Genomic DNA, 50,606 nt, shown 5'->3' with positions numbered 1-50,606 from the left:
GTAAACATAACATAAACATACTTTTATTGAAATAATTCAAAGTCGTATTAAATGTTATTTTCTCCATTAAAGGAACCTTTTCACAGATTTTGGAATGTATTGAAGTTTATCATTAAATGATGTATAATGATAAATGTAAACATTGGATCTAAAAAGCACAAGTAAAAATAATCGCTTACACCACTCGGTATCCGTGCTCATACAATGAGTGATGTATTTTTTACTATATATAACCAATCCTCGCAGTATCACAAAACATATAACGACAGCAACAAAACTCTAAAAAAATTTCAATTGTTTCGCGTTGTAACGCTTTATAATTTTTAGGTTTTTAAATCGTTAAAAGATGCATATAATTGATATTTTAGAGCAAATGTTCAGTAGTACTGTTTCCTCACAAATACTACAACGAAAATTTGCGAATCTGAAACATTTTTTTTTATTTTGTCAATTTATCAAAACCTGAAATGGCCCCTTTAAATACCATACCACTGCATTGTGGGTTTAAAAACTGACTATTATACTTTTTGATTAAAGAAATATACTTTTCGTAATAGATGGTTTTAGTAATCAACGTTATTTTGTCCGTTCAATACAGTTCAATACAGTTTATTTTCCTCGTATCTTGGTTCGTGTGGGTCGAGGGCATTCCAGTCTACACCGTACTAGGTGTACAAGCAATATATGCATACTGCAACACATTTTATACATTTTACCACCAATTGCTTTTTCATTGAAATATAAACAATATGTTTAAATGAAATGTTTGTCAAACCATGACTTGTTATGTCTATTGTCACAGCTATTGAAAAATAGCTGACAATAGTTGATCAACTTTACTTTGCCTTAAATTATTAATGAAGTAAAATCCATTTAGTACATGGCAATATAATTACAGGTACGATTTTACTGCTTTATGAGTGTGTCTAGTCTGGTTTATTTTACTAGTATAAATATACAGTAAATAAGGAATATTCAGAAAGTAAGAAAACATATTATAGCCAGATAATAATTATGTTATTGTTTGATTGACATTTCCAAAATAAATACTGAATAGTTTCACATTCGGTTAAATGAAAATTTCCGTTTGCTGAGAAGGCATTTTCAAATTTCAAATAAGCCGGTGTTTGTACCTATGATTCTATGTATAATTCTGTATTGAGACCACTCTGAATTTATAAACCTTGTAATATGAAGAGCCATTTCAGAACTATGTCGCATTTCATTTGTTTAAATATAGTTTAAACTATTCGACCGTTTATCTTTGCACAATGACAAAGAATCATTTTTGACAATTATTTCATACATTAATTGTGTACCCTTTTTGTTAACTAAGATGGACCGGAGGCTAGTGGGAATAAAATGCTTCAAAAAGGAAACGTTTTAAGAGCTACTGAGCTTTTTGTATTTTTTAACAGCATTTACGTTGCTGTTCTTTTTTGGGGTCACGAACAATATTGAAATTTCAAAATTTAATATGTTGCACAAAGTTGTAACCAAAAAATTTCTAGTCAAATTTAAAAGTATTTTTATGTTTAACCAAGAATTGATGCTGCGACAACTGAGATAATCTATCAAGCAATGTCATCTCTTCAACAGTTAGTTAATTAAAAATCTGATGACAAACCATGCTGTGGCATGTTTGTATGCACTGCTTTTCATCTGTTTAAGTTGTCAGATGTTTCGTGACCACGGTTTTCCGAGTTTAAACTTGACAACCGCAACTAAAAAGACAGGATTAAAATTCAACTGAACTTGGAGTGAAGACCAGAACATTATCTTGACATTAACCACTAAAGAAAACGTAAACAGGAAAAATTGCTTTTTTCACAAAGCACTTCCAAAGTTTTTTCAATAACGAGTGTCAATTTAGTGTCTTGAAACATTACAATTGTTTATCTTTGCGTACGCAATTAGATTTATAAGCACGATCTCGTGGTTCAACAGCGAAATATATTGATAACATCAACATTATTTTTGCATAATACCTCAATGCAATATGTGCACATTTGTTTTGGGATTCAATTTGGCTAAAAGCATCACGTTTTGTCGTATCATATGATCAATTCTAAAAGTGCATGGCTTTGTGAGGAAACGTGTTTTCATGTGGTGTTTTATCACAAGATAACGTTTCAGAATACGTTTCAGAATAAACATACTATCAGTTGAATTGGATTGAATATGCTTCCTGTATTTTTAGGTATTTATTTCAGATAAAAGTTTGCTTTTAATTCGCTTTTGTAATAGTGCTATTCAAGCTCACTCGAAAATCATGTTTCCTAAGTCAGTCGTTATTGTGTGTTGCGTGATAACCGCCTTGTACTCGGTTAAAGCCACACATGTGTGGCACGGTATACAGATTATATAAAGAACTGACAACCAGCTAATATCTCATATATAAAATACAATTTAAAATACCAAACTATTACAAACTCTGAATATTTGTGCCGCAATAGCACGTGCCAACACATTTATGTCTAGTTTGGAAACCTATCTGCATATTTTACAAATGTATAAGGATTTTACCCATGCATTTTTAGAAAATAGTCATGAAGCAACCATACGGTTATTGTTTATTCTTTATAATGAAAACCTGCTATTTTTCTTTTGTTAGCGAAAGTGATATGGTATTAGGTCTACTGACAAGAGGATGACACAGTATTTCAAAAATAGGTTTCAATATTTGAAATACAATTTGCGCAGGTGAAATATTCTAGGGCAAACCGTTTTCAAAGCATACAATATATATATATATATATTTTAAAGACTATGAAAGCGTCCGTGAAAGCGTCCGTGAAAGCGTCCGTTTTCTATTCTGGTATAAATTCTACTCGATTAAAAAGTCAATTTCGCACAATTCACGAAAATATACATTAACCAACTCGTTAGTTATATCATATTTTAGAAATAAAACTCAAACTTGGTTTTCGGTTAATAGCACTGAGCGAAAAATGGTTCATCTATAACAGACATTACACTCTTAAGTTGGCGATGTAGTAACAGAAACTCTAAAAATGATTTATTTAATCTATAAAACTACCTCTACGACTTACTGTCTCTGAATACTGAAATATGACAAAATTGGAGTTTTGTACGAGAATACGAAATAACATCGGCAAAAGGTTCTCATGCCTTAATAATGACTACTAGGTATCTTCATATTTTTCCTTAAATTGTTCAATTTTAAAATACAAAAGTAAAGTATAAATGTGTTCATAGAAAGTTTAGTAAGCTGACAAGCAAGCTAATTATTCATGTGTTTTGATTCATAACAACAAAAACGCATAATGCATTATGGAACATACTAAGAAAATGTGTTCCTATGACATGCTGATCTCCCATTGCGTAATAATTTAATTTATTCATCAATCAGGTGAGCGATCGATGGATAGACGACAGTCTTATTTGCTCCTTGTTACTGTATATATAAATAGAGCAATCACGTAAACGCAACACGGAGAAATTGGCAGACCTGAAAAAGTGAGAAGGTCTGCGTTGGTATAATAATGGCATTTATATCGTTTATGTTGATGGTACTATGCCTGTAAGATATATGTGAAACAACAGAGCCAAAGTGTTCTCCTTTCAACTACGAAGAGAAATTGTTGGAAAAGATGGTGAGAATGGAATTCAAAATGGAGCAGGCGTTGAAGCGTATTGATGATTTTGAAGCGCCAATGCTCAGACAGAACCGCACAATACAAGGTGAGTTCATAACATATTTGATAACGTGTTTTAAGTTTAATATGTTTTCTCTTACTTTATGCATTCGAGTTTTGCATAAGTGACAAAAATGATAAGAAAAAAACGAGGAGCAGTACCAAAACATAAAATACAAAATGAATAATGTTGCATTTAAAAACAATTTTGTATCTCAGTCAGTAAAACAATTGGATATCAAAGGCTTGCCATGGACATGGGCTATTTTCGAAATAAAACATCGAACAATTGAGAACTTTGAAATAATGTTGTCTTTGCCAATTTGCTGATCTGGTTCTTTTTTGTGATTTTTCATATAAATTATTCATTTTAGTAAAAGTAACTGGTCGTTCTGGTTCCTTATTACATCTCGATAGTGACATACATTTACCAATGCAGGATGCAAGAGAGTAAATGTTCGCCATTCATATCATTACCCAATGTTCAATTCTTATTTTACAGACGCAGTCGGTGCTTTCAAAGAAATCGAAGGAAGGCTTGATTTAAAACTTTCGATGTCCTCAACTGGAGCAACATATAATCGATGGGGTCGTTTATCGTGTCCTTTTTTAAATAGCAGTCTCGTGTACCATGGATTCGCGGCGGGCACTGCACATTCTATAAGCAGAAGGGGCGCAGACTATCAGTGTCTACCTGTGTAATGGTCAGGATTGCAGAAGCCGTGATAACCCCTGCAATAACCCCTCCAGAACCAGATACAAATACACGTGAACAATAAATCAATTTATTTACAACATTAAAATAAACTATTTACAATATGATATGACTATTAAAAGAAACACAAAATATCAATGTAAATGGCCAGTTAACGTAGTACAACTGTAGATGGTAGATGTAATGGTGTAGTAATATAGAGTGTCACGACCTGAACCTATGTCCAGCCGTCAATGACCATAACCGGAACTAAGCACAGTTCGTAGTGTTCTGCGGAGTAGCAAACTTCGAACTGTATCAAGCCCGAAAGTAGGGTGCAGATAACCCGAGCTGTATCAAGCCCGGAAGTAGACTGTAGATACCCGAGCAGACTATGCCCGGAAGAAGACTGTAGTTACCCGAGCAGACTATGCCCGGAAGAAAACTGTAGTTACCCGAGAAGACTATGCCCGGAAGAAAACTGCGATACCCGAGCTGTATCAAGCCCGGAAGTAGTGTTCTGTCAAACACCGAGCAGATTATGCCCGGAAGTAGAACGTTGTCAAACGCCGAGCAGACTTTTCCCGGAAGTAGAACGTACTGATGACGTCTTCCGTGACCGGCCGTATACCGGTGCGAACTGTTTCCCTTATTTCCGCCTTATAACGAGGTGTCGTAGGTAATGCCAACGAGTATGACGCCCTGTAGACTTGCGGATGCTCATGTAGCACTGGCGTAATGCTAACGGTGCGTTGACGACCTGGCGTATACCATGCCAAACGTCTACCCACATTCAAACGGCTAAAATAAATGACATTAGTAAATACTTTGTCATTAACGACTGTCTTACATTCATACCATATAAATATAAATGGTACAGTGTTATACAATCACACACTTGTTTACTTCCATAAATGCACAAGTTTCTTATAAAATAATGCTACTCGCTAGAATGCATATTTAAATGCATTGTGTGCCAAAAAGTTGTACACATAATACTCAATCCATCAACTTACATCTAAATGTTAAATATGATACTCCACCGTTAATGTGTAATATTGAATTAAATCAAACTCTTAATGGTTTGTTAAATCAATTGATGCATAAAGCGTCTACACACAATAAATGATATAAAGACATAAACAAAGTCATTATTATACATGCCTCGCGTACCTAGGATTATGTACACAAGCAAACAACTACACAGGTAATGCAAGTTTCCGCTTTGACAACTATTAAAACAATTGAAACACCACTACGGCGTTTACTTGTAAAAATGAAAACAACAATTTACTTTATTCCTATAAGAATAAATTGTTATATTTAAAATAAACTTTGGCGTTTACATATAAAAATGCAACCAACAAGTTACTTTATTCCCATAAGAATAAATTGCAATATTTAAATAAAACAACAATTTATTTCGCCTAGCAAAACGAGCATCAAAAATGTATAAAATAACTTGCCCAAATGCCGCACGTTATGGACACTTACTTCCCAGCTAGTGCTCTAGTCTCAATGCTGTAACTGTCCGTGTATGTCAAATAGTCTGCCGATTGATACGTGTAACCGCCCCGCAGCGTTTACCGAAGAATCGAGAAACATGCTCTCCAAGAACTTGAACTGAACATTTTTTCTTCAACTGACCAATAAAAATGGACATAAATCGATCATGTACACATCACCCGATATCGTACGACTAAAAGCGTAATTTACTGAGGCCCGTAAGTCTAAATTTACAGAAATACATAACAATTTACACAAATATGAAAATCGAAGTTTCTTAAAACTAAACGTATTTAATCGTGTTTTGGCTTAAAATGTATCTTCTACCACACTGAATAATGTGGCTAACAACAACTTGCTTAAAATCAATATTATAACCACCAAACAGAAAAATCTAAAAACTTACATAACTTGACAAATGTAAAGTTATATACAAATGAGGCCCGATAATTAACATTAAATGACAAAGAAATGGGTTCAATCGTTACAACCTGTTGAGCCTGAACTGGAAACTGTTGTAACGTAAGCTGACTAGATTAACAACAAAGTCGGGTCTGAGTACCAAACACACGGATCCACAGCCTTGTCTTCCTTGGTAAACCACGAAGTGCCATGTGCTATTTGTTTCAGGGATGCGTCAACAGCCATAATGATTTCAGCAAAAAAACGTGTTACAATGGATGGAAACTCGAGTATCGGGGCTTTCTGATGACTGAACGCGACATTCATGCTAACAATAAGCAAAATACATGTGTTGATAAGGACGCTGAGGCAGCCCAAGGAAGTAGTTCAGCTAATACTGAAGGGGCGCTGTTCCACTTTGTGTTTCCGACGTGTGGAACATTGAAATGTCCTCCGTACAACAGCGCATCTGCACTTGCATGCGTTGTTTGTTCCAAAAAGTAGGACGCACATGAGTCCTAAAATTAATAAGATGTATATTTATCATCGAAAGAAATCATCTGTGACAGCATGGGACTCTGACATGAGTTCTTAAATCCTTTTACAGACAACTACCAGGTCGTGTGACTGTGTTGGAACAATAGCAAACGCTAGTAAGAGTTTATGCCTATGATCCTAACACAATTCCTTATATTTATATGTAATGTAATTGCCAGAAAAATATTTAATATGAACGAAAAAAAGTTAAAGTGATTTTAATCGAAAACACGACATTATTACTTTGTTTCTCCTGCTGTCGTTAAGAAGGTCTGATTTATCGTGTAATTATGTTTTACCACGCTTTCCAGCCTACAAACAATCCGTCTTGCGCCTGTAAAATGACATACTTTTATGTATATTATGTTCTCTTCATTTTTGACAAACACTATTTCAAACGCGTCTTCTTTATATTAATGCAAATTTAGGGACTTAAAGAACCCGTTTCATTGTCAATTGGCATAATCTAATAATTCAAACCATCACCTTCCGCAAGAGTAGTTTCGACAAATATAATTGTTTTGACTTGAAATAAAAACCATCCGGAGTCAGTAATTTGCAAACAAGCAGAAATCTATGTTTGTATAGGTCCCTGAAACTAGTAGGGCGTATATTAATGAAATATAATTGTTTTCATTATTATAATCATGTTAAACATATTTTCTTAATAACATAATTTATGTTATAAAGTTAACGTTACAAATAATCTGCAATCGAAACAATATACAAACACACACTGTTTAAATCGGTCATTTGGAAAAGAATGCATGTTGTAACCTGTTTCAATGAAAGAAATGTCATATTATAACGCTTTGTTTTAATGTTTATTGACTAAAACTGAAAAAGCTCGTTATAAAAGATTCATGTTCAATGTGTATTGCCTTACTAACAATAGCGTTCAATTATATATGATACTATAATAAACACTTCTTTTGCATAGTTTTATATAATAAATGATACCCTATTAATTCGCTTTTGGCATGATTTATTTTGTTTCACAAGTTTGCCGATTTGTTTAAATTACATTATTTAAGGGCAATGTTATAGCATGTTTATTATAATAACACGAATATAAAATTTACATCATTTAAATGTAATAAACCTAGGCAATTGCAATTATGAATGAAACAGTTGCCCCATATCAATTTTGTATTTTATAATATTACTTTAAAACATAAGTTAGAACTTCATGCTGTCACTCTTTACATGATTAATAATGCAACGGTGTTTAAAAACATTTTTGAACAAAAATAGTATTCTATATAGTAATGTTTACAGCAATCCGCAATGTATATTTTCAATGTGTAATGCCGTACTAATACAAGCATGTTGTTAAAGTTATATGATTCTATAACATACATGTACACTACTTTGACATAGGTTTATATGATAAATACTATTCTAATATTTTTCTTTTGGCAATTATTTGAATTATTTTGTTTCATTTAACTACTGAAAATGTTTTATTTACCAAAATGAAAGAGGAATATTATAGATCTAGCATATTTTTGATAATATTATGTATATGATATTGACCTCATTTTATAAAATTAATATGCACATTTAAAGTTTGAATTTTAAAGTTCATCAATATCAAATTTCGGATTTTGAATTACCTTCATAAGTCGTTACATAGTGGAGTTTGAAAAAGCAAGTCGATGTTTTTTGCGCGTGTTACGAGCATTTTCACCCATTTAAATCGCTGACGACATCAAACGGTTGCTTTCAACATATACAAGTTGCTCTTTCAATATAAACCTTTTGCTTATTGCTGATATAATATATATATTTACATTGTTCCAAAAGATCATATGCCAAGTAGGCGGCGTCAAAAACAGGTGGTGGCAACAAAGCACACTTTAAGCTATAATCAAAAGACATATTTTTATAACGCTTTCTACAGATTATATTTCCATTGCTTATGTTTGTAAGTTAGCTTCTTAAACTGTCCAATCTGTAACTTCAGTCGCAGATACATATATTTAAGAAATAATCGACGGGTAACCGTTGGTTATTGCGGTATTTACCAACGGTATATAGTTCCAATGCGTAGGGATTAAACCACAATGTTGAAGCCCGAGTTGTTTGATAACAAGAATCGGAACGACATACCGTTGGTTATTACCGCAATAATCAACAGTTACCCTTCGATTATTTCGATTCTAATACGATTTCATTAATAAGTTATCCGCGATTTAAAGGTTATAAATGAGAATTATATTAACTGAACGTCCTCCACTTTTCCGCGAAAACGTGACGTCACCACAACAATGAAAATCAAATTACGTCGTCTTTATTCATAAACAGTGCGCGGAAAATCAAAGTGACGTCACTTTTAACCACCGTTGGTATATCGGGGTAATAACCCACGGTAAGCTCCATTCTCATTCTAATGTGCATGCGTGTGCGACTGTGGTAGAATTAGGCATAACCAGTCGTTTGCAAATATTGCATTGCTGGAGTTAAAGGTCAACCTTTGTAAGATGAAAACGTGAGTTGAACAGCTTCAGACGTTTCAGTGAACGGGCGTTTGCATCGGTTCTCGATCTGTTCGTTATCCGCTTCCGTGTTTATAATCTTCCTAAGCCTTCTGCTAAAAGCGTCTACTGCAAGGAGGATAAGCAGTACACGTTTACACAACACTATTATCATCAAATGCAGTGAATACAAGTTTTGGCATAAACCCTGTTGTTGATCATGAATGCGACAACAATGCATACGTGCTGAACAAATTAATATGGCAAAAATAAAGCATTAAATGAGGGATCTGTAATGAGCCTTGTGTATCATGCATAATTCATCAAATAGGAAACTATTGTTTTTTTTACTGTGTATGAATAAAAAATAAAAGCTGTTTATTGTAGGATAAATAATTGTGCAGGTTCTAAAAGTTTGAATGTTCTTCTTGTAAATAGTGTATAAACCGTTTCGTTTGTTTGTTTTCTGCCGTTTTTAACAGTAGTTCAGTCATATCAAGACAGTCAGTTAATCTACGCACTCTTTTGCTGAGTTTACCAGACTAATTATCAGTACTCCACGTTACATCGTATAGCGGAGTTCTCTTGTCCTGACGGACATGAGAAAACAAACCGGGTTTGCAAGTTTGTTAGTGTAGGGCTATTTATAGAAATATATATTCACAATGATTTAATAAGATTGAAAAAAAAAATACAAAAATATTTTAGAAAGATAAACTAACATTAGAGTGAAATGTATATAAGTGGACAAACATCATGAGAATTTAATCCGATTCCATTTTTGTTCAAAGATTTGTAATGTGTCATTACTGAGGGCTATTTCTTTCTCAATCTGGATTTTTAGTTTAAGACTATGGATAAAACAATTAAAATTTGGAACTTGTTTTTTGTACTTCATGTTAAAGATAAAATATTTCATCAATATAAGAATGAAATTCACAATATTATTACAGTCTATTGATTTCAATGAGTAAATTCCGAAGCTTACATTTAAGAAAGATAGTTTAACGTTTAGTTGTTGTTTGTTTAAGAAAAGATACTAATTGAATCCAAATAGGCTGGATGTGTTTGCACTCCCAAAAAAGATGTTCTATAGTTTCAATGTTTTCACCGCAGAAGTCACACAGATTTGAGTTAGATAATTTGCATTTAAAGAGATATTTATTTGTAGCTATTATTCTATGGATGTATTTATATTGAACATTTCTCAGTGTGCTTTCAATAGTTGCTTTATATGGCATGGTAAATATGTGTTTACAATTAAGTTCATGTTCTCCGAAAAGGACTTGCCATTTATTTTGGGTTTTGGAGTTTTCTGTAGGGTTTTTAATTTGTAGTGTGTAAAATATTTTATTCGTTTTGTTTTTTCTTCCAAGTATGTTTTCTACAAATGTTGTTTGAATACATGGTGTATTATTTGTATTGATTTCAGATTTAATATGTCTGGGTATGCTTTTGATTAGTGTGTAGTACTTCAGGATTTTTTTTGAAGGTATTCCGTATATGTAACATATATCATCAAAAGAGTAGAAATCCTTAATTCTGTAGTCATATAATTGGTCGACATATTTAATGCTTCGTTCAAACCAATCTTTATAGAAAAACGTCTTATTGTTTGAAGTTATGTCTTTATTGTGCCATATAATAGTTTTACTGCTGGTTTTGGTCATTCAAGAATGAGTCAATGTTCATTAATTGGATACCTCCATTTTCTACAGATTGAATTAACTGAGTTCGTTTTATTTTATCAGGCTTACCGTCCCATATGAAATTAAATATTGCTGATTTTATATCGTTAATAACATCATTTTGTGGATTTGGGAGAACAGTTAATACATAAATTAATTAAGGAAGTGCAAACGTTTTCAATACTGTGTTTTTTTCCGATAAGTGTAAGTGTACGGTGATGCCATGATTTTAAGCAGTTTTTAAAATTCTGTAATTTTGGTAGTATGTTTTTAAGAACTGTATCCTTTTCATTATTTGTGAAAGTAATTCCTAACGTTGTGGCTTCATCGGATGTCCAATTAAATTTCATTTCTTTTTTATATTTACATTTACTTTTGTTCAGTTTGAGACCCGATGTCATTCCGTAAAGGGTTAGCGACTTTATTAGGTTATGGAACGAATCGTAATTGTCGTTTAAAAAATAAGTTGCATCGTCAGCAAATAGGGACTGTTTGATTTCTTCGTCAGGTTCTAGTGATTTGCCTTGTTTGTGTTTATTTGATTGAATGTGATGTGATAGATACTCGATGCAAATAATAAATAGCGATGATGAGAGTGGACATCCTTGTCGAACCCCTCGTTCGATGTTAAAACTGTTTGAAAAGAAGCCATTGTTAATGATTATACTGTTAATATCGGTATAGAATAGTTTGACCCATTGAATGAGACTTTCATCAAAGTTCATATTTTCTAAGCAAGAGAACATAAATTAATGATCAAGCGAATCAAATGCCTTTTCAAAGTCTGCAAAGAATATTAGACCAGGATTATTTGAATTGTTGAAACAGTTTATGCATTCTTGGATAAGACGAACGTTTTCACCAATGTAACGTCCTTTTATGAAACCAGATTGAGATTTTGAAATGACTGATGGTTACTTTTGTTATTTTGCATTTCTTTTAGTGCTAATCCACATTCATATTCATTAAGTAATCCGTCACACACTAGTTTTTTTTTCTTGATTTAAAGCGTGATGTGTATTTTTAAAAAGTGTTTTATTTTCAACATTTTTTCGTTTATAGAGGGTTTCGAAAAATAAACGTTGTTCTTTTAGTATTTGAGTTCTGTTTGTTATATATTTGCCATTGACTACTAATTTGTGTACAGTTTTTGTTCACTTCTACGTTTTTCAATGTTTGCGAAGTATTTTGTATTTTATTTCATTGTGTTCAACATGCTGTGCACACGCTCTTAGTATTATTCCATTGAGATGTGTATGATAGATTCCATCTTATATTAGTTTTTTTTAATGTTATTTCATTTTCAATGTCGGTGGTATCATTTGTGTTTGTTTGATGCAATTGTTTTTTAATATTTTTTAAATGGTTTTGATGGTTTCAGTTTCAAGTTTGTGTGTTTCTCTTTGTTTAAATGATGTGTATCTAATTGGTGTGTTACGTATATTTCCTTTAATTACTTCCCATAAGGTGTTTTGGTTTGCATCTTTATTATTTTGAACTGTATTTAATATTTCCTGTTTTATTTGTGTTTGATATTGTGTATCTAATAAGATGCTGTTGTTAATTTTAAAGTTACCTGGGCCTCTTTCAGGTTGTATATTATGCAGTTTAAGTTTAGCTAGAGAGTGGTCAGTCATAAATCCTGGTTTTATGTTACATGTGTCAATAATGTTGCAAAGAGACTCAGAGATTAAAAAATAGTCTAATCTACAAAATATTGTTGGTTTTGTGTTTGAGTGCCAGGTGAATTCGCTTTCGTTTGGATATACTGTACGCCAGATGTCTATCATATTGTAGTTTTCAATTATGTTATTTAAAATGATTCTATTTTTAGGATGGGTATAAAGGTTTCATTTCTTTTTATCTAATAATGGGTTCAGGACAGTATTGAAATCACCTTCGATTATAATGTTTTTATCTTGGTTATTAATTATAAAGGATTGTAACGTTTCGTAAAATGTGGAATCATCTATGTTAGGACCATAGACGTTGATTAATGTTAATTGTGGTTCATGTATTTTGATATCTATACTTGCTAGTCTGCCAATTTTTCGTTAAAATTATAGACTGTGATCCCTTTATTGTTTTTAATTAGAACGGCAATACCTTGTTTATTAGTATGTTGTCCACTGAGATAGATGTCTCCGCCCCATTCATCTTTTAAGGTTTGTGCTAGAGTATGTGTCAAGTAACTTTCTTGAAGTAGGCATAAACTATAATTTTTTCGTCTAACCATTTGAAGATTTTTATTCGTTTGTCTGTATTATTAAGCCCTTTTACATTCAAAGTACATATTTTAATCATTTTAAGAAGTGGAGGGTGATATAAATGATAATTTGTGATTGTCCTGTTAGTTTCTATTTTAAAACATGTCCAGTTGCTTTCCATTATAAAACATTAGATGTACATACATACAAGCAAAAATAGAAAACAAAAAATAAGGAAACATGAAGATGAATGTTCCATAGAAATGAAGAAGTATAAAAAATAATGACAAAAGTGAGAGAGAAAAAAAATGAACAACTAGTCCCAAATAGAGACATAAAAAAGCGCACTTCCGTACACTGGAAATACACAAAAAATGAAATAGATATAATTAATAATAAAGAATAAAACAGAACATATGCAATTCAGTGTAAAGTTAACTTAGGACATTTAATATTCGAATATTAATGTTTTATTGCTTAGCTATTGTATAATTTCTTATAATATTTAGAAGTAGATGTTAAAAGTTAATTAGTTAACATTTGAATTATTTTATTTTTTGAAAAGGTACATGAATAATATTTAAGAGTTTATAAGCGAGGTCATTTTACATTTCATATGCGCACAACAATTACATAGTAATACTCACATGTTGTAAAAATATATTTTTATAATATGATAAATGACTCTGATTAAACAAAAGTTGGTAATATGCATTGGACAATGACATATACGACATCAAGGATCATAGTCATATTCAACAGCAGTTTTTATCAAGAAGCTGGTAAATAGTTTTTAGAGAAACAATTAGAATCAGGCAAACATAGGATAAACATAATCATAAGCATAAAATTTATAATAAAATATGTTTTTGCTTTTTATAGAGATGGTTGTTTACATGTGGATTAAGGTCTTATACTGAAAGCGTTAAATTGCAAGTAAACAATGAAGATACTATTGATTATTTTGCATAAATTTATTTTTATAAATGCCTGAATTAGTTTTTGTGAGAAATATAATGATATACATTCTCCTGACAAAGCCTAAGTATGACAACCATGCTTCTTTTGTTGCCTATATGAATTTTATAAGCCATTTATTATTTCTGGTGTTTGTTGTTAATTTAATAATATAAACTTTCAGGGGAAATCAATAATTTTACAAGAAAACACATTTCTTTACTAAATGTGTAGCTAGTATACTTTAGAAAAGAATTGAATACTCTGGCTAATAATGTTAAATCACACAGTGAAATTAAATTTAACATCTCTCTTTCATAGAACACTAAAAAAGAGCTTCATGTGAAAGCGAAAATGAAGCAATTGAATAGAAGTATGATGAAAGAATTGCTAGTTGAATAGTGTTAAATGAAAATAAAACAGATGATCTTAGCTTTACCACTTCCAATACCTTCAAACTTTAGTATTTATCACAGTAAACCCTTAAATGGAATCTTTTTTTGTGTGAAGGTATCTTAGTGCATACATTATTTATCAAAGGGGACACTGAATGACTTGGTATTGAAATAAGGATTTACAATAAACAGTTTTATATTAATAAATATTGTTATTTTACACACACACATACACATAAAGACCTTAAAATAGCACTTTCATTATTGCAAACTTATTGTCTAATTACATAAGTAACAAAAGATATAATCCTGACTTCAAACAGTAACTGCTTTGATGAAAATCTGATCATCAACTTTATTTGCATATTCATTTAGAGCTAACAATTACATAAGCAAGTGTGTATACATAAACAGAGAGTTTGCAATAAAAAAACACAATTGTGCATAAAGGTTTCTGTAAGGAAGGCAATGAAAATAAGATCATTAAATGTGTTTGTATACTCAGTTTTAGCAAACAGACACACAATTATAAACATAAAGTTTGCACTAAAAAATACATCATATGCATAAAGGATTTTGTAAGGATAGCAATTAAGATCATAATGTCAAATTCGTTTGCATATTCAATTTTAGAAAAAAAAAACACATGAACACAAGCATATACACAAAAGAGAGTTAGCACACAAAAAACAACAAACACATGCATACAGGACATTATTAGGATATCAAAGTGTTGTCAAGAACACTCGGCATGATATGTCAAAACAGGCAATTTATAGAAACACAAATCAGGTTAGTTATATACAGACAACATGAGCACAAGCATATACACATACAGAGAGTAAGCACACAAAAAACAACATCATATGCATAAAGGACATTATTAGGATATCAAAGTGGCAATTTATAAAAACACAAAACATGTTTATTTTATACATTATTTTGGTCAATTTTCTGTGACAATATAATCTACAACCATGAACATATTTTGGGAATTATTTGAACATTCTTAACATAAAAACTCACTTTTTATTTTAAATCAGTTAACAGGAATATCAGAAGTAATATGGGTAATCAGTTCATGTTGGTTCAGCATCTTTAACAACAATATTATAACTATACTATAATTATCATTAAAATGACTGAGGTAAAGTTTTGTTTTGACTACTTTGACAAGAGAAAAGTAAAATAGACACGTAATATTTCCACTGATCCGAATTAAAAAAACTCAGAGCCGGCATAATTAAGATAAAAACATAAGTCAACATCAAGATAAAACAAACCTCTGTAAGTGAATAGTATTTTTCCAACAAATTAGTCATACATGTTAAATATTAAGGCCTTTAAGTGAAACTTTATTTGCATGTATACATGATATTTTTATTAGAAAGGGACGTAACTGTGTTAGCAGAGGAAAGCTCTTAAGGTTCATGTAGAGGCTTCATTTTGAAAAATGTGGGGCCCCTAGCATTGAACTCAAATTTGACTAAAGAAAGAGTGCCACATTGAAAATGTATACATATGTGCTTTAAAGGATGTTTTTCCTTCAAACTGCTACTAATTTTGTACATCAACGTATCATACCATCCACAAAATCAATCAAAATACAAAGCGATTTTAACACTAAAATATACATTATTTTCAAAAATCTGAATCATGTTTATTTAACGTAGTTCGGTGGAAAAGTATATCACTAGCGAATAATATCGACATTGACGAGGGCAAGTTACGCTTAAAAAGTGAATAAAGTTTACATATCTAGAAATATCAAAACTCGAACACATGTCATTTCATCACCATGGGGGCAGCCATTTTTAAATTAATAAAATAGAAAGAAACATGCTAAAACCTCACTCATCGCCTAATTGACATTCCAAACGGTTGACGATGACTAATGCATTGGAGTGTAATCTTTCCGTTGATGTTTGCAAACTGCACGATCAGACCTCATAAACACTCAAAAAAAATAACTATGTAACAAGCATTTCACAAATGTTTACAATTCTTGTCGAATCACATGTACTTATATTATTGCGCATAAAATAGTACGCTTACAGACTAACAGAAAGATCGATACGTTACTCCGTTCAATTCATCACGGTATACTATTCTATTGATAATATATAATAATACATCGCTTTAACAATCTAAAAGTAGAAATAATTCTTTTAAACGGAGTTTTTAATAACGAAAGTGAAAACAACGGAAGTTGGATTAATATTCTGTGAGATGCACTTCGGCTCCAGAAAAACAATACAAATAAACTAAAAAAGACGTGTGGGAGACAATTTTCAGCTGGAAAATATTTGAAATAGGGTAAGTGATGAGTTCTCTACGTGGTCATTTCAGTTTTTTAGTGCGATCTCTTGCTGATTAATGTTAATTGTTGTTTAACTAGTTGCGAGCCAACTGTCAAAATAAGTATGTGTTTTCTCAGGTATGTGTATACACATACCCGGTTTTCTCACCACTGCACGTGGTTTCGACCGATTTGTTTTGCACGTTTTTCTACGGAGCACAGCGAGTGCCACGCTCTCAAAATGGGTAGAAGGAATCGAAATATAAAATCAATCGGTTTGCCAATTTCTTTGTATTCCTTTACAATTTTATATGTCGTCTGCAATCTATTTCAATTTGAGATGGTTTAAAATTTGCAATTTGATTGAGAGGTAAATAACAAAATTGTTAAGCCTTTAAAATAGAATTGTGACTCTTATTATCCACCATACCTGTATTTTTAAAAAGTAGTTACGTTTTAGTTATTTTTAAAACTTTGTTTAGGAAATTAATCCAAAACAGGCAGTTGAATAAAAACTCGTTTGTTGTTTTATGACAATAATTTTCTGTGAAATGTTGCTAACTTGACCTTGTATATCTATATAGCTTTGTATTTATTCAACTTAAGGTAGTGCATATCCTTCCTAAATTTAGATCGAGATTTTGTAAATTAGTGTAAAAATGTGTTGGTTTTAAACCAGAATATGAATAAAGCACACAAATATTGAATGTCAAAAATGTGTTTATGTTATTCTATCCGTCTTTAGCTTTAAAATGATATATAGTTTGACTATATTGTACCACATTGAATGAAGAAAAACCAAAGCGAAGTTTTAATGAATTTTATCCTTCCCATGAACCTTAAGCACGTGCGTAGCATGAAAGGTAGCTATACTTGAAATGAAAGACACAGTATGTTATGTATCGATTGAACGTTCTATTTATTTTCATTTTATAATATTATATTTAACATTATTGTATATTATTTTGCCAAATTACATGCTAAGTTTTACCCAATAGATAAGTATTAATTTCTGAAAGACATCGTGGGAGCATACTCCATTTATTTAATTTTTATTTTACAATATTTAACGTTATTGTATATTATTGTATATTATGATATTTTATTGTACATTACTGTATATGATATATAATTTTTCCAAAAATATATGTTAATTTAGACGCAATAAATTAGTATTAATTTCTGAAAGACATCATGGGAGCATACTCCATACATGGACCTATATAAACATTGTTAAATCGGTTGGTACACGCATGTTATAGAAAAAAAAAATAAACCAGGTGCACAGTTTCTACAAATTATTTACGGTTTGATGGTACCCTGGATCTTTGACCATCGGGATTTTGAACACAGTCGGAGTACAGTTTTTTTTTTGGCCAAGGCTTTTCCATTCAGTTTTTGAACTCTGAGTGTTTAATTGGCGTTGCACTTTGATTTCCTTTAAACAACGCAAATATTTTTCCTTTGAACGACCACGACTTTTCAACTGTGTCAGGCTGCTTGAGTCGCACGGATGCCAACACCTCTGCATTTAATTTCGTAAGGTCTTCATTCACATAAATTCCAGACCCTTTGAATAATTTTGCCTTTTGTAGAATATCATTTTTGTCTGTCTCCTCACGAACCTTACAATTACAGGCCGATTTAAATTGGGTCTGAATTTTCCGAGCCTGTGTGCTATGTCTATGTCATAAGGCTGAATTGGGATTCTCAAATGCGAATTTACTAGCTCGACGATTTTTTGTGTCACAGACACCGAGGATTGACGGTCCTGGTCCTGTGGAACACCGGCTATTCTGATGTTATTCCGCCGGCTATACTGTTCGGTGTTGTTTGCGAATTCTTCGTGGTTAAGTGTTTCACAGGGCTGTTTGTTCTCTCTAAAGCTGCGTTTTGCGATTTTATGTCTTCAATTTGTTTGATATTTGATTCGCTTTCCTTTTTTAGCTGCTCAATTTTTCGTTTCTGTTCGAAAACGTCATTTTCTAGGATTTCTTTACGTCGGATGACGTTACCTTGGAGTTTCTCTTTAAGCTGCTCCGAGGTGTCTTTAATAATGTCTTTTATAAATATTGAGTCATCTTTGGTAAGGACGTTTGATAGTTTGCTACTTATTTCTTCCAGACGTTTTTCTATTGTTAATTCACTTGAATCGCGATTTTCGTTTTTCGTATTGGTGACGAAAGTTGACATGTTTTTTTGTTTTTTTTGGGTCCGGTTTTGATTTTCCTTTAGCACGTTTGGTTTAGCTACTACTTTTCGCCGAGAGCTCGCTTTTCTCAAAAACTGATGTCTCCAGCAAGCTTGTATTCGTAGATGCTTCACTTGCTGTAGACGATAATGACCGCTTGCCTTTATTCATTTGCACTGAATTGAGCGTCTTTTTAGGCGTGAAAAATTACGGTTTACAATTAACTGTAAATATTGCATCCTATATCGAGCTGTTTACACTTTTAATTTATTCAATTTTGCTTCTTCAAGCGTGACGATCGATCAGTCATGTAGAGCGTGACGGATGAACGGTACTCGCAAGCCGCTCAAACCCGCTAAAAACCGCTCACAATAGCGCAATTTAGGAAAACAAATACCCCACCCAATGTATTTCACATAGACAGATTACAGTTTATCAAAGTACTAATTTGCTTGCATATATTTTCACACGTTTTTATACATACATTTTTAAAGGTCTGTCCTTATTCACATAATAACACTTTTAATTCTTCAAACTACACTGATTGCACACGTTAAAAAATAAAGTCTACATTTTATTTCTGTACTGTTTACACCGGAAACGGAAGCCCAGCTATAGAAATATATAGCGTTCGATTTCAATTCTAGCAAAGTCGTGAACGTGGCAACATCGAATTGAAATTAATGTTGTTTTTGTTTTATTCAAAATTCGTGGTTGGTTGTTCCCACCAGATAAAAGTAACGGGAGTTGTTAGTAGGCGACTACGATTCGTGTGATGACTATAAGGTATCATTTACAGTTGATCTTAAAAGAAAATAACTTTATGGTAATGCGGTTAAATTTAAAACAGTTATTTTTAGGCTTGAACTTGTCAAAAATTACTAAAAATTTACTACAGATTTGACCTGAGCATACACTTATGCACAGAATACAAAAATGCGCATGAATTATACTTGTTGGTGTAGATTAGAAGTTTTTAACTTGCTTTATAAGATATATGTAAAGTCTGTATTGAAGCTTTGTGCACATGGTGCCAAACTATGTGCGTCTCTTGCACTTTGCATAACAGTGTTGTTGTTTATGTCTGTTTGGAACATAGTTAGGACGTGCACATACAATCATGACAGCAACTGCCTTACTTGTATTCGGGATAGAATAGATGCAAAATAAATTCCTTGATAAACAATCAAACGTTATGTGTGGGGCCAGGAATTGAACATGCAATCATCGGATTAGTAGTCAATGGCTCTTATACTAGGCAAGCCAGCTAGGTCTAACAAAACAAACTACATCTGGTCAGGTCTACGACACTCGTCCGTATTCTCCAATACACTCGTAGACTTAAACTTAAGAGCAAATACTATTCTTTAAACTGTTTTTTTCTCGAAACAGTTCAACATATATATATATTTTATTTAGTTTAAATTTGTGAAACTACGAAGATTGCTTATTTAACGTATAAAATACGCATGCTATTTATGCTTGGCAGGATAGCTCAGTTGGCTAATGCGTTTTTACTTCAGGATTCCGGGGGTCACTGGTTCGAGCCCTGCTGCGGGCTACATTTTTTTTCCTTTTTTAAATTTTATTTTTGATTTTTTACTGGAGCTTTTAAAATTTAATGTTTACATTTACCAATATAAAGCATTTAATGACAAACTTCAAAATATGCCAAAATCTGTGAAAAGGCCCCTTTAATAATTTTGTGTTACAATAATTTATCTGCCCTAGGTAAACCTTTTCACTTATATCAATTAAATATTTATATAGTTCCAAAACAACGTCCGAATAAAACAAGATGATTACAAATAATATCTTTGATATCATGTAGTATTACTATAAGTTTATACTGCTTCGCGAAAATTTGAAAGGTCTAAAGAGTATTTATACATCAACAAATACGACAACTCGTTCTTAAAGACCTTTCTCATGCATGTGACATTTCCCCATTATTATAATACAAAATTTATTGGTAACATATTCGGGTCAGAGTACCAGATAAACTGATCCACCTTCCTTGTCAAGTGACGAGACGCCATTTCCTATATGTTTCAAAATCGCTACATCAACAAAGATTATGACAAGCATCGCAACTCGAATACCGCGGTTTTCTGAAGGCAAATCACAACATTCATTCTAGTAGCAAGTGACATGCGTGTCTTGACAAAAAAAACCGATACAGATACAGGAAGAAGTGCCTGAAATATTGATTGCACGCACTTTCACTTTGTATTCACGAAGTTTGGACCATTGAAATATTCTCCATATAACAAAGCCTCTGCACGTGTATCCATTGTTTGTTAAGAGCACATTTAAATCCCAAACTGACAATACCTATTAGTTCTCTTGTATGTTTGTAATTGAAATACTTGTGTATTAAGAGTGAACACATCTATTTAGATCTTGTGTTATTGATTTCATTTAACAGATTTTGTCTGACCTTCTTGTTGTTTTGGAATAAAGAAATGAGAGGTTATCATGATTGTAACAAAATGCCGTGTTTTAATGCGCAAGTGACAATTAAATAAGTTTAACATGCGACAAACTATTACAATATTCTCACAATAGCTAAAACTGTTAACTGCCGGAACTACGAAAGTACATGTTTTTAAATGTTATAAGGAATCCTTAACTGCATCCCTCTAGCTTTTGTTTTGTCATTTGTATTATCTTACAATTATTCAAACCACCTTCTACATGAAAAGCAAATTAGTTTTTTAACAACAATACTTGTATATATACACTGTCCATGATACTTTTGAACAACAGTATTTTGAATGTATATTATTCATTTGTACTTTTTGTCAGCTATCCTGATTAGTCGAGAATTCGTTAATGACGATAATGAATGGGGCGTTCATTACATACCTTGGATGCATTATATCAACTCATTCAGAACAGTTGATTAATATTATGTTTTTGTTGGAAGTGATTACATGTAACGTATTTGTTTGGTTACATAGTACCTCCATTCTTCTGTTTTTATCACATGCCATACCCTGTTTTCCATGTAATATAACGATTACATATATTTTTATCTTACGCATGTGTTATATACTTTTTAAGCGTTTTGATGTGCTTATTTTTGTTCGATTGACCAATCACATGTTGTTATTTTGCTGAAATGACGTTGCAACATCTAATGACGTGACGAAATGTAAACAACATTCGGGATTTATCATTATGTTTGCGTAAAAATGTATATAATTAGCTCATTTAAAAGCATTTGATAAAAAAGATATGACACTCGTTGTCATTTCATACAATATTTTTCTTTAACTCGTCCAGGAAAGTCGTTTGTAAGCTCGCCAAAGGCTCGCTTACTAACGAAATTCCTGAACTCGTTTAATAAAATGTGGTATAATATGACAACTCGTGCCAGATCCTATATATTTAGTATTAACGCCATTGATAAGAAATGTAGCATCAGGAAGACTAGCAAGAAGTAATTAACAAGGTAGAAAATATTAAGTGTCATGAAACATAAAACTTGATTATATTTGCGAACACAACCGGATTTATAATCACGATCATGTGAGTTAAACATTCATTAAACAAAATATATCCGTGCGATATTAATGCCCTTGTTTTAAGATTGGCCAAACGCATCCAATGGTGTCGTATCATCTAATTGTACAATTATAATTGTACAAGTTGATTTCTTTGTGAGGAAAAAAACTTTTTTCCTGTTTACGTTTAATTTGGTGTTTTATGTCAAGATAATTAGCATGTCTTAAAATCTATGTCAGCCGAATTTGAACGAATTTTCTTCCTGTCTTTTTAAGTCAAATATAAAGTGTGTAGATGATTTAAACGGTAAACTTCAACCAACTCACGGTAATGTAAGTAATTTATCTCGGCTTTCGGCTTTTAACATCCCAACTTACGTCAGTCTAGTAAGGTCATTATATAGGAGTGCTACGACGCACTCCAGATTCTCTCAAAATGCAACCTTAGGCGCTGAAGGACCTCATTTACTTCGAAATTCACACACACACCGAGCTCAGTCTTAACCCAGAATTAATCAGAAACCACACGCGTGTCTAAAACGATCTCTATCAAATGTACATTCGCAGACGAAAAATGAAAGACTGAATTCCAAAACGTAAGGTGTGAATCGAATACTGCACATATAAGTTTAGTCTACCAGTGTTTTAAGTCTCGTAAATCTATTAACACTATTAGGGAATACGTTTTAAAGCAAATATATTACAACAACTATGGCCAATCTATACAGTCAATATAATAAGTTATTAGTGATGTATCTTCAGAAAATTGGTAAACAAATTAGGTGGAATAAAGATTGTAAAAGCACAAATTACCCTTCTGTTTACAACTTCTGATGGCTAAACAATGACAAGAAATATGTATGAGGATTGTGCTGTCTTGAAAATGTCTACCAGAACTCTTGGTAGTTTTACAGGAATAGTCAAATGGCCAACTTAAAATTACTGTTGGAATCACCAGCTGAAATTGTAAATTCGTTTATGGACATGTAAGTAAGCTGACCAACTAGCTAAGTCCTTCGTGCACGAAGTGCCATGTTCTGTATGTTTCACGCATGCCGCAAACACCATTATGGTTCCAGCAAGGAAGACGTGTTACAGCGGATGGACACTCGAGTATCGGGGCTTTCTGATGACTGAGCACGACACTAATGCAAACAACAAGCAATACGTGTGTGTCGACAAGGACGCCGAGTCAGCCCAAGAAAGTAATCCAGCAGATAATAATGGCGCTTTGTTCCACTTTGTATTTCCGACGTGTGGAACACTGAAATGTCCTTACAACAGCGCATCTGCACGTGCGTGCGTTGTTTGTTCCTTAATGTAGGACGAACATAATCCGCAAAATGATTAGATATATGTTTATCATGGAAATATATAATGAGTGAAAGCATGAGATTCTTTCTTATCAACCTGTATATTTGATACAATTATCTGGCCTTCTTTGTGCGCTGGAACAGTAGGAAACGAGTGCAAATGACTATTATCCGAACAAAATGCCTTATATTAACATGCTATGTAATTGTTAATGACCTATGTTCAGCGTGGAACACATAAAATTTGTTTGCAGTGTTTTTAAACTACGAAATAACAATTTTTGAGACTTGATAATCTAGTTGGTACTGTCTATAAGGCTGTTCCTCCTGCGGTCGTTAAGAAGTTTGTATACATCTTATATTTATGTTTTACCACGCTTTACACGTACATACAATCTGTTTTGTGCTGATAAAATGCCATACTTATACAATGTTCAATTCATTAAAAAACAGCAACACTATTTAAATGTGTACGATTCATATTCATTCAAATTTTATGCTTAAAACTCCGGCATGTGTGTTAACAAAGTACTTTTTATAATGTAATCACTTAAAACGAACACAATTTATATAAAGGTATTTTTGAGAATATAATTGTTTAGATATGGAATGTACATACGGTAATTTGCAAACAAATATGGCGTATATTAATAATTTAAATTTAAAATTTTAAGAAGCCTGTTTAAAGAATTGTCTAAACATAATTTACTTAGTTTACATAGTAAAGGCTTACATCAATCAGCAATTTGAACAACACAAAGCACCGTTTACATTGTTTATTTGGAAGTGAATACATGCTGTAACCTGTGTCAATGAAAGTACAGTAATATTTTTAAGCGTACAACGCTTTGTTGGAATGTTGATTGAATAAAACTGAAACTTCTAGGTAAAAAATATTATATATATGGGTTCAATGTTTATTACCTGACTAACAAACACTTATTTTACATTTATATACCTTTATATAAACCACTGTTGCATAGTTTAGTATAATAAAATATCGATTGTTCGCTTTTGCCATGATTTTTTTTCTTCCATGACTTTTTATATGCATCAATTAAAGAAGAATATTAAAGCATGTTTTAATAACAACACGAATATGATATTGACATCATTTAATTTAACCAACCTACACATTAATTATAAATGTAACAGTTGATCTTTGACCATATTAAATTTCGTATGATAATAATAATGTATTAGAGCTATACTATGGTCGTCGCGTTTGGGTGACGAGCGTTTTTGTTGTGTGTTACTTTACTGACGCCACACTGTAGTATAATTAAATTGCGTTTACTCAATGTGTTTAAACTGGTGTCCGTTTCTCGTACACGAACATTTAGTGACGTGCAAAACTGAAATTATTTCGAAATTACGACCCATACAAAATGGCCACAAAGGCGCTGTGACGAGACTTGTATAGAAATTAGAGACTTTCAAACGTGAAGATGCCACTTTGTGCAGTATGAGTTACACCATCTGTTTAGAACCGGAGTAGTTGTTTTAAATAAACAAATGTTTGTCTGACCTTGTGGGTGTATATGAACATAAGTAAACATTAGTAAAGGGAGATTGGCATGATCGAAACAAAATACATGGTATTCATGCGCACTGTAGGTGTAAATAAAATAAGTTTAACGTGACACAAATAAATACATTATTTTCACAATAATTTTAAGTCTGTGTTACCTGCCAGTAGAACGAAAGTACACGTTTTTTTAATATCAATTAAGAATATGTAATGTTTTCTCTTTTATACCTAATGATAAAATATGACATTTTTGCAGTGAAATAACAGCAGTGAAAATAAACAAATTGTTATTTTTGCACCGGTGAAATTTTCGGAACTACTTTTTATATTTATAGATTATCATATCAAGATTTTTATGACCACGAGTGAATTAAAATCGGTATTCCACCGAATCCAACAATTTTTTTTTATTTTATGCTTTTTTCACCGTTTATTTACATTGTTAAATAGTTTAACTGGAGAATCTCGCTGGAAAAGTGACGTTATTTCGTCGAAAAAATGACATCATTTTCTTAATTGAAATATATTGAGGCAAGCCACGGGAGAAATGATAACTTTTCAGCGATAGGGGAAACAGCTGTTCATTTTTTTTTTAAAGGGCATAAAAGAAACAGAAATTTGTTCATGTCAGTGTAAGATCGTTTGTTATTTCACTCGTGATCATAGAAAAATAATATTTTCTATGATAACTCGTGAAATAGCAAACGATCTAACACTAACATGAACAAATATCCTCTATATCTTAAGTTTATTTAAACCACGTTCTAGATTTACAGCAAACTCGCCTTTAAAAAAACTTGTATATTTACACTGTAATTTATCTCTTTGAATAACAGTATTTATAATGTTATTTAAAGTATACATTTTCCGATCCCGCACAGTTGTTGACGACTTGTCATCATTTTGAAAATACATTTTGTGTTGAACAATTCGATTTCGTTGGCCTATTTTGAAGTCATCCTAAGTCATCCTAAGTAGAAGGTAATTCAAAATCTAATGAGGCGTTAATGACATACAAAGGTTGCATTATTATGCCAAAATATGCAGGCAAGTCGTGAAGTATGCTATATCGGGGGTAGATACACGTTGTTTACAATTCTGTTCTGTTCTGTAACGTATTGGGTCGTGTTTTACATGGTAAACACGTATTACAGTTTTCTAAAGTGTTCCAACGCCATGATAAGAAATACAGCATTAGAATGACTAGAAAACAATGATTGATTTGGTGATGAAAAGATTAAGTGTCTTAAAACATCACACTTATTAATCTTTGCGTACGCAATGGGTATTATAAGCACGATCTCGTGCGTAAAATGCCGTAATAGATTGCTGACATTATAATGCATTTAAACACCAATTAGAAAGATTGTTATAGTGAAAGCACTTATTGTGTCATTATTCAATCAATCATATCACTGCCTTACCCATCAAATTCTATTTTAAACTCAATAAAAAATCAATTCTAAGTTTTGTTTTGGACGGGCATAGCAAAATCATGTTTACAACAATAGTTTAAGAATATAGTCAACGAGGTTTAAAAATGATTGATTTGGACGCATTTATTCCAGCATTTAAACTTACATGGTTACAAAAAAATACAAACCTGTAGGGGAAATTGGATAGATATAACACAACTTTATTTTGATGCTTATAAACTCATTAATTGTAGATATCATTATGTTTTTAATATATCTAACATAATTTCAAACCCTTTTGGATAGATGTTCTAGAGAGCTTTTCAATTTGTTGTGGTAAACTAGAAGTCAACACAGAAGAATTTTTTTATTATCCAATTTTTATAACCCACATATATTGATTGCAAATAAACTATTTTTCTTTTAATCTTGATTCGATGCTGGAATTCATTGTTTCGGTGATTTATTAAAAATGAAAACTTTTCATAGGTAGATGAACTAAAAAGAATGTACAATTTGAACATAAGTTTCATTCATTATACAGGAGTGAAAAGAGCAATAGATAAATTTATGAAAAAAAATGGTGTATCTTGTCCCTCCCAACAAATTATCAAACCCTTTTTGCCCCCATTATTTCAACTTATCCTGAAAAAAGAATCTGGGGCAAAACGACTTTTCATCATTCTTAATAAAAATAATCAGCAACCATCAGTTAAAGCAAAATGGTGTTCTAAACTTAATGTCACAATTAATGAAAAAGAATGGCATTGAAATATTGAGCTACCCTTTTTATAACTAATGATGTAAAGTTTCAGTGGTTCCAATACAGAATATTTCACATGATACTTGGGACAAATAGTCTTATGAATAAAATGAAAATTACTGATGATCAATTATGTTCTTTTGCAAACAAAGTGAGGACAATTTAGAACACCTTATTCTGGCAATGTCATATATCAAAAGGAAATATTGATGAAATGTTACCTCGATCATATTTTCCTTTCATTAATAAGACAATTTTTCTCCTTGGATATTTACCAAAATTTGCTAAAGCAATAAATAATGTTATTTTACGTATAAAATAAAATAAAATGAATAAATGCATTCCAAGCATAGCAGGTGCCAAGAAATACATTAAGTACGAATATGATAACGTGATAACGATATCAATTTTCAAACAATAATTGAGTACACTTTGACAGTGAATGGGAAGTATTTAATGCCGTTGTCTCACAAACTTAGAATTTAAACTTGATGATTATTGTTTTTGTGTTGTTTTTTTACAACGTTTTACATAAATTATTCATAGCATCATTGTTTGTTTATACAACTGAAAAATGTCTATGAATGTTATATCTATGCCTTTTTCATGTGTTAATATATTGTATACATCCCATCTTGCATTTACAGCCTGGAAAATGTCTTTTTCTTTTTTGTCGTTTTTGTTTTTTTTCTTATATATTTTTAAGACAAACCTACATGCATTATATAGATAACCTCAGATGTGATGCTTTTTTTTTCGTTTAATCTCTGATATCATAACAGTATTGTATTATTGTCAATATTGTATATGTATTTGTTTGCAATCTTGAAATACAATGTGTTATTCCTAAGAAAAAGAAAAGGGAATGTAGCATTAGAAAGACGAGCAAACACTGAGTAATAAGGTTAAGATTAAGAGTCTTAAAATATTATACGTGTTTATCTTTGCGAACGCAATGGGTATTATAAGCACGATCTCGTGCGTAAAACGCCGAAATAGATTGCCGACATGATTTTGTTCACAAAATATCACCACGCTATATTTACGCACTTGCTTTCGGATTTGCTCAAGTTATCAAAGAGTGTCGTATTATATGATGAATTGTACAAACATATTGTTTTGTGAAAGAAAGCTTTTTGTTTCTGTTAACGTTTTATCTGGTGTTTTATATCAAGAGAATTTCCCGGTGTATTCATCAATGTCATTTGAATTTGCACGAAATTTTTTCCTGTCTTTTTTTAGTTGCGGTTTTCAATTCTAAACTTGGAAAACCAATATATCACAAGCGAGTAAGTTGTATATCAAAAAGTCGTGTGATTTTACTTTGTATTTGTTTGATGGCTTGTTGAGATCAACCGAAAATGCGTCGTATTGTCCTAAGTCAGTCGTTATTGTACGTTGTGCGTTCACCTCCTGTACTCGGTCAAAGCCAAAGAGTTATAGTAGGGTCTGCTGCGGTTAACAGATAATATGAAGAACCGTAACATAGATCATTTGCAATATATTTAAAAACATGCAAAGTTCAAACAGATAACACATTTGAATGAGTTTGTCTCTTCAGCACGTGAACGCACGTTGGCAGCTAGTTTAGAAAGCTTTCTACATATTTGTGAAAGTATTGAAGATTGTTCTCATCCCAGAAAATAGTCAGCAAACAACCATCGTTTTAATTTGTTAAGAGTTGTCTGATATTCCTTTGTTGAAAAACGTGAAATGGTCCAGTTTTCTTCCTTTATGGTAAAAAAAGCATGCAAATCGTTCAAATGTTGTGAAATAATCTGGAACTGTTTTCCTCTATCGTTCCTTTTGACATTTTAATCATCTTACATTAATTAAAATTACACTCTTTCACAACAGTATTTCAATATGTAGATTTTTATTTCTGCAAACGAAATAAGCTAGGACAATTAGTGTTCAAATTATACATTATATTTATTTTTATAAATTTGATTTTTTCACCGCCTTTTTCAACTTAAATATAACGTTATTTTGATGAATATGGCACACTTCATCCAATCCATGGTATATAACGTAATGTAACTCGGCTTTCCGCTTTCTCCGTCTCAAATTTCGTGAATATAGTAAGTTAATAAGGTAGGAGTGATGTGACACACTCCGGGTCATCAAATGATATACGTATCATTTTCCTAAGGCGCGTTAGGACCTCATACACTTTGAACTGCACACGCACACCGAGCTCACACTTTACCCAGAATTTATCATTAACCATACGAGTTATCAATCAAATGTATATTTGCAGACGGATAATGAGAAACCTAATTCCAAAACGTAACGTGTGAATCAAAAACAGCGCATATAAGTTTAGTCTACCAGTGTTTTAAGTATCGAAAATATATGAACAATATTAGGGAATACGTTTTAAAGCTTACAGAACGCTAAAAAAAACTATGGCCCATCTATACAATATATTTAGTTATCAAGTTAGCGAAGTATCTTCAGAAAATTGGTAAACAAATTAGGTGGAATAAAGATTGTAACAACACAGATTACCCTAATGTTTACAACATATGAAGGCTGAACAATCACACACAATATGTATGGGGATTGCGCCGTCTAGAAAATGTCTACCAGAAATCTTGGTAGTTTTGCAGGAATAGTCGAATGGCGAACTTAACAATACGGCCGGAAGCATTAGCTGAAATTATAAATTCGTTTGTAGACATGTTAAAACACCACAATTTCGTCTGAAAGTGGATATCATATGAATTCAGCTGTGATTGATCGGTAATCACCTCAATCAACACGCAACATACTGAAAAAATGAAAATGTGCTATTATTACAACAAACGTTCCCAAGTGTATGTCAAAGGTGCAAATTGAAAAATACTGGTGATAACTAAATAAAGTACATGTATACGTAATCAACTTGACACTTGTAAAGTCTCATCAGGTAAGCGATCTATTGACTGACAGCACTCATACTTACTCGTTCTAAGCGTATATATAAATAGAGCCATCAAGTAAACTCGAACAAAAGGCATTCGTACACAGGCAAACGTGTTTCAGTACGGCGTATTCATGAAAATGGCGTTTATATCGTTGATGTTCATTGTACTTTGTTTGTCCGATGTGTCTGAAACAACGGAGTCCGCGTGTTCCTCTTTCAACTACGAGGAGAAATTATTGGAAAAGATGGTTAGAAATGAATTCAAAATGGAGCAGGCATTAAAACGTATTGATGATGTTGAAGGCCTAATGCTCAGACAGAACCGAACAATTCAAGGTGAGTTCGGCACATATTTGATAACTTGTTTTAATATGTTTCCTCTTACTGTTTTATCGAATTTGCATCAGTGACATAAATGGTAATAAAGTGAAAAGCAAAAACACGCAGCAGCAACAAACATAGTATATATAAAATGATAAAATGAATAATGTTTGTCAGAATTAAAAAAAAGATACCAACACGAATAACATGTTGGTATGTTAGCCAGTACAACGATTCGTTTCCAAAGGCTTGCAACGAACATGGTTTACGTTCCGAATAATAAAAAGTATAACGGAGAACTTTGAAATGCTGTTGTTGTACGCACGTTCGACTATCTGGCTCTGGTTGTAGTTTTCCTTATTAGATAATCATTTTTGTACTAGTATCTTGTCGTTCCTTACCCCATCTCGATACTGACATACATTTACCAATACAGCTTGCTAGAGCGTTATAATGTTCGTAACCAATATACTTTTCCCGATGTAATGCTCTTATTTTACAGGCGCTTTAATTGGTACTTTAAAAGAAATGGAAGCAAGGCTTGATTCCAAACTGTCGATGTCCTCAACTGGAGCAACATATATTCGATGGGGTCGTTCATCTTGTCATTTTTCGAAGAACAGTCTCGTTTACCATGGATTCGCGGCGGGCACAACATATTCTAGCCACGGAAGGGCCGCAGATTTTCAGTGTCTACCTGCCAATCTTGAACTGGAAACTGTAGTCACAAGAGCTGCCTATATTAACAACATAGTCGGGTCTGAGTACCAAACACACGGAGCACCAGCCTTGTCTTCATTGGCAGACCACGAAGTGCCATGTGCTGTTTGTTTCACGAATGCTTCAACAACCATTATGATTCCAGCAAAGAAAACGTGTTACAATGGATGGAAACTTGAGTATCGGGGCTTTCTGATGATCGGGCGCGACTCCCATCCTAACAACAAGCAATATGCATGTGCTGACAAGGACGCAGAGGGAGCCCAAGGAAGTAGTGAAGTAAATACTGATGGCGCTCTGTTCCACTTTGTTTTCCCGACGTGTGGAACACTTAAATGTCTTCCTTACAACAGCGCATCTGCACTTGCATGCGTTGTTTGTCAAAACTGTAGGACGCATATGATTTGCAAAATGATAAGATGTTCGTTTATCATAGAAATATATAATGAATAAAAGAATGAGATTCTTTCTTATGTACCTGTACATTTTAGAAACAATTATCTTGCCGTGTGGGTGTGTTGGAACAGTAGGAAACGAGAGCAAATGACTATGATCCGAACAAAATGCCTTATATAAATATACTATGTAATTGCCAACGAAATATGTTCAACATTAGTGCACAAATAATATAAGTTTAAAGTGTCTTTAAACTGTGAAATTACAATTTTTTAAACTAAATACTCTAGTTGGTACTGTTAAAAAGCCTGTTCCTCCTGCGGTCAGTTAGAAGTTTGTTTACATCTTATATTTATGTTTTACCACGCTTTACACGTACAGACTATCCCTTTTATGCTGAAAAAATGCCATACTTATACAATTTTCTCTTTTTTAAATAACAGCAAGACTATTTGAAAGTGTAATATTCATATTAATTCAAATTGTATGCTAACAAACGCCAGTATGTTTGTTAAGAAAGTAGTTTTATAATGTAATCACTTAACACGAACACCTTTTATACAAAGGTATTTTTGAGAAATATATTTGTTTGGATATCATATGTACTTTACGGTAATTTGCAAACAAATATGGCTAATATTTATGAATTTCAATTTTAAATTATAAGAAGGCTGTTTGAAGAATTTTCTAAATAACATAATTTACTGACTTTACATAGTAAAGACTTACAGGAATCCGCAATTTGAACAATACAAAGCACTGTTTAGATTGCTTATTATTAAAATATATATATATATATATATATATTATTTATATATATTTATTAAGCGTACAACGCTTTGTTGGCATTTTGATTGAATACAACTGAATCTACTAAGTACGGAATATTATATATATGTGTTAAATGTTTATTGCCTGACTAACAACCGCGTATTGTACACTTGTATTCTTTGATATAAATCCACTGTTGCATAGTTTTGTAAAATAAATAATAGTCGATTTATTCTCTTTATGCATTATTTTTTGTTGCACGACTATTATATATATATACAGCAATGAAAGACGAATATTAAAGCATATTTTAATATGAACATGAATATGATATTGGCATCATTTAATTTAACCAACCTACGCAAATATAATTATGGATGTAACAATTGATCCGTTGATCCATATTAAATTTCGTATGAAAATAATAATGTATTAGAGCTATACTATGGTCGTCGCGGTTGGGTGACGTGCGTTTTGTTGTATGTTGCTTTACTGACGCCACATTAAAACATTGTAGTATAACTGAATTGCGTTTACTCAACGTTTTTAAACTGGCGTCCGTTTCTCTAACACGAACTTTGAGTGACGTGAAGAACTGAAATGACTACGAAATTACGATCGATAAAAAGTAGCAACAAAGGCGCTGTGATGAGACTTTTATCGAAATTTGAGACTTTCAAACGCGAAGATGCCGATTTGTGCATTATGAGTTACACCATCTGTTCAGAACTGGAGATCTTGTTTGAATTAAATAATTTTTTATCTGACGTTTTGGGTGTATAAGAACAAAAGTAAAGATTAGTAAGGGGAGATTAGAACGATCGTAACAAAATAATGTAAAAAACGTAAGTGAAGTAAATAAAGTAAGTTTAACATGACACAAAAACAATTAATACAATATGTTCAACATGTTCACACTAATTTAAAGACTGTGTAGTGAAAAAGTACGTGTTTTATATCAAATAAGGATAAGGCTTCAAGCTTTCGTGTTGACATTTGTTTTATCTGAAGTTTATTCAAACCTCGTTCTAGATGAACAGCAAACTCGGCCTAGAATATACTTGTATATTTACACTTTTATTTATCTTTTTGTACAACAGTTTTTTTCAAATGCCTATTATTCAAATTATACACTTGCCGAACCCGCACAGTAGTTGGCGACTTGCCGTCAGGCTTACAATGTTCACATTTTAAAAATACATTTTGTGATGAAAAATTTGAGTTATTTGGCCTTATTTGTAAGTCATCCTAAGTAGAATGTAATTTGCAATTTACGGAGACGTTAATGACATACAAAGATTGCATTGTTATACCAAAACATGCAGACAAGTCGTGAAGTATGCTTTATCGTAAGTAGATACTCTTTGTTTACTATTGTTTACTTTATATGTACATGTATGATTAATTGTAAAATCTTATTCGATGTGTTCATCTGTAAACGTTTTATTTGGTGTTTTATATCAAGATAATGTTCCGGTCTTTTCATTCATAACCGTTGAATTTGAATGCATTTTTGTCCTGTCTTTTGTAGTTGCGGTTGTCAATTCTAAACATGGAAAACCAATCAAACCCAAAGCGAGTAAGTTGTACTTAAGGAAGTAGTGTGATTTTGTTTTGTTTTTGTAATATGGCTTACTGAGCGTACCGAAAAAAGTCGTATTTTCCTAAATCAGTCGTAATTGTACGTTGTGCGTTCACCTTCTGTACTCGGTCAACGCCAAAGAGGTGTGGTAGGATCTACAGCGGTTAACAGATAATATGAAGAACCATCATATAGATCATTTGTAATATATTTTAAACATGTAAAGTACCAACATATAACACACTTTGAATGAGTTTGTCTGCATAGCACGTGACCTTACTTTGAAAGCTAGTTTGGAAAGCTATCTCCATATTTGTAAAATAATAAGAATTATTTTCTCATGCGATTGTAGCAAATAGTCATCAAACAACCATCGTTTGTTTTTTTAAAAGAGTTTTATGATACTCCTTTGTTGAAAACGTGTAATTGTGAAATTTTCTTCCTCATTCATACTTTCAAATGTGGTTTACTAATCTGGGACTGTTTTCATCTATCTAAAATGTATCAAAACTACGCTATTTGAAAACAGTATTTCAATATGTAGATTTTAATTCTGAAGATGAAACTTCATTTTTTTTTCAAATATACATTTGCTATTTCACCGCCTTTTTCAACTTAAATATAAAGTGTAGTTGATTAAAACGGCACACTTCACTCAATCCACAGTAATGTACGTAATTTAATTCGGCTTTTCTCGTCCCGACTTTCTTGAGTCTAGTAAGTTAAATAGATAAGAGTGCTTTGACAAATTACGGGGCCCCAAATAATTTAGCCTTTAGCCTTTAAGGACCTCAAAAACTTCGAAATACTCACACACACACACACACACACACACACACACACACGCACGCACGCACGCACGCACGCACGCACACACACACCCTCACACACACCCTCACACACACACACACACACACACACACACACACACACACACACACACACACACACACACACACACACACACACACACACACACACACACACACACACACACACACACACACACACACACACACACACACACACACACACACACACACACACACACACACACACACACACACATACACACACACACACACACACACACACACACACACACACCCACCCACACACACACACCCACACACACACACACACACACATACTTGTAAAACCTTCCAACCGGGGAAATGTGTTCTAAACCTACCAACCGGGGACCACCATTTCCACATATTCTAGAAAGCTTAAAGTGATAAAGAACATACAAGTTTCGAACCTAAAATACGATTTTGACATAAAAATTATGATAAATAGGGTAATAAATCAAAGAAAATTTTACATGCACACCGGGGAATTATGTGCGTACCAAATGAGGAACTGCGATGTGTGCCAACTGGGGAACGGTGTATACCAACAGGGGTACTAAGTGCGTACCAACTGTGGAACTTCAATGTGTACCAACAGGGGAACTTAGTGCGTTCCAACTGTGGCACTTCAATGTGTTCCAACTGGGGAACGGTGTATACCAGCAGGGGTGCTATGTGCGTACCAACCGTTGAACTTTAATGTGTGCCAACAGGGGAATTGTGTTAACCAAGAGAGGAACTTAAGCGCGCTATCACCGTGGAGCTTCAATAATGTCCAACGGGGAATTTGCGTTTACCAACAGGGGTAATTGTGTGTAATCTTGGTACCGTTGTTAATAGGACAATGGCGTGCACGTTCATGGATAATATTTAAGTTAGTACAAAAATTGAAAAGAATATGTATGAAACAATATTTAAATTAAATATGTTTATCATATGACCTTATATAAGTTATACAAAAATGCCTTATTTGATTGACTCAAATATTATTCACATCAAAATAAGAATAAGAGACAAAACGCAAATCAAACAATACATTAATGACTTCATTAGCTATAAGCCGACTACAAGCATGCAAGTGCTGCATTATACCATAACAATCATGGTGCAATTAATCAACAAATGAATACAATTCGTTCTTAAAACTAAAAAATAATGTTATTTTTTTCAGGCCACGCTATTTGTCAAACCGAATGAAGGAGAGGGGAGGCGGCTTATTTGTTTAATTCCTTTTTTCCATCAGAAAAAAGCATTCACGATTTTCACCTACTATGAAGTTTTTTATCCTAAAAGTAGAACTGCCCATATGCATATAGATTGAGTAGTGTAAATTTTCTTTGTCCTTACTCTGAGATTATAAAATAACTCATGCATTTAAATTAAATTAATCCCCTGAAACAGGTAAACATCAGAAAATTCATTCACACGCATGGCAACTTCCACTTCACTTAAATTGTTTTAAATACATTTATTGCATTTTTAAAAATAATAAAATCTGTAACTTTAAACAATCATGAACGTTTCACAACGAATGTGGCGAGGCCTGAGAAACTAAATAGTTAAGTAAACTAGCAAAACGACTTGATAACAATGCATTTTGACGCGACAGTAACTTAGTCTACGGCGGTAGGTCAATCTGAATAATGATCAGTAGTTATTGTTATAATATATGTATTCCAATTCTACAACTGTGATACCATTACACATGTGCTGTATTAAAAAATACAGTATGTATGCACTTGTTTGAGTAGAGAATGCCAAAAACGGGTTAACGTTAATAATGAACTTACATTTAATTCTACCTGTCGAAATAACAGATTATATTTTAAGGAAAATAGTCACTGGCAATCGCTTTGTTTTCCCTTGCAAACCAAACACCTTTTTTAAGATTTGAATTCACGTATTTTTTTCAAACTACCTTAATGTTAACCAACTTATGTACCTAATTTTTGCATAAAATATAATAGAAAGAGTGTATTTTAAGCACTGAAAAATTATGCCGATGTGTCATCCATATGTTATTTGTTGAAAACAATATAAAAGTAATAATTAATGTTGTTATACACGTATAATCACCGCTGACTTTGACAGCATTATCATTATATAAAAACACTAATAATTAAATATGAACCAAAGCAAACACTTATCAAACACGTAGTTTAATATTATTTTGAATCACTTACATTATAGTATATATACTTACTGGGAGTGCACATGTGGATCAATTGTTAAACCCTTGTTGGTGCCAACTTAAAAATAATATGTACCAACAGGAAAATTATAACAGTGTGACTCAATTCTGAATATACAGAACCAAATCGAACAAGATCAATTTCGCATACATGTCAAAACACTTAATTACATTTCAGATGGCAGATAACATGGTTAACATAATGACTAATCACTTAAAACAACCGACAGTATAGCATCATATCGCAAAGTGTATAAACATTATTAATTATTAGCTTTGTGCCTGCATTTACACATCACATATAAATATATGTTTCAAATATGTTGTGTTCTAGGTAATCTAAGTGTGTGTATATGAAGAGTATTCGAAAAAACAAGTAAATAGCTTGTGTTAGAATGCATAAAAGAGGTCAGTCGCAAACGCGATAAATTGTTTTAACAATATCTTAGTCTGGGAAATGGGTATGTTAATTGATCTTTAACCATAAATGAGAAAAAAAACATAACTAAATCTGGCATCTTAGTAATTTTCATCGTCGTTGAATTATAAACTTCAATAAAAACATGGGAAAAAATGCATAACTCCTCGCGAATTTTTGTAGATCAAGCAATTTTGATATGAAAATATATATAAACATACCAATTATATACACAAAGCAAATATGTGAATTGATAGCTAATGTGAATATCTACACGCAAAACAAATGCACAAAAATCTGTGTAGGAAATTATTGTAATATTTAACAACTATTTAATCAATTCTAGTGCGATATTTACGCAATAAGTTACATTTTGGTAAATGTTTACTTTAAAATAACTATTAAGTACTCAACTACAAGTCAGACACCTGTCATTCAAAACAAATTTTGTAAAATTGACAAAATATTCATTTGTATTCTTCATATTATAGCAGTAGTTTAGCAGTAGTTTTTTTATTTTATTTAAAATGTAAATTTTATCCGACTGAATTTTTTGTGTGCCTTCTCTGAACGTTTAGCCTTCTAGATTGATTTGTTATCATGTTTGCTATATTCATTCATATTCAACAAATTTAGGGTAAAAAATAACTTGTATAGTGAGTAACTCGTAGAAACTCGTAATAGAAAGTACAAAGAAACACTCATTGGCCGAACTATATACCAATCCTAATTTGTTCGGCGATAAGATTATGAACAAATATCGTTTTTGGCAGAACCGTATTAATAAAACATTCAAATACAATAAGCACACATATATCGTTTTCGAAAAGAGTATATAGAACAAGAAAACACAAAAAAATGTGGCAACTTCATCCTTTAACGTATTCTCCTAAACGTGCATTATATGTGTAATATTTTTTTAAGTTAAAAGTCCCCGTCGCTTTTTTGTTTCAATAAAATTTCTGCAAAAGTCTTTGACATTTTTCCAACTTCTGTTGCGAAGGTCATTCTCACTTTCAATTCATGCAAGTATTTCTTTTTTCTCTGGTAATTTACCCATTATCAAAAAACGATCAAAGTGTCTGTGAACAGCTCCTTTTTCGTTTTCACTCCATTGATTGTTGGCTGCTTGTTATGTTCTCCTGGTATTTGAAGTACTCTTTTCTGTACATGGATAATAAAACACAATATGACGTCGCTAACTGCCATTTGTAAGATATTCATATTAAATATATATACTTCAGTACAATTTTTCATAGCAAAATTACGACAAAAGCGTCCAGGTACTTACGGCACCTGATAATGACATAGATGTCACACGACAAATTTGGAAACATTATTTTGCCTAATGAATCAAACAATTACTTTTTTAAAAATTGGCTGAATACACCGACGTAGCATGTCATTACATATACCAGGTTGTTCCAAACATGTTATCAAATTTCGAAAAAGTATACAATGAATATTTTTTACAGATACTAATAAGACAAAATGTATGCACGGTTTAATGAAAGGTATTGTACTTCTCTGGACAAATGTGTTGGAAGAAAAAAGAACTGGTGAACGGACTGTGGTTCACGGTAAATCATGTATGTATTGTGCGGTGGTGGGTATAAAATGAACTATCTTTTCTTACCCATGTCAGAATGTATCGTATAGTAAAATATCGAGTAGACGCTATTGTTTTTTTGTTGTTAAGATAAAATATCAACCAATGTCCATATGTAACACGCAAGTTAAATTTCCTAATGTCTCAGAGTTTCATACACAGTAATTGGCAGCGTATAAGTCTTATACTGAAAATTAAAATTAATGATATTACACTTCTTGGATAAGCGATGATTAACGTTTTTGTGATTATGATGAAGTCGATGTTTATAGACTACAGTGGTTAATACACATGCTCACCAGTTTCATTGACAAGTGTAAATTCTAAATTCTTTGTGTATATGAAGATTTTGAAAGACAAGTAGTTCATAGTCACTACAACTGGTAAACAATATTTTATTCTTTTAAAATTCGCATAACGTGTGCTATAACATGTTAATATAATGATCATCGACGTACGTGTTATGTTAAGCCCAAATACTAATTAGCATCACCCGGAATAAATATTGGCACAATATAATTTAAGGCAAAATTACGCCCATTTCACTGAAGACTAAACCAAACCAGAAAATACCCCTTAGTAGCTTCGACATAGTGAAATATTACAAACCGTCTCATCGACTTCTTCCGTGTGCACGGGGGTTGTTTGTCCTGGTTCCTGGCTGTCCGTAGATCTAGTAGTCATTGTGTTGCCTATTCAAAACAACAATAAAAAATGGTATAACACATAATTTACTCAGGGTTAAAATGTTCGTTATTCATGAAACCATTTAGTACAACACATTGGCATTAATTCTTTGTACAACAATTACAATAATTTCATGATGTTCATAATATGATTTTAAGAATGTGTAGTAATAACAAAATCACTGTGAAACATACCCTTTTTTGTTCCGTACATTTCTGAAAATGCAAAAAAAAATACACATTATCAGACAGAACGCATTTCAAGTAGAGCTTGACGACGTTCAATGATAAACCATTTTAATTCACGGCTGAAAGGTATTTAACGAGAAAATACGCCTTAGTAAGGTAAAATTACGCCCATTTCACTGAAGACAAAACCAACCAGAAAATACGCCTTAGTAGCTTCGACCTTGCGAAATATTACAAACCGTCTCATTGACTTCTTCCGTGTGTATTGATGTTGTTTGTCCTGGTTCCTGGCTGTCCGTAGATCTAGTAGTCATTGTGTTGCCTATTCAAAACAACAATAAAAATTGGTATTACACATAATCTAGTCAGTGTTAGAAAGTTCGTTAGTTATGAAACCATTAAGTACAACGCATTTGTATCAATGCATGTGTAGTAATAACAAATCACTGTGAAACATACCCATTTTTTTGCTCCGTGCATTTCTGACAATTCAAATAACAAATACACATTATCAGACAGACCGCATTAAAGTAGAGCTTGACGACGTTCAATGATTAAACATTTTAATTCACGGCAAAAAGATATTTGAATATCTGTATTTAAAAAGAATAACTCATGAATGAACATGAATGCAATCATGAAACTGATTGGCTATATTTATAAAAATAATAATTCAAAAGACATTTAAAGCTAATTTAAAATGTGATAAATATCAGTGATAAATTCATCACAGATGACGTCTTAACAATAGAATGTACCTTTCTCCATGGAAGTGTTGGTACTCCATAATCATATCGGAGTTCCTCGCCAATTGCAATGTCTCTGTCGGCGAAAGTGCATAGATGGGGAGTTTGGTTGACTTCAACTATTTTCATTACACAATTTTGTTTTGCGTCTCCATTTTCGGCATCATTTATCATTCGACCCTCGTGGAATATATCGTTGGTAGCGTCAATGCTGAATAAGACATTTAAATAAACACTTCTGGTGCTTTAAACTAAAATAACGCGCATGCCAAATTTAATTATTATGGTGAAAAAACTAAAGATTATTCTTCTTCTAATGGCGTGATTTAAACGTTTGATGTGCAAAGTAAAGCTAATTTGTAGTTACCAGCAAGATTTGTCTCTGTATTTAAAAAAGTAAATGAAGCTGCCTTGACCCTCCTGTTCATACTCCTTTTCTAATTGCATGTTTTACTCGTGTTATCAGATCCCCTTTGTATTCGAGAAGAAAGTCTCCTTTTTTAAAAGGCTAAGTGGCAAAGACTCCTTCGCCTGAAATATTTATATTTGTAGACATTTTATATTAATAATCACTTTGGTCAAATAATTGAAGGCTAGATATAGGCGCCAATAGTGTTTTATTCATAAATAATCAATAAATCTTTATGCTACTTCCATACTTCTGCCCAGTATTAAGTAACCCAATAGTCCATGTTTGTTTTCTTCTTTTTAATGGAAAGGGGCTACGATGTTCTTTTATTATTTCTAAACGTGTTTAAACATAACCATATACAAAAATATTTGTACCTATGACATCATTGACGGTTTTTACTTCAAAACCTGGTGGATCAACGTAATTCTGACAGTACGTTCTTGCGAGATCAAGGGGACTTGGACCCTTTTGGCTACTAAATGTTAAAATGGAAATGTCGATGAGAAAAACAACAAGAGCTGTCAGAAAACAGCGCGCTCGACTATTCAAGTGCTTGACAGTATAAAGTAAGCCACCATGGGGAAATTGTTCATATTCAATAAGGTCAAGGTACTATAGTCATATTCTAACTGGAAGAGGACCATAATTGAAACATATGGATCCTATGTCAATGCCATGTTACTTGTGAATATGTTACTATGTCGTAATAAATAAGTTTAAGCCAAACATATTGATCGCTTATGTTTTAAAGAAATGGTTAATTATAGACGATTCTGAGTTCAGGTTTCCACAAAACATATGTATTGAACATTTGTAAAGATATAAAACAAACTAATAAGATTGTATTTCAAGTTGGGGTCATGTTGGTCAAGAAGTATGCAAAATATGAAAGCAGCATGTCAAGGGACAATTAAAATATTTGAGGTGGTAAGCAAACTTTAACAAAGAATTATTAATAATATGCATATTCTAAGTGAAAAAAGGGGCCATAATTCTTACAAAATGTTGTTTACAGTAGTCTGCTCTTGTTTATAGATTGGGGTCATGTTGGTAAAGAAGTATGCAAAATATGAATGCAATATGTCAAGGGACAAAGAAAATATTTAAGGTGGTACGCAAACTTTAACATAGAATAACCAATAGTATGCATATTCTAAGTGAAAAAAGGGGCCATAATTCTTACAAAATGCTTTTTACAGTTGTCTGCTCTTGTTTATAGATTGGGGTCATGTTGGTAAAGAAGTATGCAAAATATGAAACCTTATGTCAAGGGACAAAGAAAATATTTGAGGTGGTACGCAACTTTAATAAAGATTTATCAATAATATGCATATTCTAAGTGGAAAAGGGGCCATGATTCTTACAAAATGCTTGTTACAGTTGTCTGCTCTTGTTTATCGATTGGGGTTATGTTGGTAAAGAAGTATGCAAAATATAAAAGCAATATGTCAAGGGACATAGAAAGTAATTGCGGTGGTACGTAAACTTTAACAAAGATTTATCAATAATATGCATATTTTAAGTGGGAAAAGGGGCCATAATTCTTACAAAATGCTTGTTACAGTTGTCTGCTCTTGTTTATAGATTGGGGTCATGTTGGTAAAGAAGTATGCTAAATATAAAAGCAATATGTCAAGGGACATAGACAATATTTGAGGTGGTACGCAAACTTTAACATTCCAACGCTCACGCTCACGCTAACGCCGACGCCGGGGTGAGTAGGATAGCTCCACTATATATATATATATAACGTAAAACACTGTAGAGCTCTAGGCAGTTTTCGTTATATATATATAACGAAAAACTGTCTAGAGCTCTACATTGTTTTACGTTTATTTAAAAAATATATTCGTGAAATATGTACCGTAAAACAAGCTTTGTAATCAAATGATATTAATATAAATCGATCTTTAGAATTCGTCTTCCAGTATTACTTTAAAGTTTACATAAAAACGCTTTTTAATAGCAATTGAAAGTTGTAAACATAATTAAAAAGCTTACCTTAGTTTAATGCGTTTGTTCGCTCGAAACTCCATTTTTCCAACTTACTTTCACTAAATGATATAAATACCGAGTGTATGATTTTTAAACAGCGCAACCGGGGAACTGTTATAAGCCTGGATACACACTCGATTGTAATTTGGTCAATATTTGTGTATATTTTGTGCATGCCACAAACCCGCTAATCGGGGAAGGCGTTGGATTTCTAATTTAAATTGACAGTTTGGTATTTCATACACGTAGATTAGAGATTTTCGCCTAAAACCAACCGGGGAATTCCCCGGTTGGTAGGTGTTCCCCGGTTTGTTGGTGTGTATTCATACGATTTTCCCCGGTTGGTAGGTTTTACAAACTCACACACACACACACACACACACACACACACACACACACACACACACACACACACACACACACACACACACACAAACACACACACATACACACACACACACACACACCCTCTCACACACACACACACACACACACACACATAATTAATCAGAAACCACACGCATGCCTAAAACGATTACAATAATATGTACATTTGCAGACAAACAATGACAAAATGAATTCCAAAACGTTACGTAATATTAGTTTACCGGTGTTTTAAGTATCGTAAATCTATTAACACGATAAGGGATTTTTTTTAAGTTAATAGTACACAAAGAAAAATGGCCCATCTGTACAATATATTTAATTATCAAGTTGGCGATGTATCTTCAGAAAATAACTAAACATTAAATGAACAAATTATAACAACACAAATTGCTCTAGTGTTTAAAACCTCTGAAGGCTGAACAATGACAAAAGAAATGTACGGGGATTGTGCTCTCTTGAAAATGTTTGCCAGAAATCTTGGTAGGTTTTCAGTAATAGTCACATTGCCAATTTAAAATAACTGCTGGAATCACTAGCTGATATTGAAAATCGTTTATAGACATGTTAGTAAGCTGACCAACTAGCTAAGTCCTTCGTGCGAGTTGATTTATTAAAACCAAACCGTCGATATGCAAGAAAATATAAAAAAACACCGAGTTTTATTTGTCGTAAAGTGGATTTCAGATTAATTCCACTGTCATCATCTCAATCATCAAGCAATATACTGAACAATGAAAATATGCTCTTATTACAACATACGTTCCCAACTGTTTCTTATAGTGTGAAAGTGTAGGTCACAGGTTAAAATTGAACTTTATAAAGTTCATGTACTCGTAATCAACTTGACTCTTGTAAAGTCCCATCAGGTAAGCGATCTATTGACTGACGGTACTCTTACTTACTCGTTTTAGCGTATATATAAATAAAGCCATCAAGTAAACTCGAACAGAAGGCATTCATACACAGGCAAACGTGTTTCAGTACGGCATATTTATGAAAATGGCGTTTATATCGTTGATGTTCATTGTACTTTGTTGGTCAGACGTGTCTGAAACAACAGAGCCCGCGTGTTCCTCTTTCAACTACGAGGAGAAATTATTGGAAAAGATGGTTAGAAATGAATTTAAAATGGAGCAGGCATTAAAACGTATTGATGATGTTGAAGGACTTGTGATCAGACAGAACCGAACAATTCAAGGTGAGTTCGGCACATGTTTTATTATGTTTTCTCTTACTTAATGCATTTGAATTTTGCAATAGTTTCATAAATGATTATAAAGTGAAAAACAAAAACGCGCAGTAGCAACAAAAATATTATATTACCAACACGAAGAACATTTTGGTATGATAGCCAGTGAGTGAAACGATTTGTTTCCAAAGGCTTGCAATGGCCGGGGTGCTATTTTCAATATAAGCTATGCAGGTTTTACTAGTATCTGGTCATTTCTTACCCCAACTCGATACTGACATATATTTACCAATAAATCATGCTAGATCGTTATTATGTTCGCATTCCATACAATTTGCCGAATGTAATATTCATCTTTACAGGCGCCATTGGTACTTTGAAAGAAATCGAAGCAAGACTTGATTCTAAATTGTCGATGTCCAAAACTGGAGCAACGTTTATTCGATGGGGTAGACCTTCGTGTCCTCATTCGAACAACAGTCTCGTTTACAATGGTATTGCTGCGGGCACTCATTATTCTATCAGCGGAGGGGGAGCAGAATATCAGTGTCTACCTGCTGATCCTGAACTGGAGACTGTTGTCACAAGAGCCGACTATACAAGCAACATATACGGGTCCGAATATCAGACTCACGGAGCAACAGCTTTATCTTCATTGGCTGACCATGAAGTACCCTGCGCTGTTTGTTTTACAAACGCTACAACAACCATTATGATTCCAGCAAGGAAAACCTGTTACAGTGGATGGAAACTCGAGTACCAAGGTTTTCTGATGGCTGAGCGCGACATTCATGCTACCAACAAGCAATACGTGTGTGTTGACAAGGATGCCGAGTCAGCCCAAGGAAGTAATCCAGCAGATACTGATGGCGCTCTGTTCCAATTTGTATTCCCGACGTGTGGAACATTAAAATGTCCTCCTTACAACAGCGCATCTGCACTTGCATGCGTTGTTTGTTCCAAAATTTAGGGCAATCATGATGTCAAAACATTATAAATATTTGTTTATCATCGAAATAGTGCCAGTACGTGATTCTGACTTAAAAACATTTTAGAAACAATTATCTGGCATTGTTTGTGCGTTGGAACAGTAACAAACGTTAATTAGAGTGTATTACTATGAACGAAACAAAATGCTTCATATTCGTATGTAATGTAATAATCAATTATATATATTTTACCTGAGCGATCAAATAAGCTAAGTTGACTGTGATTTTTAAACTGATTGAACAAATTTTCAAATTTTTAGTATAAATAACGTGGTAATAAACCTTTTGCTCAATCAGTCGTTAATATGTTTTTATATATTATATGCATGTTCTACCAAGCTTTACACGTACAGCAATTCGTCGTATGCTGATTAAATGCCATTCTTGTAATTACACAATGTTGTCTTTTTTGGTAACAACACTGCGATGACTTCTTACATATGATCGATATGACGGTTTTTCATAAAATCTGTTAACCGCTGTAGATCCTACCACACCTGTTTGGCTTAAACCGAGGACAGGAGGTGAACGCACGACGTACAATTACGACTTATTTAGGTAAAAACTTTTTTTTTCGGTGAGCTCAGTAAGCCATATTACAAATACAAACAATATCACACTACTTTCTTAAGTTCCCTTACAGCTGTTACATTTATTTTTTCAGAATTCTTTATTTTTTTACTTTAAGAGAAAGATGATAACCAACATGTTGTGTATTTAAAGGAGCAGTTCATCTTTGTAGATTTCTTTTTCTAATTGTACGCATGGAAAGCTACCTGTTATTGTACTACTAAGACAGATATAGCCCGGGGGCAAACAAACATCGTTGTTTGTTAGTGTTCACTGATTTCACGTTCAATGTGGCGTCTTAAATTACCACTGTGGTATAGGGTCGAATTTGACTTGTAACCTTTCACCACTTAGATACCTATTTTTACATGTTTGTAGTCCCTTAGAAAGCTATATTTAATTAAATAAATTCAAGTTTTTAGGCTTCATCTCCATACCTTAGATACTGATGAGCAGCAAACAGCATAAAACCTGAACAGAATGCCAGTTACTCACAGGCTGTTCTGGTTTTATGCGTGTACACATAGATATTTTCACTTTTTATATTGAATATAAATAATTTGATTTGTTGATTCAAAATTCACCAAAAATTAAAATTTCATACTACATTAATTGTGATGTGACTTCAAATTTTGCAACAGAGTATAAGAATGGCGTAAGTTGTCAAAACAGTTTTTCACTTGATTATAATGCTTTAAAATGTTGAAGAATCATCTTTAAAAAAAAACAAGAGGAAAGTTTTCACTAAGAAAGTGAGGAATTTAATTCGACTTATTAAAAGTGCAAAGCCATTTTTATTGACTTATCTCATTGTATAGTCCAATTATTCATAAGCACCTGACAAGGAAAGTATATTTCATTGTATAGTCCAACTATTCATAAGCACCGGACAAGGAAAGAATATTTACAACAACAATTAACGCAACTCCCATTGTGTGTGCTACATACATATATGTACTGGTACATTGGCCGGTACAATAAAACTGGGCGAAATAATGCAAAATTATATTTTGCTGCAGCAATACTGTATGGTGTCAAAAACTAATGCTATTTACAAGGAGTATAAAGGGGATGTTAAATGTCTATGACCGACTAGTCTGAAACGGGTAATTTAACCTTAAGAGTTTGTACAATTCACAATTTCCTGGCAGCTAGTCTTCGGACAACTACAATATTGATCTAATAATATTTTGATGACATGTTTTAAATTTTATCTTTATCGCCTGAGGGATGTGAAAGTAGATTACCACAAACAAATCCTGTGAAGAGTGACCGACCAAGTGACTTCAATAAACATCCTTTAAATCTTTGCTTTCAGAGGTGTAACTAAACAGGAAACCAATTCATTTCAAACTAGAGTGTTTTACATTAAAAGAAAATAAAAAGATGCAAATATGTAAAGTGTTGTTAGTTTTATTATGACTATTTCCTGGCAAATACATGCAACAAAATATTTTGCACTTTCAACACCACGTCATCATAATTATGCAAATAATAATGACAATTTGTATATTTTTAGCACAGAAAAATATATGGTGGCATGTAGGCTACATCCAAAATATATACTTCTTTATGTACACACATGAAGACCTAAACATGAGACCTCACATGCCAACATGAAGAAGATTATATATTGGATTTCTTAACAATGCAACAGTAGAGATCTGAATTGGTTTACAGATTTGTAGTGCATGTAACAAAACTTCATCTTGTAATATTCAAAATTGATTTTTTTCTGCATTAAATACTAATCAGTTTATCTATATCTATTTACATGTACATAAACCTTATTTACACCATTTCTTTATATTTCATTTCCTATTTTTCGAACAAAATAAACGAAACTCGTTGAATAAATAAGAACTAGGCATTCGGCTTGTCTAGAAAATGGCGGACATGTCGTTAGCAACCGGCGCGCACGATTTATCGATCGCTGATTGGTCGATCGATATGTATTTAAAGCCACACATCTTGAAATAAAATACACGTTAATCAATACATATAGATGCAATTTGAAAGTGTGCAAAATTGTCAGTAAATCTATAGCCTTGTTAGCAAGTAATTTATCATTCAAACGGCTTTTAAAACCGAAAGTAGGATTTCTTTACATATACATGTGTACGTCCATGTCGAAAAACGCGATTATTTTTTAAGTTGTAAAGCGCAAAAAAAGACTGATTTCTACCTTGTAACCACCATATATATTCTAATTGGCTAGATGAAATTAAATCTATAGCCTAGTTAGCAAGTAATTTATTATTTTTCAAACGGTGCCGCTTTAAAAACCGAAAGTAGGATTTCTAGACGTATACGTCCTTTTCGACAAACGCGATTATTTGTAAGTTGTAAAGCGCAAAAAAGCCGGATTTCTACCTTGTAACCACGAGATATATTCTAGTTGGCATAGATAAAATATTTTTCTTATTTATACTTTAATTTACTATGCCAAATAATGTGTGTGGCTTTAAGAATCTGATTGACAGTTGGCGAGATGTCAATTATGTATAAAATCCTACCAAGTTCACTGATAGCTATTTTTTAGAACAACATATTCCTCCTTTCAAAACTGTCTCTTAATTGTGTTAAAATATTTTCGATACTTATATTACTGGTGGACTTAAGTTATATGTGTAGTATTAGATTCACAAGACGTTTTGGCATTCCGTTTTACATTTTAAGTCGCCATATGTATACTTCATTGTGATCATTATAGACATGCGTTTTGTTTTTGATTCATACTGGGTTAAGTATGAGATTCTGTGTGTGTGTGAATTTTGAAGTATATGAGGTCCTTCCGCGCCAGAGGCTGCATTATGTGAGGACCCAGAGTGTGCCCCAGCACTCCTACTAAATTAACTTTATAAACTCACGAAAGTTTGGACGAATTTTTAGTTATAGCTGCAATTTGCAGCTACTTAGTTATTTTTTAAACATTCTTATTTTTCTTAGTTTTGGTTTGTCGGGAAAGCCGATTTACCCGGAGCCGGAGGAAACCCCTCCTGTCTGGTGATCACCAACCAAACTCACATGCTTTATGGCACAGGGGTTTAACCAGGGCCGACGAGGTGAGAAGCTTGTGTACTAAGTACTGCGCTTAATGAACAGACAGTGCTTACTCTAAAACCGTTTTTTACCCGATGCTTTGCATTGACCGTTCCAATGCGCTGATCCCAGTTTTTATCATTTTTTGTTTATAACTTGTGTTCTGTTATAAAATAAGCGATAAGAACAAGACTTTGACTGTCATTGTTTTTTTATGTTTAACCAAACCAAACCATGAACTCTGGTTAATCTACCGCGTTAAAGAAAGGTAAATCCTCATATTTTATACGATTATTGATTTTGATATAATCACCTGTATGTGGATTTTTTCATACGGTTGTAGAATATAGTCATTTTTGCGCATTATCTTTATTGGTTGAGGGCATTTCCTATGTCCTGTTTACAGTCAAAAGCTATTTGTATTATTAGTGAATCATTGAACAACCAACTTTAACAGTATTTGTTTTCAGATAATAACTCTTGGACTAACAGGGCGTCGGGTATGTACACATATGGTAAGGTCAAGGAGCATAAACTGATGAGTACGACTGTTATCATGTAAATAAGGGAATACTTACAAAAAGCAGTCAAATTATTGAAAAGAATTCATTCATCTATAACCAGTTAATTTAATTGCAATAAAAGTATTCTTATTTCTATACACACACACAAATATTATATATATATATAATATATATATATATATATATATATATATAGTAATATATATATAATATATATATATATATATATATCTATATATCTATATATTATCTATATCTATATCTATATCTAGATATATACTATATATCTATCTATCTCATCTATCTCTATCTATCTATATCTATCTCTCTCTAGTACTCATATTATATTATATATATATATTGTGTCATACCATATGATCGATTGTTTAAACTGATGTCTTTGTGATGAAATCTATTTGTCTTCCTGTTAACGTTTGGTGTTTTATCTCAAGATAATTTTCCGGTCTTTACAACGACGTTAGTCTACTTTGAACGAATTTTCTTCCTGTTCTTCAGTTGCGGTTTTCAAGTCTAACATTAAAAAATAAAACGCACGCGTGTGTTGCA

At 32.7% G+C, this 50,606-nt stretch overlaps 1 protein-coding gene and 1 long non-coding RNA gene across 7 annotated transcripts; one reads left to right on the top strand and one right to left on the bottom strand.

Annotated features, from left to right (window-relative positions):
• Window positions 1-30,550: 30,550 nt before the first annotated feature.
• LOC127875451 (uncharacterized) lies at window positions 30,551-47,868 on the top strand. Of its 2 annotated transcripts, none has more exons than XM_052420512.1 (2): window positions 30,551-30,787; window positions 45,277-47,868. In XM_052420512.1, exons 1-2 carry the CDS (start codon window positions 30,583-30,585, stop codon window positions 45,882-45,884), a joined length of 813 nt encoding a protein of 270 aa, XP_052276472.1. In that variant the 5' UTR covers window positions 30,551-30,582; the 3' UTR covers window positions 45,885-47,868. The 2 variants fall into 2 exon arrangements, with proteins under 2 accessions (XP_052276472.1, XP_052276471.1); XM_052420511.1 differs by lacking the exon at window positions 30,551-30,787 and adding an exon at window positions 44,666-44,923.
• Window positions 37,236-43,750, bottom strand: LOC127875453 (uncharacterized). 5 transcript variants are annotated; one of them, XR_008047428.1, is made up of 8 exons: window positions 43,345-43,749; window positions 41,718-41,815; window positions 41,299-41,462; window positions 40,944-41,142; window positions 40,425-40,507; window positions 40,192-40,212; window positions 39,920-40,002; window positions 37,236-38,865 (listed from the first exon to the last, which is right to left on the bottom strand). It is a non-coding gene; the product is annotated as an uncharacterized LOC127875453 (long non-coding RNA). The 5 variants fall into 5 exon arrangements; XR_008047427.1 differs by having other exon boundaries at window positions 41,718-41,818; window positions 43,345-43,748; XR_008047430.1 differs by lacking the exon at window positions 41,299-41,462 and having other exon boundaries at window positions 41,718-41,818; window positions 43,345-43,750.
• Window positions 47,869-50,606: the final 2,738 nt, after the last annotated feature.

This window comes from Dreissena polymorpha, chromosome 3 (assembly GCF_020536995.1).
Source record: "Dreissena polymorpha isolate Duluth1 chromosome 3, UMN_Dpol_1.0, whole genome shotgun sequence".
In the NCBI taxonomy this organism is placed as follows: Eukaryota; Metazoa; Mollusca; class Bivalvia; order Myida; family Dreissenidae; genus Dreissena; species Dreissena polymorpha.
The sequence above is the reverse complement of the archived record's forward strand: the minus strand, read 5'-3'. Positions and strand labels throughout refer to the sequence as shown.

Excerpts from the sequence above, each read along its gene's own strand:
- LOC127875451 (XM_052420512.1), top strand. The coding sequence starts at position 30,583 with ATGAAAATGGCGTTTATATCGTTGATGTTCATTGTACTTTGTTTGTCC. Across the intron at positions 30,788-45,276 it reads ACAGAACCGAACAATTCAAG|GCGCCATTGGTACTTTGAAA; the intron begins GTGAGTTCGGCA and ends TCATCTTTACAG.